Source organism: Oncorhynchus masou, chromosome 17 (assembly GCF_036934945.1).
Source record: "Oncorhynchus masou masou isolate Uvic2021 chromosome 17, UVic_Omas_1.1, whole genome shotgun sequence".
In the NCBI taxonomy this organism is placed as follows: domain Eukaryota; kingdom Metazoa; phylum Chordata; class Actinopteri; order Salmoniformes; family Salmonidae; genus Oncorhynchus; species Oncorhynchus masou.
This window is the reverse complement of record NC_088228.1, coordinates 30,153,866-30,225,954: the sequence shown is the minus strand read 5'-3', so window position 1 is coordinate 30,225,954 and position 72,089 is coordinate 30,153,866. Positions and strand designations below refer to the sequence as shown.

Genomic DNA, 72,089 nt, shown 5'->3' with positions numbered 1-72,089 from the left:
CTCCCCTCCGTTAAATGCATTCCCCTCGTGAACTGCGTCCCAGCCTGTGAGTGATGCATCTGTCATCACCACCTTCCTCGTTGCCACTACCCATATGGGACTGCCAGAAACGAAGATCAAGAAGCTCTTCCAGTAGCAAAGAGCAAGGGTCAAGCAGAGGTCACATTATCTGACGATTGAGGTGACGCCATGTACACAGGCAATGGGCAGACACCCAGTGCCGGAAGTCTCTCATCCTCAGTAGCAGTGGGGCTTTAGCATTGAAATCTTGTGGGATGCATGCCAGCAAAGCCACTACACAACATAACACAACTCAACACTAAACAATACACTAATTGCACTATAACGGTGACAAACGGTTCCCAGAAACTGTTAGGGCCTACATAAAGCTGTCCCAACAGCAGTCCCAACACCTTACCACCGCTACACCTAGCTATCAGCGGAGCATTATCTGGCAGCGAAACTTCCTTCTGCCTCATTTAATGCCTTTAAAAAAATGTATAGCTGATATGGCTGTCTTGCTTAAACAAATGTGGTTTCTACTGACAATTGAGATGTACAAACTATGGCATAAGGGGACGACAAGCAGATAAGAGGCAATCTGCAATTTCGATTAAGACATTAAGGAGCGAGCCAGGACAGACGTAGACAGTATAACTGTTTAGCACCTTTGAAATGTACAGCGACAGAATTCAGAACATGGGCCGTTCTTACAGCGTTCTCCCTGTACAGCAAGTCAGAACCATAGGATAAATAAAGGGGGCATGTAAGCAGACAATGAAAGCTCTTACAATATTCAATGATTACATTTCTCAAAAAAAGGTTATAGTCTGCATGTGCACCACCGAGTCAAAACAGTAGGCGAAATTAAGAGGTGAGAATATACCAAATTAATAGGGTGAAGCACATGAGAAGGTTACTACACAACATACACTTAGTATTACTTTCTCAGTTACAGTAGACATATTTTGTCATCAAAGAAAAAGAGGCCGGATTTACAATTCCAAGATGGACCATTCAAAACATATTTTCCCAATCTGAGCTTGCTTATTCTGTGTGTTTGCACCAAACAGCTCTTTATCTGATTGATCTATAACCCCAGCTCTGAGAGGTGGGTTAGAAGGGAAGCTGTGTCTCATACCGTTTGCTCCTGGGATGGGGAGCATAGCAGGTAATCATCTATGTAGGCAGAGACTCTCAGCCCCTTGTTTCTGAGGGGTGTGAGAGCTGCCTCTACACATTTGCTGAATGAGACAGCGAGGTATTCGTGGGCTGTGCCCTGAAAAGCAAACGCTGAAAACATTCTACATTTTCTGGGGGTCCGAGTGTGTATAAATTCACACGTTCATTATAGATTTTTCACCGTTTGCTCCTGGGATGGGGAGCATAGCAGGTAATCATCTATGTAGGCAGAGACTCTCAGCCCTTGTTTCTGAGGGGTGTGAGAGCTGCCTCTACACATTTGCTGAATGAGACAGCGAGGTATTTGTGGGCTGTGCCCTGAAAAGCAAACGCTGAAAGCATTCTACATTTTCTGGGGGTCCGAGTGTGTATAAATTCACACGTTCATTATAGATTTTTCAGTTAGGAGACCTGGTTATGTTTGATTGAATAATGCTCACCATTATTCTAGTTACCACTAAAGGTTAGAGCAAGGTTAGTGTACGAGGATAACAGACGTACTTTTCCATTGATATTTGTAAAAATGACAGAAGTTGTGCATAACCCATCATAGCCGTGGCAGAGCCAAAAGTAGAGCCAAACTATGGGTTAGTCACAGACTTCTGCCACCATCTGGTGAGTAAATCTGGAACTCTCTCCACCACATTCTAATCTAAACACATCATTACACTCACATGTTTGGAATACAATTGTGTTTAGCAGTATCGTCTGATCTGACTGGCTGTTCGGGTCAACGTGGCATGAGGAGGGAAGAGAGGGGGATGACTAAATTGTAGAGAATATATGAATGGATATGTTGAGAGATTTTTTTTGAATATCTTCTCTTTAACCCCATTTTCAAGCATACGCCTCTCAAAAGTGAAATAAAACGTTATGTGGTGCATCTGGTCTATAAACTGTGTGTGAAATGCCTGTATTAAAAATACTTATCAAGTAATTGGCACAGCCCTAATTAATCAGCATATTTCTGTACATTCTGTGCATATCAGTCTCACATAGAAACCATGCAGCCCATTCCTCTTATACCCATTTATATCCTGACGGCAGATGGCTTTATTGGCATGACTATTATGGAGTGCAATCTCATCCAACCAATGAGGGATATGAGTAGCTAGTCGGCAGGGTTTTCCTCTCTGGCATTGGCCAACTTCCATAACCAGCTGTCAGGACTACAACAGTCCAAAACTAACTTCCTTCCACCCACCCGCTCTCTGACTGAGGGCGAGATCTGGTAGCATGGTGATATGGTGTGTATGTATGTTACTGTATGTATGTATATTCAATACATCATATTCCATTATCTCTGATTTTATATTTAGGCCACGTATGAACAGATTGTTACTGAAAATGGCTCTATGGTTAAGCCAGTGTTACACGTTTTCTGTACATATACTGTATGTGCTTGGCATTTTTGCCGAGCACATATAGTATATGTAGCTTACTTACAGCAAAACATCACATGCACACACACACGTAGGCGTGTACGAACACAAACACGTGCACAATATATTTATAGACTATGAGTTTGCTCGCATTTCCATCTACCATGGTATTTACCACCTACCATGGTATTTATGGTCTCAGTAGATGAACAGTGTCTCTGTCATACTCCTTCCCCTTCCTCCCTGTGTTTCCAGGGGAGCCTCCGGGAGCATGCTCCAGGACACTGAGAGCTGACGTGAATACAGAATCATCAGCAGAGATTAATTGGCACAGAACAAAAAGGCCTGCTGAGGCAATATATACTGTATGAAACCTCTCTGAATTATTGATCTTCATTGTTCCCCCTGTAGGAATGGAGACTAATTATTCAAATTCAAGAGGACTTTAGTCCCTGTTTGAAAGGTCTTCAAGTGTCCAAACTTGAGTGTTAAATGTTTAATCTGTTCTCCAATTTCCCAGCCATTAATATGAAGTATGAATTGGAACCTTTTCATTAATTCAGTGGGGAACTCTAATTTATGGTGGCACCTGTAAAGCCTAAAGGAGCTCTATTCTGTGTACCCCAGTTGAATGGGATAGAACGGGTGGGAGAAGTTCCCAACTGACTTCTATGAATTTGCACGAGGCAATGGTGCAACATATATAGACCAGGGTCCAACGTTTAGTCACACTTCATCATTAAGTGGCTAAGAACTCGAGTTATTACATAGGTAGCTAAATTATAACTGTTTTTTTGGTGCAAATGTTTTTATACATGAGCTCTATCTGCTGGATATTCTGATAATTACACCCTGCTCTGCGAAGCTATGTAGAATGAATACTGTGTGGCCTACAATACAACCCAAAGAAAATAGTGGTACTCTATAACCGATTCATTATGATTCAGTATAGAACTAACAACAAGTTAGAGGCCTGTGTATATTGCAACAGTCTGAAGCAGATACACAAAATAAAAGCAACATTTAATAAAGGACTGGGGTTTAAGTTTGCTTGTAGTAATAGGTAAGTGTAGAAAGCATAGACAAGATGGAATAGGCTACTCATGATGTTCTCAGTACTGCTTCTGCTGGAGGGTTACCTTACAACAGTGCAACAATGGTTTTCCCGCCCTGTGCGCTAATAAACTGATCAAAATCCCAGACTACTGTGTAAACATGAACAATCATTACTTCTGATCAAACAAAAAGAGATGTACAAATAAACTGTAAATGTTGCATTGTAATTCATTTAAATCTAGGTATACAGAATGTAGAACAATCACCTTAGTTTACTTGAGGATGGGTTCATTAGTGCTTGAATAAACTACAAACAAAATACATTATTGCGGTGGCATAACTTTCAAACAACAGGCCTTAAACTCTTGAATTATTGTATAATGTAAATACAGAAACGCTGATGACAAAATTCAACACATACCTTCTCATCACATTCGACCACACCCCAAACATTTATTCTAAAAGACTGCATGGCCCTTAAAAATAGTCAAACATCACAGCACAGCAGCGACACCACAAAGCCTGGACACACCTCCATGATCAGGGACTTCTCAGAAATATTGACCAAAACAAAAGCTTCTATCGTTTCACATCATCTACACAATCAATTATGTGTCATCATATTTAACCCCTAATGCTACAAATACAATATAAAGAGTTGAAAACCAGATGAAATACGGAGGCATGCTAATCCACAAAATACTTTACATCGCTAGATGTACTAAACAAATATGCGTTGAAAAAAAACACCTACATTTGTCATTACAGTAATGCATGATGTACGCCTATCACATTGATATAAGTCCGAAAATAAATCATATCAAACCCGTGTGCCATCATGCAAAATAGTATATGTATATATTTGAATAGTTTAATAGTATATTTCACATTTTGGACAGATACAGCTCATTACCATTGGACGGCTGCAAAGATACGTTATAATGAGCTCAAATTGCTGGAAGGCAAATGAAATACATTCAAATGTTCTCTCCCAGCCTGCCTAATCAACCGCAGCAACACCTGTGCTTTACATCTCCTGGGTCATCAAAGCAACACAGTCTCTGACATCACCGTCCATCCACAGTCTGGCTGCACCACAGAACTGACCATATTCGCTAGTATAAGCCTTCTCGTCTGTTTATTTTCAGTGCTTCTCACCCTTTAGTAGATTTTTATTGTTGATTGAAATGATTGTTAATATTTGCTCCAACTCAGTATATGACTGCTAGCTACCAGTAAATGCTAATATTACTACTACTTTCCCAATCATATAAGCCTTGTAAAAGCCCCTCTAGTTATTTGTTCAAATGTCTTATTGTAAATAAACTATCCTGAATTGTATAGTCAGATGGCAAATAGTAGGACTACATGTTGGCTGGGTGGAATTTGTCAAGAGCAGCTTCTGTCTGGACCTTCACTAGGTGTGTACTTGTACTCAATCATCATGGTGCTTTTTGATGGTAAGTTTACAAACATTGATTGTGGTAAGTATAACTGACCATTATGGTAAGTGGGGAAATAAGTATAGTCAGTTACAAATGTAATGGCTTAGCAGAATCCTAAAAAAGAAGATATATTTTTACCTGGCAAAAGATAAAGAATATAATATCTATATTTTCCAGGGAAACTCACTTTACAACTATAGATGAGGTTGTGTGGAAAAAGGACTGGGAGGGAGAAATATATCTTTGTCTTGGCCAAAGAAACTGAAAAGGGGTGATTATAATAATTAACAGATCATTTTGATCTGATTGTGCAAACTGTGCAAACAGATCCTCAAGGAAGATAGATCCTTTATTGGACCAAAAACAGATTTTAATAATTCATCTATATGGTCCAAATAGTGATGATCCACACTTCTTTTTAAAAAAATATAATAATCTATTGAGCTCACAAGTAACAAATTAATCTATTTTTTTGTTTGGTGGGAGATTATAATATGGTTTTAAGTACCTCAAAGGACCGTGAAGGAAATTATTCACACTACAAACTATCACCCGCATGCTCTTTTAAGGAGATCATGCATATCACATCATGGATACATTAGAATTAGTGGATATATGGAGGCTGAAACATCCTGACCTAGTGAGATATACATGGAGGAGGCTGAATCAAGCTAGTTCGTCTTGACTACTTCCTTGTGTCATTCTTGATGGCATCATACGTTTAAAAAGTATTCATAGGCGACTGACTGTGATCGGACCAGCATCTAATTGGCCTTACAGAATTTCCACATGGGCATGGATATTGGACATTTGGTAACACTTTACTTGACACCCAGTGTCATACAGTAACACGTTAACTATGTCATAATATGTCATAACCACTGACATAACGTGTCATAACCTGTCATAACACTGTCATGACCCATATATTTACACCTGTTGTAACAAACACTACATGAACAAAAGTATGTGGACACCTGCTCGTCGAACATCTCATTCCAAAATCGTCTGGGAAGGCTTTCGACTAGATATTGGAACATTGCTGCGGGGACTTGCTCTCATGGCTGAATGGTGATGTCGGGCACTGATGTCGGGCACTGTGATGTCGGGCACTGATGCTGGACGATTAGGCCTGGCTCGCAGTCAGCGTTCCAATTCATCCTAAAGGTGTTAGATGGACTTGAGGTGGGGGCTCTGTGCAGGCCAGTCAAGTTCTTCCACACCGATCTCGACAAACCATTTCTGTATGGACCTCGCTTTGTTCACCAAACTGTCACCACAAAGTTGGAAGCACAGAATCACTTAGAATGTCATTGTATGCTATAGCGTTAAGATTTCCCTTCACTGGAACTAAGGGGTCTAGTCCAAACCATGAAAAACAGCCCCAGACCATTATTCTAGCTCCACTAAACTTTACAGTTGGCACTATGCATTGGGGCAGGTAGTGTTCTTCTGGCATCCGACAAACCCAGATTCGTCCATCGGACTGCCAAATGGTGAAGCATGATTCTTCAATCCAGAGTACGCGTTTCCACTGCTGCAGAGTCCAATGGCAGCGAGCTTTATGCAACTCCAGCCGACCCTTGACGTTGCGCATGGTGATCTTAGGCTTGTGTACGGCTGCTCGGCCATGGATACCCATTTCATTAAGCTCCCCACAAACAGTTATTGTGCTGATGTTGGTTCCAGAGGCAGTTTGGAACTTGGTAGTGAGTTTTGCAACCGAGGACAGACGATTTTTACGTGCTACTTGCTTTAGCACTCCCGCTATGTGAGCTTGTGTGGCCTACCACTTCGCGGCTGAGCCGTTGTTGCTCCTAGACATTTCCACTTCACAATAACAGCACATACAGTTGACCGGAGCAGCTCTGACAAGGCAGATATTTGCCGAACTGACTTGTTGGAACAAGGGCAACCTATGATGGTGCCAATGTTTGTCTATGGAGATTGCACTGTCGGAACTAGAAGCAAACAAAATACATTATTGCAGTGGCATAACGTTCAAACAACAGGCCTTAAACTCTTGAATTATTGTATATATTGTATATTTGGGTCAGGGAGGCCACGGTGCCACTGGACATGGTAACGCAGGGGGGTCATAAGGAGCGGATTAGTCTGTTCCTTATCAATTCACCTGCGTGTCCAGTGGTGTTGGGAATTCCCTGGCTAGCTCAGCACAACTCAGTGATTTCCTGGCGACAGGGGGCTCTTAGAGGGTGGTCAGAGGAGTGTTCAGGCAGGTGTATAGGAGTTGCAGTTGGTGCGACTACGGTGGAGAGTCCAGACCAGGTTTCCACTGTGCGCATTCCTTCTGAATATGCCGATTTGGCTATCGCCTTCAGTACAAAGAAGTGGGGTTTACCCACTACCTCTCAGGTCATTATGAGTACCGCTTCATGCCATATGGGTTGAAGAATGCTCCAGCCGTCTTCCAATCCTTCGTAGATGAGATTCTCAGAGATCTGCTCGGGCAGGGAGTGGTAGTGTACATTGATGACATCTTGATCTATTCTGCCACACGCGCGGCGCATGTGTCTCTGGTGCATACCCTCCTCAGGTCATCCTGGTATCGAGAGGACAGTGCGGAGTCTTAGGGGGAGATACTGGTGGCCCACGTTGGATAAGGATGTGAGATTTTATGTCTCCTCCTGCTCGGTGTGCGCTCAGAGCAAGGCTCCTCGACACTTGTCTAGAGGGAAGTTACAGCACCTCCCCGTTCCACAATGGCCGTGGACACACTTATCGGTGGACTTTATTGGACCGACCTTCCCCCGTCCCAGGGAAGTACTTCGATCGTGGTCGTTGTGGATCGGTTTTCTAAGTCCTGCCGTCTCATCCCGTTGCCCGGTTTCCCTACAGCCCTGCAGACTGCGGAGGCCCTGTTTACCCATGTCTTCCGGCACTATGGGTTGCCTGAAGACATCGTTTCTGATCGGGGCCCCCAATTCACATCCAGAGTTTGGAAGGCGTTTATGGAGAGACTGGGGGTCTCGGTCAGCTTGACCTCGGGTTTTCACCCCGAGAGTAATGGGCAGGTGGAGCGCGTAAACCAGGATGTGGGCAGGTTTCTGCGGTCATATTGCCGGGACCGGCCAAGTGAGTGGGCGAGGTATGTCCCCTTTTCAGTGTGTGTTGGGTTACCAGCCGGTCCTGGCCCCATGGCATCAGAGCCAGGCCGAGGCTCCTGCGGTAGAGGAATGGGTACAGCTATCAAAGGACACCTGGAAGGCCGTCCAAGAGTCTCTGAGACTGGCGGGGTGATGGCAGAAGAGGAGCGCTGACCAGCACCGCAGTGAGGCCCCCGTGTTCGCACTGGGTACCGGGTCTGGCTCTCGACCCGAAACCTGCCCCCCCGCCTGTCCTTCCGGAAGCTGGGGCCGCAGTGTGTGGGGCCATTTAAAGTCCTGAGGAGAATAAACGAGGTGTGTTACAGGTTACAACTTCCTAGGTATTATCATATTAACCCCTCGTTTCATGTGTCTCTCCTCAGGCCGGTGGTGGCTGGTCCCCTATTGTCACGACTTTTGCTGAAGTCGGCTCCCCTGCCTGTTCGGGCGGTGCTCGGCGGTCGTCGTCACCGGCCTACTAGATGCCACCGATCCCCTTTTCGTTGTCTGTTTGTTTTGTCTTATTAGTTGCACCTGTGTTTATTTGTGTGCTTGATGGGCTTCCTAATTTAAAGTACGTTTACCCGCCCTTGTTTCGTGCGGGATTATTCTTGTGTTATGTGTGTGCGTTATTTAGGTGTGTTCGTGTTCTAGACCTGGTACCCTGTGTTTTGGGTGGTCCATTTATTTCCGCGCCCTGTGTTGTGGGACTTGCTTTTGTGCCGTATTAAAGTGCACTTTTCCCTGTGGAACTCTCTGCTCTCTGCGCCTGATTCTTCCCCACACACCTAGTCTTGCGTGACAATGTCCATCCTGTGTTACTTTACTTGGACTAAGAAAATGCACTTTATGACACTGTCAAGAAGCCTTATGACCATCATGTATCACTTTACTTGGACTAAGAAAATACACTTTATGACACTGTCAAGAAGCATTATGACCATCATAATCATAAAAGCCAGATGGGCCTATCATACAAGCCCTTATATCAGTCACGGTCAAAAAGAGGGTGTCTTGTCCTGCTCCTGAAATCTGCTCCTACTATCCTGTTTCAGGTAAGATCCAGATGCAGACAGTCTTGAAATAACAAAAGTGTATTACAAGTACAGGGGCAGGCAAAACGACAGGTCAAGGGTAGTCAGAGGTCAATAATCCAGATTGGGTGAAAAAGGTCCAGAACGGCAGGCAATCTCAGGGTCAGAGCAGGCAGGGGTCAATAATCCAATGTGGTGTGGCAAGGTACAGAACGGCAGACAGGCTGGGTCCAGGATGTCCCTAGCGGGGACCCAGCACCTCTCCTCCGGGCCATAACCCTCCCAGTCAACCAGGTACTGGAACCCCCTGCCCCGAGGTTGATCCTCAGGAGACACCACACAGTGTACGCCGGTTGGCCGTCAATGAGACGGGGGAGACAGGAGGATGTCTCACAGCCCTTTGTCTCCTGGAAACAGGAGACAAAGGGCTGTGAGACATAGGTTTAATTCTGGAAACATGAAAAGTGGGATGTATACGGAAGGTATGGGGCAAAAGAAGACTAACAGCAGAGGGGTTAATGACATGGAGATGAGGAAAGGGCCGATAAACCTTGGGAAGAGTTTGCGGGAATATACCCGGAGGGGCAGATCCCAGGTGAACAGCCATACTTTCTGTCCAATACGGAGCCAGGGTCCGGTGGGAATCCGCTTGTGGTCGATACCTGGAGGTGGTCTTGAGAGGGGCTGACCGGGCTCTCTTTCAGGTATGACGACAGCGGCGGACAAACGTCTGGGTCGAAGGTATGCCGACCTCTTCCTCCTGCTCATGGAAGAACGGGGGTTGATATGCCAGGGAACATTCAAAGGAAGATAGACCCGTGGCAGAGAAAGGAAGGGTGTTGTGGGCGTATTCGACCCCTCACTAGTTGCTGTGTGGTTGGCGGAGACCAGGCAGCGCAGAGTCGTCTCAAGGTCTTGGTTGGCTTGCTCCGACTGGCCGTTGAAATGGGGTGGAACTCAGAGGACAGGCTGGCCGACGACCCAATGACTATACAAAACGCCTTCCAGAACCGGGGTGAGAACTGAGGACCCTGGGCAGAGACCATGTCCACTGGCAGTCCATGGATCCCGAAGGTGTGCTGCACCATGAGCTGGGCCATCTCTGGGCAGAGGGTAGCTGGGGGGGAGGAATGAAGTTGGCGGCTTTGGAAAACCAATCCACTACGGTCAGGATGGCAGTGTTGCCATCAGACGGGGGGAGACCCATGACAAAATCCAGGGATATGTGAGACCAGGGACAGGCAGAGGTTGAAGGTGACCAGCTGGAGCTTGCCAGGGAGTCTTGTTCTGTCCACAGATCGTGCATGCGGCAACAAACACGAAAATATCAGGAACCATGGTAGGCCACCAAAAGCGTTGTTGCACAAAGGCCAGGGTCAACCAGGAGCCCAGGTGGCAGGCAAGCCTCGAGGAGTGGGCCCACTCCAGGCCCGAGGAGCGAATATCCAGAATCCGGGGTACGGCCTTGAACGCTGCGCCTCACGAACATGCTTCCCTATTCCCCAGCTAAGTGCCGTTGCCAGGCATGAGGTGGGAAGGATGGTCTCGGATCCCGGGGTTGAAGCCGTGGGGCTATAGCGGCATGACAGTGAAATTCCAGGCAAGCTAGGTGGGCCCTGCTGTTCAACCGGTTCAACTTCTCCCTCTCATACTGGCCGGGATCCAAGAATGTCAAGCGGATAGGGTGCAAAGGGTCCAGAACGGCAAGCAGTCTCAGGGTCAGAGCAGGCAGGGGTCAATAATCCAGTGTGGTGTGGCAAGCTACATAACGGCAGACAGGCTCAGGGTAGGTAGAATGGTCAAACCCGGGAAAAACTAGAAAACAGGAACTAGAACAGACAGGAGCAAGGGGAAAACCGCTGGCAGATTTCCTGAAACAAAATGAACTGGCAACAGACAAACAGAGAACACAGGTATAAATACACTGCTGATAAAGGGAAGATTGGCGACACCTGGAGGGGGTTGGAGACAAGCGCAAAGACAGGTGAAACAGATCAGGGTGTGACACCGACATTCATCCAAGTAATCAGAAACAGAGCATTGGAATAGGTACGTAAATGTCTGTCATCAATATGGTTTTGTGGGTTTTGACACTCTTATGTACGTGCCATAACCAGCCATAAAATAGCTATTATGGTAGGTTTTGACACTCTTATGTACGTGTCATAACCAGCCATAAAATAGCTATTATGGTAGGTTTTGACACTCTTATGTAGGTGTAATAACCAGCCATAAAAAAACAGGTCTACATATATTTGTCATGACAGTTTTATGACCATATTATGACAGGTTATGACAAGTTACGTCAGCTGTTATGACATATTATGACTTGGTTATGTCAAGTAAACTGTTACCGGAAATGTTAACAAACCTACTGGATGACGATTTGTTCTTAAAAACTTCTTCGGAATCGGTGTTCCTTTCACGGAACAGTTGAGCTAACGTAGGCTAATGCAATTAGCATGAGGTTGTAAGTAACAAGACAATTTACCAGGACATAGACATGTCTGATATTGGCAGAAAGCTTAAATTCTTGTTAATCTAACTTCACTGTCCAATTAACAGTAGCTATTACAGTGAAATAATAGCATGCTATTATTTGAGGAGAGTGCACAATTTTGAACATAAAAAGTTATTAATAAACAAATTAGGCCATTTTGGGCAGTTTTGATTCAACATTTTGAACAGAAATGCAATGGTTCATTGGATCAGCCTAAAACTTTGCACAAACATTGCTTCCATCTAGTGGCCAACATGTATATTGAACCTGGGCTGGAATAATACATTATGGCCTTTCTCTTGCCTTTCAAAGATGGTACAAAAAAATACAAAAGAAAGTATTTTTTTTCTTCTTTGTATTATCTTTTACCAGATCTATTGAGTTATATTCTCCTACATTCCTTTCACATTTCCACGAACTTCAAAGTGTTTCCCTTCAAATGGTACCAAAAATATACATATCCTTGCTTCGGGGCCTGAGCTACAGGCAGTTAGATTTGTGTATGTCATTTCAGGCAAAATTTGAAAAAAGGGGACGGATCCTTGGGAGGATTTAACTAAGACAAAATCAATAATAATTTACTTTTTTTCTGCACAACATAGGTACAGCAGATCCCCTTATTGTATTGGACACTTTCCAATATACTTTTAGAGGCCATTCAATACAATAATCATGAAAACAAAAGCAGTTTCAGTTAAGAGATTAGACTAATAAAGGAAATATAGGAAATAACAGCACAGGTAGATAGCAATAAAAACTACTATAGAGGCACAAAATAAGTTGTAGGAATTGTAGAATTGTAGGAATTTATTCAAGAATTTATTACAAAAATAAAGCAAACTGGGTGGAAAATTGTAAATCTTCAACATCATGGTGGTATACGAGTAGAGGTATATAAGACCATTTTTGAGGTACTGAAAAATCCATTATTAGCATGTTTTAACTACTCCTATAAAAATAGTAGACTATCAGGTACTCAGCAAGAAGGTCTGATTCCATTACTACTGAAACAGGACCCAGGTGGTAGGTATAAAGATCCAGTCCATTTAAAAATCTGTAACGGTTTTCATGCGGTGAAAGAGAGTCGGACCAAAATGCAGCGTGTAGATTGCGATCCATGTTTAATGAACAAACGCTAACACGAATCAATACAAATACTACAAAAACAAAAGAATGTAACGAAAACCGAAACAGCCTATACTAGTGTAAACTAACACAGAGACAGGAACAAGGACACTAAGGACAATAACCCACGAAACACACAAAGAATATGGCTGCCTAAATATGGTTCCCAATGAGACAACGATAATCACCTGACTGATTGAGAACCACCTCAGGCAGGCATAGACTCACGCTAGACATCCCACAAAACCCCAAGACAAAAACATACCACAATAACCCATGTCACACCCTGGCCTGACCAAATAAATGAAGAATAAACATAATATATTTCGACCAGGGCGTGACAGAACCCCCCCCCCCCCCCTCCGGGTGGGCATCTGTCCATGGTGGCGGCTCCGGCTCCGGCGCGGGACGTGGAACCCACTCTATAAATGTCTTAGTCTCCCCTCCTTGCGTCCTAGGATAGTCCACCTTCGCCGCCGACCATGGCCTAGTAGTCCTCACCCAGAACCCCACTGGACTGAGGGGCAGCTCGGGACAGAGGGGCAGCTCGGGACAGAGGGGCAGCTCGGGACAGAGGGGCAGCTCGGGACAGAGGGGCAGCTCGGGACAGAGGGGCAGCTCGGGACAGGGGCAGCTTAGCACTGAGGGGCAGCTCGGGACTGAGAGGAAAGCCAGCACTGAGAGGAAGATCAGCACTGAGAGGAAGATCAGGCAGGTAGTTGGCTCCGGCAGATCCTGGCTGGCTGGCAGATCTGGAAGAGTCTGGCTGACTGGCGGATCTGGAAGAGTCTGGCTGACTGGCGGATCTGGAAGAGTCTGGCTGACTGGCGGATCTGGAAGAGTCTGGCTGACTGGCGGATCTGGAAGAGTCTGGCAGATCTGGAAGAGTCTGGCGGTTCCGGCTGATCCTGGCTGACTGGCGGTTCCGGCAGATCCTGGCTGACTGGCGGTTCCGGCAGATCCTGGCTGACTGGCGGTTCCGGCAGATCCTGGCTGACTGGCGGTTCCGGCAGATCCTGGCTGACTGGCGGTTCCGGCAGATCCTGGCTGAATGGCGGTTCCGGCAGATCCTGGCTGACTGGCGGTTCTGGGCAGACTGGCGGCACTGGGCAGACTGGCGGCACTGGGCAGACTGGCGGCACTGGGCAGACTGGAGGCACTGGGCAGACTGGCGGCACTGGGCAGACTGGCGGCACTGGGCAGACTGGCGGCACTGGCGGCGCTGGGCAGACTGGCGGCTCCTTGCAGACTGGCGGCTCCTTGCAGACTGGCATCTCTGGCTGCTTCATGCAGACTGGCCGCTCTGGCTGCTCCATACAGACTGGCAGCTCTGGATGCTCCATGCAGACTGGCAGCTCTGGATGCTCCATGCAGGCTGGCAGCTCTGGATGCTCCATGCAGGCTGGCAGCTCTGGATGCTCCATGCAGGCTGGCAGCTCTGGATGCTCCATGCAGACTGGCAGCTCTGGATGCTCCATACAGACTGGCAGCTCTGGATGCTCCATACAGACTGGCAGCTCTGGCTGCTTCATGCAGACTGGCAGCTCTGGATGCTCCATGCAGGCTGGCAGCTCTGGCTGCTCCATGCAGGCTGGCAGCTCTGGCTGCTCCATGCAGGCTGGCAGCTCTGGCTGCTCCATGCAGGCTGGCAGCTCTGGCTGCTCCATGCAGGCTGGCAGCTCTGGCTGCTCCATGCAGGCTGGCAGCTCTGGCTGCGCTGAACAGGCAGGAGACTCCAGCAGCGCAGGAGAGGAGGAAGGCTCTGGCTGCGCTGAACAGGCGAGGCGCACAGTAGGTCTGATGCGTGGTGCTGGCACTGGTGGTACTGGGCTGAGGACACGCACAGGAAGCCTGGTGCGGGGAGCTGCCACCGGAGGGCTGGGGTGTGGAGGTGGTACTGGGTAGACCGGACCGTGCAGGCGCACTGGAGCTCTTGAGCACCGAGCCTGCCCAACCTTACCTGGCTCGATGCCCATTCTAGCCCGGCCGATACGAGGAGCTGGAATATACCGCACCGGGCTATGCACCAGCACTGGGGACACCGTGCGCACCAATGCATAACACGGTGCCTGCCCGGTCTCTCTATCCCCCCGGTAAGCACAGGGAGTTTGCACAGGTCTCCTACCTGGCGTAGCCCTACTCCCTGTGAGCCCCCTCCCAAGAAATTTTTGGGGCTGACTCTCGGGCTTCCTTGCCAACCGTGTTCCCTCATATCGCCGGCTCCTCTCTCCAGCTGCCTCTGCTCTCCTCGCTGCCTCCACCTGTTCCCATGGAAGGCGATCCCTTCCCGCCAGGATCTCCTCCCATGTGTAGCAACCCTTGCCATCCAATATATCGTCCCATGTCCAATCCTCATTGCGCCGCTGTTGCTGCCTTTGCTGTTTCTCCTGTGGCTCCTGCCTGTTGACACGCTGCTTGGTCCGTTTGTGGTGGGTGATTCTGTAACGGTTTTCATGCGGTGAAAGAGAGTCGGACCAAAATGCAGCGTGTAGATTGCGATCCATGTTTAATGAACAAACGTTAACACGAATCAATACAAATACTACAAAAACAAAAGAATGTAACGAAAACCGAAACAGCCTATACTAGTGTAAACTAACACAGAGACAAGAACAAGGACACTAAGGACAATCACCCACGAAACACACAAAGAATATGGCTGCCTAAATATGGTTCCCAATCAGAGACAACGATAATCACCTGACTCTGATTGAGAACCGCCTCAGGCAGCCATAGACTCACGCTAGACATCCCACAAAACCAAGACAAAAACACACCAAAAACACACCACAATAACCCATGTCACACCCTGGCCTGACCGAATAAATGAAGAATAAACATAATACATTTCGACCAGGGCGTGACAAAATCTGGAGGCTTCTTACATGTTGTGGTGTGAACATCCTGGCGAAATGCATAGCACAGGTTTTTTACAGGGACAATATATTGGAGATAATATACAACAACTACTTGAAACAATTGAACATTATGAAACATCAAATAAACCATAATAATAAAAGGCTTTGGTGAATCTCTTACTGTATACAATGGGTTAAAGTTATGTATAGCAACCCCATTTTTGACAGCTGTGCAATAAAGGCTGCAAAATAGCTGGGAAGAGATTTTCTCGATGTACAGATTCAGTGGCACATGGTATATGACCTGATACAAAAAAACAACACTTGATTCAACACTTCAAGTTTTTCAATTTAACTTATTTTGCAAAATTCTTGCCACCAATAGAATGTTATATATACTGGGCATGCAACAATCTCAGCCCTGAAGATTTTTCTGCGAAGAGACAGAACCATTTATTCTAGTATTGCCCCTATGTATACTGAACAAAAATATCAATGCAACATGTAACAATTTCAACGATTTACTGAGTTAATGGGAAATCAGTCAAAAGGAAATCAGTGAATTGAAATATGGAATTCACCAGACTGGGCAGGGGCAGCCAGGCCCACCCACTGGGGAGCCAGGCCCAGACAATCAGAATATGTTTTTTCCCACAAAAGAATTTCATTACAAACACTCCTCAGTTTCATCAGCTGTCCGGGTGGCTGGTCTCATACGATCCCGCAGGTGAAGAAGCCGGATGTGGAGGTCCTGGACTGGACATGGTTACACGTGGTCTGCTGTTTTGAGGCCGGTTGGACGTACTGCCAAATTCTCTAAACAAAGTTAGATGTGGGTTATGGTAGACAAATGAACATTCAATAATCTGGCAACAACTCTGGTGGACATTCCTGTAGTAAGCATGCCAATTGCATGCTCCCTCAGAACTTGAGACACCTGTGGCATTGTGTTGTGTGACAAAACTGCACATTTTAGAGTGGCCTTTTATTGTACCCAGCACAAGGTGCACCTGTGTAATGATCTGTTAAACAACCATCACTAGCACATTAGAGGCTGCTGCCTATAGGCATAGACTAGGAATCACTGGCCACTTTAAGGAATGGAACACTAGTCACTAATAATGTTTACATATCTGGCATTACTCATCTCATACGTAAATACTGTATTCTATACTATTCTACGGTATCTTAGTCACTTAATAATGTTTACATATCTTGCATTACTCATCTCATATGTATATACTGTTTTTCTATACTATTCCACTCTGACATCTCTCATCCATATGTATATAGTCTTAATTCATTCCTACTTAGATTTGTGTATATTGGGTATATGTTGTGTTATTTGTTAGATATTAATTGTTAGATATTATTGTGCTGTCGGAGCTACAAGCACAAACATTTCGCTACACCCGCAATAACATTGCTAATCACGTGTATGTGGCCAATAACATTTGATTTGATCATACTGTTTAATCATATTCTTGATATGACACACCTGTCATGTGGATGGATTACTTTGGCAAAGGAGAAATGCTCACTAACAGGGGCGTAAACAAATGTACATTTTTTTGTGCATTTGGAATATACAGATATGCATTTGTTGGTCACAGACACCTTTTCAAAAAAGGTAGGGGCATGGATCTGAAAACCAGTCCGTATCTGGTGTGGCCACCATTTGCCTCATGCAGTGTGACACATCTCCTTCGCATAAAGTTGATCAGGCTATTGATTGTGGCTTGAGGAATGTTGTCCCACCCCTCTTCAAAGGCTGTGCGAAGTTGCTGGATATTGGCAGGAACTGGAACACACTTCGATCCAGAGCATCCCAAACATGTCTGCTGAGTATGCCGGCCATTATCATGCTGAAACATGAGGTGATGGCGGCGGCTGAATGGCACAACAATGGGCATCAGGATCTCGTCATGGTATCTCTGCGCATTCAAATTGCCATCGATAAAATGTAATTGTGTTCGTTGTCCATCGCTTATGCCTGCCTGCCCATACCATAACCCCCGGTCACCATGTCACCATGGGGCGCTCTGTTCACAACGTTGACATCAGCAAACATTGACACCGCTCGCCCACACGACTCCATACATGCGAAGAGGATGGGTTCATTTATTTATTATATTTCTTTAAATGTGTGCACTTCTTCAGATTATTCTGTATCTTTAGTATGTGTATGTGCTGTGAAAATTCTTTGTCTATATATTCTGTCAGTAAATTATAATTGTTGTAGTCAGCACCATTTCACCAGGTCAAATTCTTGGTGCATAGGCCCATTGGTGAATGAAGGTAATTCTGATTCTGAAAGCCAATTCTTTACTACTTGAAATGTTGATTGCAATTATTCTCCAGTGATGCTTTTTTTTCAGGCATTCTAATGTTGCATGGATGTCTGGTTTCAAGTAGAGTTAGAGAGTGAGTGCATCAATTTCTCTCTACATTCAATGCCATGTGTTCAAATCAAATCCAATTGTATTGGTCACCTACACATTTAGCAGATGTTATTGTGGGTGTAGAGAAATGTTTGTCGTTGGATGATCAATTTGGTGGGTTAATTAATAATTAATTAATTTATAAGATACTATTGTATTCCTTTGTACTATTATGGGCCCTTCTCTCCTGCAATTGGACAAACCACACCCCTTTCATGTTGCACCAAAACACAGCCATTACTTGTTCTTCTCCCAGAATGCACCTCGCTGTGCAGTGACGATGAGCACAACAACAAAACACAGCCAGCTGCAGAATAGGGTGTTAGCTTGCTAGCTACTTGAAATAAACATTAGCTGGTGTTACACAACCCATGGCGAAGAAAATAGATCAGTGACAAGCGAAATGAGAAACCATAAAAATGTGTAGATAGCAATATGAATCGACCGTAAAAACTAAGATTGAGTCAGCTACATTAAAGACTAGATAATCATACCTCATAGCTAACTAACAACATTTTCGGCTAGTTTTCTAAAACTAGCTAGCGTTAGCGCTATGCCATTCAAGCTAAACCAAGTTAGCCAGCTAGATCGCCAAGGCGGGGGAAAGGATTGGAGTAAACAGCAACGGTAAGAATAGGTTTCTCATTGCTAGACATGTCAGTCATATAAAACTACATTTTTGCAAATACCGACCGCTTCACTGTCATGGGTGTAAACTTAAAAGAAAGATATGGCTAGTTAGCCAATGTTAGCTAACGTTACCTAAGTTGATGTTGATGAGAAACTGCGTTAATCTAGCCAGCTATTAAAACAGTCAGAGGAAACTAAATGATTTAAACTAGACATGTATTAGTTAATTCGTTAATCAGCTAGTTATGTCGATAGTAATCAATGTATGTTATATTTGCATGTCCCTTTGTCGTCTTTCCTTTGTCCATCTAGCTAACGTTAGCTAGCTAGCTTCGAGCTAGCTAATGGTCTGTTAAGTTACGCAAGCGCATAAAGTACTAACGAACTAAACCTTTCACGCCACCGACAGTGTCAAGCAAGGCCTCGTAGCTGATCGTCGGAGAGCCATAGCTTTCCCCGCAGGTACTTGCCACATTCGGTAACTAGCCAACGAACGTTAGATTGCTACAGCGCATTCATTAACCCAGGGCGTATTTCCCCAATACTTTTACGTGTGTTGTGTTGGGGCCGACCAAACCCCAGCAGAATGCCATTAAGTTATATAATTTAGCCGTCAACTAGCCATTGTTTGTGATAGTGTCTAGCCAAGTTTCAAGGTGAGACAGGCGTTATCTTGTTTACAACGTGAATAGCCAACTTAGAATGCTAGTTCGCCGATGTTAGCTTTTGCTAGCTTGTTACCTAACCTAGCTAATTTAATAGCCAACATGACTCAGCCTGTAACGTTAGCTACAGCACTTGACTGCCTATATAATATAGTGAGTGTGTCCATTAACATTTCTCCTGATAGAAATTTTGCTGGGCAAAGCAGCAACGTCTATATATTCATGTTACAACGAGCAAAACGTATATGGTCGAGTTCAAGTAACAAGTTTAGGCTAGAAGCCCCACGTCTGTGGCTGCTTTTCACTTCTCACCTTTGAAAATATCGAAATGCATTGCTAAAACACGTGTATGCAATCTCATGTAGCTAGAAGTTACATGTTAGTGAGGTAAATGGCAAATTATTCCAAAGTCTTTTGTAAAGTCTTTTGTTTGTATTTCATTTATGTTTTGGATAAGCCTTATGTGATACAGGCCAACTAACGTTATGTAGTTTATGTGTATTTGGTGGACCTTGTAGCTTCCAGTAAGGAATAGTGTACAGTCGCAACCAATACTTATTGGACCTTTTTTTGTCTTACACAGGGTGGTGTTGAATGACTAAATGATCAAGATAAAGGAGTGTGACGATCGCTGGAGGATTCGACATGAAGTTGTATGTGTTCCAGGTCAACAATGGAAGCACTCTGGCATTTGACACAGAGCTCGCTGTCCAAACGTAAGATACATTTTTTTTTTTTAATCTTTCAGATGACCTACATCCATGTTCAATTTCTCAGTCATAACAGAAAATGTAATGTATGCTTAAATCAAAAAGTTGTCTGAATTTGATCATATGGCCTTACATGTCTTGCAGAGTGTTGGACCTCAAACATGCCATCCAGGTCAAATACAAGATTGCAACCCAGCATCAAGTTCTGGTTGTCAATGGAGGGGAGTGTATGGTTGCAGAGAGGAGAGTCTGCAGCTACAGTGCCGGCACTGTAAGTTTGCACCATTTGGAATCATTGTTTTTGTTTTTTTATAACGATTATGTTGCATAAAGGAGCTAGTTTTGATGTAAACAAAATTTGGTGACAGTTTTCTGAAGCCGCTGTGCAATATGTTGAATTAAAGAAAACGTTATTATTCCAGACGTGTTCAGTTCAAGTGTCTTGACAGATTGTGCTTTTTTTTGCCCAGGACACCAACCCCATATTCCTGTTCAACAAAGAGATGATTTTGTGTGACCGGGCTCCGACGATCCCTAAAACCACATTCTCTATTGAGAATGAGATGGAGCTCAAGGTGGAGGAGTCACTAATGATGCCAGCAGTCTTTCACACCGTTGCCTCACGAACACAACTTGCTGTGGTAAATGTTTTGTTTGTTCTGGCGCAGATACTACTTTCTCAAAATAAGCCACCAATGTTGCTGTCCCTTGTTTCACCATGCTACAACATTAAAATCCGATATGAAAATGTAATCTTCTCTGTATTTGAGTAAGGAAAGCTAATGGAACTTATGATTGTTTTGTAATTCCTAGTGTGTTCAAGCTTTCTTTTGCTTCTCCAGGAAATGTTTGAAGTCGCCAAGAAACTTTGCTCTTTCTGCGAACGACTGGTTCACGATGAACACCTCCAACACCAAGGTTGGGCTGCTATCATGGCAAACCTGGATGACTGCACCCTGTCTTATCAGAAGCTACTGTGGAAATTTGACACGGCGTACATTAATTATCAACAAGAATTTGAGGATATCAAATTGAAACTGACAAAGTAAGTGACCCCCTGCATAAATATTAAGTTCAATGCAATTTGAAAGGGGTGGTTGGGGTATGAATGAAACAAATATATGGAAGGATTGCCCTGCTGTGACAGTATAGTCAATAGGTTAAATTTCAATTAATTATTCAGGTTAAATACATATTTCTCTCAGAGAATATGCCTTTTCAGGTTAGAGATTTTTGCAGGTGTGTGGCATACCACACTGGCACGTGTGGAATCATCAGCTAATTACGTTTCCCATGTCTCTCTCTGCTGTGCCACACTTGCCTTAATTAATCTGTATCCAAAGACCGTGCCACTTGTGACCTGTATCCAAAGATCTAAATTCTATGGGTGTGAACTGACATTTGACATGTACTTTTTTAGACTGGGGACAGCAGTTTCAGTCATGGCCAATATCCCCCTGCTGGAGTGTCTGACCCGCCACAGCTACAAAGAATGCATAGAGAAGTCCTGCTCCACTCCAAACAAGTACTCTGACGAGACCGAGGAGGAGAAGTCCACCGACTCGGTGCTCTGCCCCTCCCCCACCAAGCTACCTGCATCGTTCTCTGCTCCGGGGGCGGGGGACTCGCCCGACACCGCCGAAACCCAGGAAAGCAGTGAGATGACGGACAGTAGTGGGCTGAGGGCAGCCCTGCAAGAGGCAGACTCTCCAGAGAGGGCCAACCCCCTGTCCTTCAACGTCACACTGCTGGACTGGATTAATGTTCAAGACCGGCCCAATGACGTGGAATCAGTCGTGAGGAAATGCTTTGACTCCATCAATAGGGTGAGTCGCTGTTGTATGTTTCTGTCTGTCTTTTCTGTTATGTTTGTCTTTGTTTCTGTGTGGCTGAATTGGTCTCTGTCAGTGGAGTGGCCTTGCCATGACTACTAAATCAATCAACATTGGGTGTAAATTCATTTATGAGAGTCTATTCAGTGATGTGTCTTGGTTGTAAAATGCAAAGAAACACAGACAAAATGGAACCATAATGTAAATGTCCTTTCTATTTCAGCTCGACCCACGGGTCATTCAACCATTCTTAGCGGAATGTCGAGACACGATTGCCAAACTGGATAATCAGAACATGAAAGCCATCAAAGGACTTGAGGACAGGCTATACGCTCTAGACCAAATGATAGCGAGCTGTAAAAAGTTGGTCAATGAACAGAAGGAACTTGCTCAGGTAGGCAAAATAAGGTGTGATCTAAATGATGTAATATCAATGGTGAATAACGCACTCTATAAAATGTGCCTATTCATTCACATACTGTATGATGTACTGTATAATGCAATCCAGCTGAAAACTTGTGAATGAAATATATAAAACTAAAGTCACTTGTCTATCTGTTGGCTGTTAGGGCTTTCTGGCCAATCAGAAGCGTGCTGAGAACCTGAAGGATACGTCCGTGCTGCCTGACCTGTGTCTCAGTCACGCCAATCAGCTGATGATCATGCTGACCAACCACAGGAAGCTGCTGGACATCAAACAGAAGTGCACCACTGCCAAACAGGAGCTGGCGAACAACCTACAAGTTCGTCTCAAGTGAGGCATCCTGTTAATTCCTCTCATTTATTTTTTCTGTCTCTCTTTTGGTGCATCTTTATTCCTTTTGGGCAATGCGGCAAACCAAAATCACTCCAATAAATTCACCATAAGTGGTCATGTGCAAGCCATGTAAATCACTTTTCTATACAGTGCCTTGCGAAAGTATTCGGCCCCCTTGAACTTTGCGACCTTCTGCCACATTTCAGGCTTCAAACATAAAGATATAAAACTGTATTTTTTTGTGAAGAATCAACAACAAGTGGGACACAATCATGAAGTGGAACGACATTTATTGGATATTTCAAACTTTTTAAACAAATCAAAAACTGAAAAATTGGGCGTGCAAAATTATTCAGCCCCTTTACTTTCAGTGCAGCAAACTCTCTCCAGAAGTTCAGTGAGGATCTCTGAATGATCCAATGTTGACCTAAATGACTAATGATGATAAATACAATCCACCTGTGTGTAATCAAGTCTCCGTATAAATGCACCTGCACTGTGATAGTCTCAGAGGTCCGTTAAAAGCGCAGAGAGCATCATGAAGAAGAAGGAACACACCAGGCAGCTCCGAGATACTGTTGTGAAGAAGTTTAAAGCCAGATTTGGATACAAAAAGATTTCCCAAGATTTAAACATCCCAAGGAGCACTGTGCAAGCGATAATATTGAAATGGAAGGAGTATCGGACCACTCCAAATCTACCAAGACCTGGCCGTCCCTCTAAACTTTCAGCTCATACAAGGAGAAGACTGATCAGAGATGCAGCCAAGAGGCACATGATCACTCTGGATGAACTGCAGAGATCTACAGCTGAGGTGGGAGACTCTGTCCATAGGACAACAATCAGTCGTATATTGCACAAATCTGGCCTTTATGGAAGAGTGGCAAGAAGAAAGCCATTTCTTAAAGATATCCATAAAAAGTGTCGTTTAAAGTTTGCCACAAGCCACCTGGGAGACACACCAAACATGTGGAAGAAGGTGCTCTGGTCAGATGAAACCAAAATTGAACTTTTTGGCAACAATGCAAAACGTTATGTTTGGCATAAAAGCAACACAGCTCATCACCCTGACCACACCATCCCCACTGTCAAACATGGTGGTGGCAGCATCATGGTTTGGGCCTGCTTTTCTTCAGCAGGGACAGGGAAGTTGGTTAAAATTGATGGGAAGATGGATGGAGCCAAATACAGGACCATTCTGGAATAGAACCTGATGGAGTCTGCAAAAGACCTGAGACTGGGACGGAGATTTGTCTTCCAACAAGACAATGATCCAAAACATAAAGCAAAATCTACAATGGAATGGTTCAAAAATAAACATATCCAGGTGTTAGAATGGCCAAGTCAAAGTCCAGACCTGAATCCAATCGAGAATCTGTGGAAAGAACTGAAAACTGCTGTCCACAAATGCTCTCCATCCAACCTCACTGAGCTCGAGCTGTTTTGCAAGGAGGAATGGGAAAAAATGTCAGTCTCTCGATGTGCAAAACTGATAGAGACATACCCCAAGCGACTTACAGCTGTAATCGCTGCAAAAGGTGGCGCTACAAAGTATTAACTTAAGGGTCTGAATAATTTTGCACGTCCAATTTTTCAGTTTTTGATTTGTTAAAAAAGTTTGAAATATCCAATAAATGTCGTTCCACTTCATGATTGTGTCCCACTTGTTGTTGATTCTTCACAAAAAAATACAGTTTTATATCTTTATGTTTGAAGCCTGAAATGTGGCAAAAGGTCGCAAAGTTCAAGGGGGCCGAATACTTTCGCAAGGCACTGTATATGCAAGCCAAGCTAACACTGACCCTAACCATTGTGAATGTAGATGGTGCTGCTACGTGATGCTGCACGCGGACCAGGATGGGGAGAAGCTGCAGGCCCTGCTGAGGCTGCTGACCGAGCTGATGGAGAGAGTCCGTGTGGTGGACGCCCTCAGCACCGTGCCTCAGATGTACTGCCTGGCCGTGGTGGAGGTGGTTCGCAGGAAGCTCTTCATCGGCCACTACAGAGAGGTCAGTCAGAGCACAGGACCCACTCACGAACCCTTTTCAAAACCCAAGGCCAGCCCACGTCTCTCTTCAGTCCCTACTTGCAGACCTACTGTAACACGAGCTTCAACCTCCGGCCAGGCCTATAGATATGCTAGGAACTCAAACAATTGGATGAAAAACGGTGTAAATTGTGCTCTTCTGTTATCTCTCTTCTCAGTGGGCCTGTGCTCTCGTGAAGGATGGAAAGCGTCTCTATGAGACCGAGAAGTATAAAAGGGAAACGTTTGGCAAGTTGTTCAGTAAGTTCCATTTCAAAAGTCCTATTTGGTGATTTTTTTTTTTTTACGAGTATCCCCTCTGAAATGAACATCCATTAATTCAAACCCAACAGCTGAGCTTTGTGATCCTCTTTGCAGGGAAATGTTTTCTCCGAAATCGGTTGTTTAGAGGACTTGACTCATGGCCCCCCACTTCATTTTGCGTAAGTAGTCAGTCACTTACCGTGTTCTGTGAACGTCTATTTCATTTCCAAAATGTTATAATCCAACCCATTTCTCTCTTGATTTTGTTGTCTCTTTTATTGTGTAGACAAGAAAGCCCAGAAAGTTTGACTTTGAGCTTCCCGATATTTCCCTTGGTGACCTGCAGTACTTAAAGACCTGTTGTCCTACAGAGGTGCAGCCTTTCCTCAGGTAGGCCGTGGTTCCCCTCACGTGCATAGTAAAGAAATAACCATGTCTTGTAACTTGGCACGGTTAATCGAATATCCTAACGGACGTTGGTATTCAATTACTTGAGCGAGTGTTTTTTTTTTTTTTTTTTTTTTTTTGGAGAAAACGACTGTAGGCCTATTATAACATCGCAAAACTTTGTCTAGATGAAATAATCCGTGTGACATTTTTACCGACAAGGATATACCATGACATTTTAAATTGCACATTTAATAAAACAAACTTCTTTTAAACCTTTACACTCGTACCCCTATACATATCGAAAATGGCAGATTTGTACTTTGATAAACGCCTAAATTGGAACTCTGGCTGTACAGTAACATGCGTCACATGACGTCAGAGCTCTGCACTTCACAGCGCTGTATGGACTTTGACTGACAGACGTTCTGAACTTGAGCACCTCGCGAGACAAGAAGTTGCCTCTATCCCTCCTGCTAATTGGGCAACTTTAGCAAATGTTTTGTTGTCTTGAGTTTGGAAATGCTGTAAATGAAGAGGACTGTATATTTTGAAAGATGAGACATTGAGAATTATAGGAAATACTGCTTTGATGTCATACAAGCAAGCCAAACACTGAGTCCAAATGTGCACTTGGTATTTTCATATCAAAACTCATGTCATGGACATTGTCAACGTTTATGATCACCGTTTGATGTACAGTTACAAGATGACATGGTGTCATACCATGTCATCGTGTCCACTGTTTACCTCTGCCATGTGCATTTGCTTCGTTATGAGTCAATAGCCCAAAAATAGTTTCTCGCAATTCTACTATCCGGATATCTGAAAAAATGTCAGGATATTATTTGAGTAATATAATAATTTCCAGTGTTCATCCCTACTTGCTTACAGGCCTACTACCTGTATGATTAGTTTACTTGTGAACACTTGGCTGTATTCTCTGTTGCAATATTCAGTGCAATAGCCCTGGGAGACTGTCCATTTCATATTGGAGTAAAGTTAGTCCCATGTTTCTTTCCCCCAGGGTTCCAACACTGTGTGATTTTGAGCCTTTGCATCTGCATTTGGAGATGCTTCAACAGTTGGTCCTTGCTTCTCAAGCTGCAAGTGTGGATGAGATGTCTCAAACTATCACCGATTTACTCAGCGAACAAAGGGTAATGACAAATTACAGTGGAATATGGAATGGCAGCTATCTAAAAGCACAGTAAACACTGTCCCTTTTAGTGCATATTCTCCACTCACTCCCCTTCTTATTTCTGTTCCTCCAGGGGTCGTGCAGCCAGAGTGCTCAGAGATCCACAGCAGCGGTGACCCCACAGTCCGACAGCACCCCAGGGACTTCCTCCCCCAAGACCCCCTCCTCTCTCAGTCTCCCGGGGCCCCCCTGCCAGCCCCTCCCTGGCCCCACCACCCTGGAGGACCTGTCCCCGGACAGCATCGATGCCCAAACCTTTGACTTCGAGACAATTGGCCACCCCAACATGGACCCCGTCCTGCAGCAGGCCGGCTCCCTGGACCTGGACTCCCTGGCTGAGAGCCCCGAGTCAGACTTCTTGTCGGCGGTCAACGAGTTTGTGATCGAAAACTCGCCCACCCCCATCAGCGACCCCACCAGCCCAGAGATGATGGTGGAGTCGCTGTACTCGTCGGTCATCAACGCCATCGACAGCAAGCGCATGCATGACACCACCACATTAGAGAGGGAAAACTCCAAGGTGGCTACGCTGAATCTGAGCATCGAGAAATACCGCTCTGCTGCCGAGGAGTCCCAGGCCAACTTGCGGAGCGTCAAGGATGACCTGTACCGCTTCAGAGGCCTGGTGCTGAAGGAGCAGCGAGACTTTGGCTTCGCCCTGAAGACCATGACCATTGAGGTGCGCAACATGGTGGACACCATCCGTAAGAGGGAGGAGGAGGAGCTGAGAGAGCAGCACCAGGCCGAGCTCCTCTCTGTGCAGCAGGACCACGAGAAGCAACTTCAGACCCTGACGGAGGAGAACCGGGTCAACCGGAACATCGTGAAAGACGTGCAGCGGGCCATGCTGGAGCTGGAGGGGCTGCTGGAGCGCAAGGAGAAGGAGCTGACTCAGCTCGAGGCTGAGAGGCGGTGCTGGACCGAGGCGGAGAGCGGGCACATTCAGAGCCTCAGTGTCCTGGAGCACAAAATCAGCGATCAGGCCCAAGAGGTGCTGACTGTGGCTGCTTCCAGAGACTCCCTGTACAGCCAGTTGGAGACACTCCACATTGAGATTGAGCGCGGCCAGCAGAAGATCCGCCTGGAGCTGGAGGGGGCCGAGCAGGTCCACCTGCAGGAACTGGAGGAGAGGATGAGGCAGCAGCATCAGGCCCAGCTAGACACCCTGGCCCGGGAGAACCAGGAGGCAATGGAGTGCCTGGCAATGGTGAACAGGGTCAAGCTGAGTGAGGTCGCAGACCGCCACGCCGCCTCTCTGACAGAGAGGGACGGCCAGCTGAGGGATCTGGAGGCCCGGGCAACCGAGCTGGCTGACCTACGCTGCAAGCTGGAGGTGGAGCTGGCCCTGAAGGAGTCAGAGATGGAAGTTGTGAGGCTTCTCTACGAGGAGGCCAAGCAGGGGCAGCAGGAAGCCAACGTGAGGAAGGCTACTGTAGAGGCAGAGACCCAGTCCTTCAACGAACAGCTAGTTCAGGTCAACGGGCAGCTGCACGCTAAGAACGAAGAGTACGAGAAGGGCCTGGCTGAGCTCCGGACACTGATGCGCATGGAGAAAGACCAGTGCATCTCGGAGCTGGTGGGCAGGCACGAGGAAGAGAGGAACCAGCGCCGCAGCGAGCTGACCGCCTTGCAGCAGCAGGCCCAGGACGCAGGAAGGAGCCATGCAGAACAGCTGCAGAACCTCCAACTAGACCTCGACCTGCAGACGGCAGCACTGCGCAACGATAAGGAAGTGCAGCAGAGGAGTTTTGAGGAGCAGGAGCAACAATTGAGGACTGTTATCTGCGATTTGCAGACAGAAAATGATCTGCTCACCAAAAGATTAGAGCAGGACACCCAAGCAGCCCAGGAACGTTTTGAGAAAGAGGAGTCCTTGAAGGCTGCAGTACCAGATGCCTTCAAAGACTTTGAGCAACAAAAGGAGGAGATGGAGAAAAGACTTCTAGACAAAATTAGACATCTTGAAAATGAGCTTCGGGAAAGACAATCCTCAGAAAGGTAAGAGAGACGCATGTACCACTGTTACCAGGTAACCTATAACTGTGATTTGTAATAAACATTTAATCAGCCTTGTAATGAACAAGATGACTAGTTTTAGAGTTCGTTCCCTACAATTTTGCAAGTTTGCTGAAATTCTACACATTTTGCCATTGGGCTGAGAGAGATGATTTAGCAATTGTATAGATAATTTCAGTCAATTCTACAAATTTTCCCATACGCTGGAGCAAAAAATGTGTTGTTTTACAGCTAATTTCCAGTAATTCTACACATTTTGCCATAGGGTGGAGAGAAATGTTTACACTTTTTTATATAGGATATCTGAGAGTGACTAACAAATCATTGGAGGTCGATGATTCGTCCATGATGACTACAAGTTTAAATAGCTGGCTAGACTAATTTACCAATCTACAAAATGTTAGCTGACATGGGCTAATTGAGTGACTGTCACTAACCGTGTTTTCTAGCCACAGTTGTTTTTGCGAGTGAAGTCCTACTGTATATAAAAATGTAAAAAAATCAGCTGCGATGGAAACAGGAAGTTTCGGTACAATTTTATAAATGCCGACAGATAATTTATTTGTTCGACATGATGGGATCTATTTGTCTGTCAAATTAATTATGCGAGAAATGGCAGTGGAAAAGCCTTTATGTGCAAATATTGACATAGTAACCATCATCTCGAGGTCAACTTGGGAGGGTCTATGATATGGTGTGTGATCCTCCCACTACGACTTGGGAAATGCAGTTCATTAGGCTACAGATGGAATAAGTTATGACGAACTTCACAGGGTGGTGAAAGTGTATGGTGATGAACTTGATGCTCCTGCCATTTGTCAACTAAAAATATCCATAGTAAACGCATCATGTAGACGAGCCTACCCGCACAGCACCTGCGACCAGAGTAGGCACATTTGCTATTTAACGCACATTTGCTATTTAACGCAAAAGCTTTTTGCGACAAACCAACCGGTAGAGTTTAAAATGCGATGGAAACACATTTAACTTTTAGATTTTTATTTGGTACTTCAAACTTAACCCCTTTAGCATCCGCCCCCCTTTTTTGTTAGTTTTTGTGCCTAAAATGACATACCCAGATCTAACTGCCTGTAACTCAGTCCCTGAAGCAAGGATATGCATATTCTTGGTACCATTTGAAAGGAAACACTTTGAAGTTTGTGGAAATGTGAAATGAATGTAGGAGAATATAACACAATAGATCTGGTCAAAGATAATACAAAGGATTATCTTTGTACCGTCTTTGAAATGCAAGAGAGAGGCCATGATGTAGTATTCAAGCCCAGCTGCAAATTAGATTTTGCCCACTAGATTTGGGAATATTTGCCTGACAATTGGTTGCCAATTGGATGGGGACTTAGCTAGAGACTAACATAAGGGGGGAAACTGATACACAATCAAATTTAGAAATGTTCCCTTGTGTATTCTAACTCAACAGTCAGTTCAGACCCCGGCTGAGTTAAGATTACACAAACCCGTGTAGACTTCAATTAGCTTTAGTATACACTGAAAATACCTGTTTTCTTGCGTTACATAGCTGTGTTTAAGGCCCAGAGGTGAACACTTAAGGGAACCATAACATGTACTGCGTGCTTTGTCAAGCTTGCAGGCTATCGGATATTTAAAGGGAACATAAACTGACGGGCACTGAGACGAGACAAAAACTCACTAGGAACTCCTCACGAAACTAACTTGTGAAGAGTATTTAATTTGACCTGTTGACCTACCTGATGTCTACGGTGTGTGACTTGTCTCTGTTACTTATGTCTCTTTCTATCTCTGTGTGTGTGTGTGTGTGTGCTACAGAGAGGCGGGGTTGTCGAAGGTGCAGACAGAGAGTCGGGGATCCGAAACAGGAGCTCCTCTCTCCCTGGACTCCGCCTTGCAGGAGCGTCTGCAGCAGGAGACGGCCTCCCTGCACACCCAGCTGGAGCTCCTGGAGAGGAGGAAGGACGAGGAGATGCAGAACCTCAAGACCTCCCTCATCGCAGAACAACAGGTCCGTGTTGGAATAGTCCTCACTTCCTATTCAGAGGGTTCTTCTGTCGGTATTGACCGGCACTGAATCTAGGAGCAACACCATATCGAGATACACTGCAATGTACTTCCTATACTTTGTACTGTAGTTCGTTTTCCTACATTTTCTTTTATAGCTTTTAGCTAAGTGTTTGAGCTTTTTAGCATTTGTCCCGTTACCGTTCTTCTGAGGAGGTCTAATTTTGATTCACTGGCAACTGCAAGCAAACTGACTACAAGTGACCAACACCTGAAATGCTAAAAATACTCCATGAGGCAGCCTTAGTCAGCCCCTACATGAAAGCAGGTCTGTGAGGCACTGTGTGTGTCATAATTATAGCACACAGTGTTCTCATGACCTCGTCTTGCTAGCGAGCAGTCCAAATGGGAATAGGATACAGGTGGCTATGGGACCCTCTTGGAGGAATGGGGTTAAACCACGTTGTTCGTTAGAACACAATGTTTTGCCTCTCAAATTGAAAACTGCACCACAAATACACTGCTCAAAAAAATAAAGGGAACACTAAAATAACACATCCTAGATCTGAATGAATGAAATATTCTTATTTAATACTTTTTTCTTTACATAGATGAATGTGCTGACAACAAAATCACACAAATTATCAATGGAAATCAAATTTATCAACCCATGGAGGTCTGGATTTGGAGTCACACTCAAAATTAAAATGGAAAACCACACTACAGGCTGATCCAACTTTGATGTAATGTCCTTAAAACAAGTCAAAATGAGGCCCAGTAGTGTGTGTGGCCTCCACGTGCCTGTATGACCTCTTTACAACGTCTGGGCATGCTCCTGATGAGGTGGCGGATGGTCTCCCGAGGGATCTCCTCCCAGACCTGGACTAAAGCATCCGCCAACTCCTTGACAGTCTGTGGTGCAACGTGGCGTTGGTGGATGAAGCGAGACATGATGTCCCAGATGTGCTCAATTGGATTCAGGTCTGGGGAACGGGTGGGCCAGTCCATAGCATCAATGCCTTCCTCTTACAGGAACTGCTGACACACTCCAGCCACATGAGGTCTAACATTGTCTTGCATTAGGAGGAACCCAGGGCCAACCGCACCAGCATGTGGTCTCACAAGTGGTCTGAGGATCTCATCTCGGTACCTAATGGCAGTCAGGCTACCTCTGGCGAGCACAGCCCCCCAAAGAAATGTCACCCCACCCCATGACTGACCCACCGCCAAACCTGCTGCTGGGTTGTTGCCCTCCTACGGCCTCCTCCACGTCTCCTGATGTACTGGCCTGTCTCCTGGTAGCGCCTCCATGCTCTGGACACTACGCTGACAGACACAGCAAACCTTCTTGCCACAGCTCGCATTGATGTGCTATCCTGGATGAGCTGCACTACCTGAGCCACTTGTGTGGGTTATAGACTCCGTCTCATGCTACCACTAGAGTGAAAGCACCGCCAGCATTCAAAAGTGACCAAAACATCAGCCAGGAAGCATTGGAACTGAGAAGTGGTCTGTGGTCACCACCTGCAGAACCATTCCTTTGTTGGGGGTGTCTTGCTAATTGCCTATAATTTCACCTGTTGTCTATTCCATTTGCACAACAGCATGTGAAATGTATTGTCAATCAGTGTTGCTTCCTAAGTGGACAGTTTGATTTCACAGAAGTGTGATTGACTTGGAGTTACATTGTGTTGTTTAAGTGTTCCCTTTTATTTTTTTGAGCAGTGTATAAACATTTACTACGCAATGTTCGTTTTTCTATAAATTGGCATTATCATAGGTTTTGCTACCAGCCTAAAACCCAGTGGTCCTCCAAGCCTAAGATCTTATGGTAAAGCAAGCAGGCTTGATTGACGTCTGTGGTTCTGAGCTCAACCCTCAATTGACTCACTCAGCCTCACCTGTCTCCTGTCTGGTAGTTCTTTGTCCTCTGTGACTGCCTCGTTGTGTTTTACTGCTGCTCTATTGCCTAGGTGTCTGAAAGGCTTCATGTCCCCCTCCTCCCTCCCCCCCAGACTAACTTCAACACTGTTCTGATGAGAGAGAAGCTGAAAAAGGAACAGATCATCAGTGAGCTCACAGAGGAGCTGCGGAAGGTTACCCAGCAGCAGGAGAAGGACAAAGGTACCCGACAGTCACATAAAGCTAGGACACTGAGAGAACAGAATGATTTCTGCCCTTTGAACTCTTAATGGGCTGGATGTGCTGGAACTAGATAGCATTTTCTATGCTGTTATTGTTTTCAGAGGTTATTTTGTTGATTGTATTGAAAGTAAGCCGTGCTGCAGTTCATTCATTAGGGGTGGCAGGTAGCCTAGTGGTTTGAGCGTTGGTCTAGTAACCGAAAGGTTGCCAGATCGGATCCCCGAGCTGGCAATGTAAGAAATCTGTCGTTCTGCGCCAAAACGAGGCAGTTAACACACTGTTCCTAGGCCATCATTGAAAATAAGAATTTGTTCTTACCTGACTTGCCGAGTTAAATAAAAGGTCAAATTAAAAAAATGTATCCTGATATGTTCATTTTGTGTCTTCAGGCCTGATAGAGATGCTGTCTGAGGACCGGGCCATCGTCATGCAGGAGAAGAAGCAGTTGGAGGAGGATCTGAACCGGCTGCGCAGCACAGCCCTGGTGTCCTCTGCCTACTACAGCCCTAACCCCTTAGCTCTAGAGCCCACTGGAGCCGGGGCCAGACTTGGATCTGGAGCATGTCCTGGACCTGGGACTGAGGTTGGGGCCGGAGCCTGCTCCTCAGAGCTCTTCCCTGACCCAGACAGACTGGCCTCTGTGGCTGCCACCAGAGAGGACGACAGAGTGGACTCGGCTGTGGAGGCCAGCATGGTGACTGTGCAGTAAGCATCCCCAAAACACAAACAGTCCAATAAACAGTGATTCAGAAGAACCCCCCCCCCATCACAGTCAATCTGTCGTTTTATAGAAATAAGCTTTGACAGATATACTTCGGCAAAATATTGTTTAAACATATATATAGATATATAGAGATATAGAGATATATTTGGTGGAATTGAGGACAGTGAGGACTTTGAAGGTGCTCCTTATTGGATAATGAAGATAAATTATGAATATAAGTTGTCATCTTTCAAAGAATGTTGTCAGTTTGTAAATGTGTAAAAGATTAAAAAAGGATGTTGAAAGTGCTTGTTTGAGATGGCCAGACAAGGATGGACAAAGTGAGGACAAATAACAGAGCGAGGGAGGCTAGGATTGGGAAATGTAAGTTATATTGTTTTTTTCTTCTGTTAACTAACAGTTATGCAGGCTAGCAATCATCATTGCCATCTCAAACAAAAGTCACTTTAAATTCATATTCATGCTTGTTCAATTTTTTTTTTTTTCCAGAGTAACTATTTGTTTGAATGATTGTCAAATGTGTTAAAAGCTGTCGCCAAATTGGTCTGATTATTGGCCCTTTGTCTCTTTCTTAGCGATAACATCCTGATGATGTCGGAGGAGAAACAGCGGATACTGTTACTTGAGAGGGTGAGTAGACATCTAAATGGAACCTGATGAAGTTGGGGTTGGATTGTTGTAGAATTTGACTTGAGCTGTAACATCTTCTGCCATATTTCAGACTTTACACATGAAGGAAGAAGAAAACAAGCGCCTCAGTCAAAGACTGGTAGGTTTTTGTCGACTTTGATGGCTGATTAGAGGAGGAGGAAATATTGATTTTTAATATCATGTGATTGTTTAAGCCAACCATTCTAGCCCCCCCCCCCCCAAAAAAAGAACGTGTTTTTTTGCATTTGTTTTTCACTTGGTTACCATGTGTATTGTTTACTTCTAGATATACACAGAGTGTATAACACATTAGGAACACCTGCTCTTTCCATGACAGACTGACCACGCGAATCCAGGTGAAACCTATGAACCCTTATTAAGGTCACCTGTTAAATCCACTTCAATCAGTGTAGTTGAAGAGGAGATTGATTTTTAAAGAAGGATTTTTAGGCCTTGAGACATGGATTGTGTTTGTGTGCCATTCGGAGGCCAGCCGTCATTGATGGAAGAGGACAAAGGGGCGGCAGGGTAGCCTAGTGGTTAGAGCATTGGACTAGTAACCGGAAGGTTGCAAGTTCGAATCCCCGAGCTGACAAGGTAGAAAATCTGTCGTTCTGCCCTTGAACAGGCAGTTAACCCACTGTTCCTAGGCCGTCATTGAAAATAAGAATTTGTTCTTAACTGACTTGCCTAGTAAAATAAAAAAATAAAAGGAGGCTGACACGAATTGTGCGGAGCAACAGACTGGCTACAGTTAGTCCAGTGACAGTCCAGTGACAGTCCAGTACAACATTGGTCCACAAAGACCCATAAAATAATTCATAACTTGTCATGCCTTGACAAGAATGGGGTATGTCAGCTGATGACCTTACAAAGTTCCACTTCTTTCAGCAAAAAAAACTAAAAACTGCGTTTGCAGTGGGTGGAACGAAAACAGTGGAGAATTGAAAAGACATGGTCTGACGAGTCCCCGTTCCTGCTGTTTCATGCTGATGGGAGGACTAGGGTATGGAGAAAACCACGAGTACATGCATCCATCATACCGCGTGTCAACTTTGCAGACTGGTGTTGGGTGTGTGATGGTGTGATTTCATGGCACACATTGGGCCCCTTGATAAAAGTTTGAAAGCCACAGGAAGTCTGAACATCATTGCTAATCATGTGCATCCCTTCATGGCAGCAGTGAATCGAGCTGCCAATGTTTTATTTTTTAACAGGATAATGCCCCATGCCATAACGCTAGGATTGTACAGTAATGGTTCTGCGAACATGAAAGTGAATTCAGCTTCCTGCAGTGGCCTGCCCAGTCACCAGATCTCAATTCAGTTGTGTATCTGTGGGAGGAGATGGAACAAGCTATTTGGATTAAAGCTCCACTACCAGCCAACTTGACACAACTGTGGGAAACATTGGAGTCAACATGTCCCTAGCATCCCTGTGGAACTCTTTCGAAACCTTGTACAGTCCATGCCCTTGCAAATCAAGGCTGTTCTGATTTGCTGTTCTGAGGTGCAACTCAGTATTCGGAAGGTGTTCCTAATGTTTTATACACTCGGTGAATAGGCCGATATAATTCATTTAGCTTTTGACAGGCTTTGTCAGTGTACCCCAAGCTATTTTACCCCACCACCACTAGATGGCAATAGCATCAATGCTTCAATCTCTGTTCAGCAGACCTAGGAGCTTTCTGAGCGGCAACAGTAACTTCCTCTATCAAAAGCCTTCTGATAAAGGGGAATCAAAACAATCATACAGGCAGTTTGACATATTGCAGCACTATTGCTCACATACCTAAACAAAAGCATAACAATGCATGCCAAAATGTATCCGTTCCAGCAAGTGCATTTCACGCCGCACAACATACAGTACTATTGATGGCTGCTATGCAAAGATCAGTCAGTATACATTTTGGCCAGGAACGCATCCATGGCCAGCAGTGTCAAGAAGATTATCGTCTCACTCTTAACAACCATGACCGTTCTCTCTTTGTAGATGTCTCAAAGCATGTCCTCGGTGTCGTCACGGCATTCTGAGAAAATTGCCATCCGAGAGTAAGCATACGAAGATTGACACACAAAAGTGCTGATGTGTAGTGTATATAGACTCAGTGGCTGTACGTTTTCTCTAGCAAATCAAAGTAAGAATCTAGCACCATTTTTGTGTGAAGGTTGACTGCTGTGTCCGTTTCAGTTTCCAGGTTGGCGACTTAGTTCTGATCATCCTCGATGAAAGGCATGACAACTATGTGCTATTCACCGTGGGTCCCACCCTGTACTTCCTCCACTCTGAGTCCCTCACGGCCCTGGACCTCAAACCAGGTCAGAAAATCACCTTTTAATTGTAGGCCTCAATTCTTAAAAAGCATTAAGTTATTATAGAATAAAGTTATAATATACAAAAATGTACAATTTAACGTTTGTTGTATATAATTGACAATTATACTAAGTTATTGTGTAATGTGGTTTTGAAGTGCAAGTTATGTGCAAAAACAAGCAGGTGTCTCTTTACAAGCTGTAAATACTGTTGAATTTATTAACTTGGACAGATAAGTGATTTTGAGTAACCCGTGTCAAAGTTTGTGTACTGAGCATTGGTTTTATTGTGTCGATCACTGACAGATCCTATGTTTACTTCAGCATCAGGAGCCTCAAGACGGCCGTGGGTTCTCGGAAAAGTTATGGAGAAAGAATATTGCCAGGCGAAAAAGGTAAAGTGTAGTAGTATATAGGTAATGAATTGTAATAGTCTAGTAGTAGAGCACAGTAGCTTTTCTGAATATAGATGGTCATTAAAGGAGGTCAAATAATCAATAAATAAAATAAAGTAATGAACAATCAAAGGATGACTTTCTAAGAGCACGTATGTTGTGTGTTTCCCATCTTAGGCTCAAAACCGGTTCAAAGTTCCTTTGGGCACCAAGTTCTACAGGGTGAAAGCTGTTCCGTGGAACAAGAAAGTATAGTACAGCCAAGTTATGAGCTGAAATGTATATTTATATTGCATAAAGTTTTAAACACTCACATCATACATCATTTATAGATCTCTTATCAACTTGGAAATGAAAAGAAAGATCATAATCATGGTATTATTTTGGCCTTCAGTTCAACATCTCATCAACCCCGTCTTTCTTTTTAAACTAGAGTATTTGTTGTTGTGGACCAAATGCTATTTCTTTATTCGGGCATGGCCCTAAACACTGGCAGAAAGCATTAATACCCGTGTGTTAATTTGAACAAAAACTATTTGAATGTTTATATATTTAGTTCTCATTCATTATCAGCATTTGTCCTCTTTGTGGAAAATAGTTCATCATTATCAGCAATATAATTCAAATGAAAATCTACATTTATTGTAAATGTTTATGGATGAATGTTCATGGCATGCATATTGATATATTTTCTTTGGTTTTACTTATCCAGATAAATGTTGTAGTTGGAAGTGTAGTCAATGCCGTTTGTTACTCACGACGCAGTATGGCCCTCAGTTAATACTGAAATGTACATTTTGGCTGACTGACGAAAGCAGTCATCATTGCAATCATTGACAATGCACTTTCCAAAAACAATGCTTTTTGTTCATTCAAAAGGGAAGGAATTGTGCTATTAAATCAAATAAATACAGAAAAAACTAACAGCGCAAAACTTCCCGCTATCATAGAATATTGATATGTAGAAAGGAATACTTGTTTGACTGTGTTTCATGATTGGATGACATTGTACATTTACCCATCATTCAAATCACGGAAGTAACAATAAAGGACTGTATTGTAAAATAATTTAGAGTTTTGAAACAATAAAGGATTGATCCCAAATAACTTTACTGCACTTAGTTATTTCAACATTGCAGGTACACAACTGACATACTTGCCCATTACAAAATATACACATATAAGATGTAAAGACAGGACAGATGTTTAAAAAGATGTTTCATAAAAATATGACATTCATTTAACACGATGAGCAACACCTCTGAAGGGCAGCGTTGGAGAGAGTATCATATATTGAATATACCTCAATGACCTGCATATGGGGATTTCAGTGGACACTAATTTATGTAAATCATGTCACTGAGCCGAGCCTGGCTTTGGAATGCTGTTAATTAAGGACATAGGAGGAAATGCTGCTTCTGTAGTTCAAGGACAATCAAGTCATTCAATACGCTCCGTGACCACCTGCCTGTTTAAAAACCAGGCTTGTTGGCTCCTTAAGAAATATAGTAGGCCAATATCTATGCTCACTATCTAAGAACATTTAATTAGAGATTTTCATTGTACTACACCAAAAACATTGAATGTTAAGAGACCGAAGAAAAAAGCTCTTTATTGCTATTGATTTATTTTAATGGAATGGTGTAGTCCCCCCCCCCCAACCATTATGCTCAATTGAAAATGTACAAATAGACAAAAGAAAATATGTAACATTTTGATAATAGCAGTTGTTTCAGAAATCGTTGGTTTGGAAATCCATGTAAGTTCGCACAAGCTATAAAGAAATAATTCTTATTTGATTTAGAATTTCTTCCTTTTGTGGGAAGCATTAGCTAATGTGGTTGTAGTGTTGGCATGCTATGGCAGGAAACAGACTTCAAAAAGGCTTCAAATCAGGAAGAACGGTGCGGCCCTCATGGAGGAGGAAGCACACCAACATCACTTTCCCAGATCACAGTAGGGTGCATCGCAGCTCTCCCTAACCATGTGGGTCTAGGGGTGTTTTAACAATGTTTATCTCTATTTTCTCCATTAAGCATAAGCCTGTTGTCACATTTGGACGGCTTCTTCATAAATTGATGGTGTGATTCCTACCAAAAAAAATTCAGGACGGGCTTGAATGAGAAAATATGTGACTCTACACACATAATTTGATGATACCGAGGTGGCCTGGCACACACCAACCATGTGCACTGGATAGGCTCTTAGTGTAAATGTTTACGACCCCCCTCTGAGCATGGAGCTGCTGGGAGTCGCCCTCATCAGGCACAATTGGATTTTAGCATTGCCATGTTAACGGTCAGCGGTTTAGGATTGTACTCAAACTACACTGAACAAAAACAAAAATATGAATGCAGCATGCAACAACTTCAAAGATTTTACTGAGTTACAGGTCATATAAAGAAATCAGTCAATTGAAATAAATCCATTAGGCCCTAATCTAGGGATTTCACATGACTAGGAATACAGATATGCATCTGTTGGTTATAGATACCTTTTTACAAAAATTGCCTTGTGGATCACAAATCAGTCAGTATCTGGTGTGACCACCATTTGCCTCATGCAGTGTGACACATCTCCTTCGCATAGAGTTGGTCAGGCTGTTGGTCGTGGCGTTGATCCAGAGCATCCCAAACATGCTCAATGGGTGACATGTTTGAGTATGCAGGCCATGGAAGAACTGGGCTGTTTTCAGCTTCCAGGAATTGTGTACAGATCCTTGCGACATGGGGCCATGCATTATCATGCTGAAACATGAGATGATGCTGGTGGATGAATGGCACGACAATTGGCCTTTGGTTCTCGTCACGGTATCTCTGTGCATTCAAATTTCCATTGATTAAAATGCAATTGTGTTGTCTGTAGCTTATTCCTGCCCATACTATAACCCCACCGCCACCATGGGGCACTCTGTTCACAATGTTGAGATCAGAAAACTGCTCGCCTACACCATTTTGCCATTTCTAATTGGTCATATACACATGTTTAGCAGATGTTATTGCGGGTGTAACGAAATGCTTGTATTCTTAGCTCCAACAGTGCAGTAGAATCACAGCGTGCCAGTGTCCATCAAGGGTGAGCATTTGCGCACAAAAGTAGGTTACACCAGACCTGTCAGGTGGATGAATTATCTTGGCAAAGGAGAAATGCTCAACAACAGGGATGGAAACACATTTGAGAGAAATAATAATTTTGTTTTTTGGAAAAAAAATCTGCGATCTTTTATTTCAGCTCATGAAACATGGGAGCAACACTTTACATGTTGCGTTTAGTTTTTTGTTCAGTGTAGTTCCATCAGTATCAGTTTGACTGATACCTCTCTCAAATGTGTCTCAACACATCAGCTAAACTATTACCCCAAATAGGCCTATCCGTTATTCAAGTCAATAGACCTTGTGCTGCTCCAAATGCATCAGAATAGAGCTATACCATACAAAATATTAAACTACTCACAATTAGTTGTAAGGCGAATGAGGAACTCAAAGTAGCTGGCAGGGAAGAAAGTGTTCTGTCTGAAAACCAGATTGTTCTCTGTGTGGAGAGGCATTTGAAGGCTGGAAGGAGACCGTGGTTGTCTACTACAGTATTTAGTCGGCCAAAGCAATATGAATGAAGAGAAAATGACTGCAATGCAGGAACTTTGAGAGTTATTTGTAATACTATACAACTGCAGTAAATGTACAACCTGTTTTTCCAAAAACATACAAGAAAAAAAACATTTTAAAACGTCATATTAGAGATTGGATGCGTCATACCCTGAATGTTACCTATGCAAAACACAGTAGCAGCTTGTCATATTGAATTGGTCTCTTTAATATCATCAGCGCAACAAGTTGATATGAAAGAAGCATCTCCTCTTGACTGCTCATGTATGAAAGAACAATAATAATCATCAAAGATACTCCAAACTGTAAAATGCAAGGGATAACCAACTACCCCTGCTTTGAAATGGCATATATGAAGAATTATTACCTCCAGGCTTTTAGTTACGTGTCGTCAGATGCGATTCAAACACTCTAATGTTGTAGAGTTATAGTGACATATCAACAAGAGGAAGTGAAAGAGAGCACGCACAATGAATGTCATATTTAGACTTAGATTCTAACCTTTGTTTACTCATCTCTCTATTTCAAGATCATACATAAGTTGAATGTGATTTTCTTGCCTCTTTGATGCTATAAATTAGATAGAGGGGCAGCAAATAAACAAGTATTATTCACTGAGTAAATATATGCATGAACTCAAAATGGTTAAATGAAAATGAATGGGAAAGCATTATAGCAATCTTATTTTTTCAACATCTAACTGAAGGGTCTGTTGGAGAAGAACCAGTGGCATCGCGAAGGCTGAAACTGCAAACCAAGGAGTAAATAGACTTAATGCCATCAAATTTTCACCTATTCATGATATAAGAATGGGGTTAGGAAAAGAGATTAGGCTATACATCTGCTGTCAGAGACTGGAGAGACCAAGCAGAGAACTTCACCTTAAACAGAATGATCATCAAACAGGCATGTCTCCTATCTTCTCCTTTATTGTCCCTTCTTTCATTCGACTACAGGCACAAACCCAGAGATTTAATACCTGATGAAATGAGCGAGAAATATGAGGGTGTAAGCAGCAATATCTGGATCGTACATTTTCTACCCAGCACATATGAAGAAAAAACACTGTCACTATTAGTAACACATATTCACATAAATACGGATATTTTGTCATTCAACACTGCTACTTACTGTGTTGTTACTGCAAATGTACTTCTGATGGCATAGTTTTGTACGTAATTACTACCATAGAGATAACTCACCATAGGAAATCAGGGGTTTTGGGGCTCCTACACTCACTAGGAAGAGACAGTGCGTAGGTTTATTGTTGAGTAGCTGTGCTGTGCCCTAAAGGCAAATATGAGGCAAAGTTTGGTAAGTAAACATTGTGGTTAACGAGATTTCTTTCTTATCTTGAGTGCAACAGAAAGTATACAAAAGTATACTATATGCATTTGACGTGCTCTTTAAGTAATTTCCACATTCAGTTCAGAATCGTATGTAATCCTCTCAAATATAGAGTGAACTATTCCATTTGCAAATGAGAATAATTATTCAAATACCACACACAACACTAAATCCCATTGATTTCAGTGCATGACACCATTTTTCCATTTCCTCCTCCCCCGAAACAAAACAGCAAAGAAGCCAGTAAACATTAAATATCTGTTGTTTTATTGGGGTAATCTGGCTGCTTAGTAACTGACAAGTAAAAAATCTATACAAATAGTTTTTGGAGTGTCTGAAAATAGATAGTCATTTAAACTGTAACTAACAGCCATGCGTTTTCCAGCTGCAGCTGCAGTACAAAACTATGGCAGTGTTGAGGAAATGACACCAGCTTTGATGGGTTGTATAGCTTTTGAGATGAGCCTCTTTATGCCGCTTGCAGTTCCATTATGGCTTTGTTCGAAAGCTTGTTTACCTGCTGATAACATACACTGGTGGATTCAGGAGCACCGATCCAAAATCTGCTGCCAAAGTCACTCAAGTCTCATTGTACCGCAGGAGGAGAAGAATGAAATGTTTACGCGGAGGGGAATGCAAAATGCTAAATGTGAAATCAAACTATGGGACCAATAAGAGATCAGAATAACTTTGCCAAGGTTTTATTTTTAGGCCCAGTTGCAATGCTAGCTTTCTGGAAAACGGTATATATATTTTTGCCTGTGTGCTCTCTATGGCTAAGCTTGCACTCTACATTGGGGGGTTTCTATCATTTTTACAAAATGGACAAACATTTATGATAATTGTGGATTCAGTTTTCATGATGAAATTGAATTAAATCATGGATTCAACCAAACAATCTATACTATACCATGCATCTCATTTGGTCTGTAGGTGTTTAATTTTAGAGGATAAGCTATGTTTGCAGATCAAAGGCCTCCTTTTGCTTTGTATATATAATAACATGGGCATGCAGGACCAGGCCCTCTGTGAGTCATGGCCCCAACATTGGGCCCCACACCCAACCACAGGCAGGTCTCCAGGGGGCCAGCAGGGCCCCCAGACGGCCATCCATGAGGGCCAGGTGACCCTGTCTCTGGGGTTAGCAGGAAACACTAAAGAGGGATGGGTAGAGAGGCTGAGGAGATACTGAGTGTGAGTGTACAAGGCTGGTGACGGCAGCTGTCAATGGTTTGGAAGGAGAAGCCAGACAGATTGTGCGTTCTGCTGGTGCAGCCAATCGCCACCTGGCAGGCTTTTCCTTGTTAGAACTTCTTGCTGTTTCTGTTCTCGTCGTCAGAGAGATGTTTTTTCCCTCTCTCCTCGTTTGCGTTTTCATCCAGGAGGGAGATTTGAGATTTGCCAAATGGTTTAGAATGCTTTTGTATGAAATTATTGAAAATGTGCACTCTACGTTCTCGACAAAGTAGGCAGGTTAATCAGTGGCACTATGTCACATCACATCCAAAGCTGTAGAAGTATCCCATTGATTCCCACAATAACATGAGTGATCAGCTTCTCCATGCCCATAGAACACATTACCCATTATAGCTTATTATGACAGTAATTAAGCAGTTTGATCATTTTAATATTGTCCTCGTCATGATATCTTAAAGAGGCATTGATTACCGTGAATTAATGAACATGTACAATATTGATTAATGATTGATTCAAGTTGAATCACCTCTCCCTCTCCAGGCATCGGATTGACAAGATAAAGTACAACACATAGATGTTATTATTTTTTCTTTTTTCAAAAGCTAACAGCCTGATGCAATGAGTTAGTCATTCCCACATGTACTGTATCACACCCGGAATCTAGATGTGGCTTCACAATTTCCTCCTATAATGCATATCTCTCACCACCACTCACTTCACAACAGCCACTGCCATCTCACAAGTGAATACAGAGGGACGTGATTCAGTTCCAGGTTTGAGATAATGACAGCAAGAGTCTGAAGCTGGAGGTTGTCAATCCATTCTGGGGATTTAGAATCACAATGTAGCCCACCAGTCATCTATGGTAAGATGTCTACAAACGATTTATTGTAGACTATGCACCTGATGTCAATATAAGTACTAGACCTTTTCCTCAAACACTGCCTAACAAGTAGCAAAAAGTGCCTTTCCAATGGCTGAAACCCCTTCACATGCACTTATAATGACCTCTTAATTCCTTCAAGAGATTCAGATGTGCAAATGCTATAACTGTGTATGCACCATGCCATTGCTCTCTCTCGCTCTTCTGTGTGTGCATCTTGCTAGCTGTCACTCAAAATGGCGAGGGACTCAAGCTCATTGATTAGAATTCGAATTGCTAAGAGGCTGTGGCCCACGTGGGATACATGTAGGGACAGTTTCCAGAGAAACTGGGGCTTTCAAACTACTGATTTTGTGTCTAATTGAGGTAAAACAGTAATTCCGCTCATAGAATAGGTATTTATGAACGACACATTGACACATCCAGCCCAAAGTGGCAGGTTTAGAAAATACTAAGTAGTCGCCAAAGTTCCAGCGCATGTCTTGAACATGCATAACTATAAACTATAAGGATTGCAGAGTGTTCTATGACGGAGGTATCAAAGGGTCAGAGGAAGTTCCCTCCAACCAGTCACAGTAGTAGGTGGAGACTATTATGGTGAATTTCCACCAGAGATTTACCAAAAAGGCTTATGAGGTTGAAACACACTGTGGCTTGTGTTTCCCAGCTCCACGGCATGGCTGCAGTGTCCCAGTGGGCAATGGCCTCTGTGGATCTGCTCTGACTTGGGGCCAAGGCCACGTCACCGGTACCTTTCAGCTGGCATTTACATAACAATGGCTAACTCTGGACTAACTGTGGGTTTAAAGGTAGACTCAGCTAAATGAGTTCGGAATCCAATTAGGCTCGAGAAAATACAAAAACTTTTCTCCTACGACAAAAGATGAATTGTAAAATTTTAGGGGTACACGCCTCGAGAGGCGATACCTTGGTAAATGGGGACCCCAACATTTTCCATACAAAATTTATGGGCTCATATGAAAGAGGAGGTAAAATAAATGACATCTAGGGTCAAAGGTCAAAATTTCAGGTAGTCAAGGTCAGGGTGTTGAAGTTGACACGAGCAGCACCGCAGAGACTGTATTGAGATGAGCGAGATGCTAGACTTCACTCTCACAGACACACACAGTATTTGTGCATGTGCATGGGTTCGCTTCACGCTGCTCACAGCATGGTAGCCAGGGCACCAAAACGGGGGAAAAGTTGAGGCTGGCGCATCAACGCTCTTAGTTGTTTGCGGAATTTGACCCAATATGCCTGTTTACTTTCAGCATCTACACCCTATTGCTGAGTCTACCTTTAGCACCTTCCACGGTTAACACATTAAAAAACACCTTCTCATAAAGCAACTGTCTTGATGATGCGGAGGATACAGACCTGCCTGGATACAGACCTTAGCCGTGGTATACTGGCCTTATACCACCAACCATCGAGGTGCCTTATTGCTATTATAAACTGGTCACCAATGTAATTAGAGCAGTACAAATAAATGTTTTGTCATACCCGTGGTGTACGGTCTGATATACCACGGCTGTCAGCCTATCAGCATTCTGGGCTGGAACCACCCAGTTTATAAATTCACATAAACACTGGCAACACTGTAGGTTAAGTCTCAGTTGGAATTGCGCCCCATTAGAAATCCAGTAGAGATCCACCATCTTTGATACAGCATTCCTTTTGTAAGACGTAGGGGAGTGACATCAAAAGTAATGTATGAATTGTATAAAGTCAAAAACTTAAGCAAGACATGAATCAACTTACAATAAACATAGGAAAAGTTGTTGTGCTGACATGCTAGTTAAGATCAAAATGAGAAATGTGTGTGGTCCACCTGTCCACGATTTGTGAAGCTAAACTATAAGAAGTGAAAATATATCAATTCTGAATTTAGAGCCTTAAATGTTTTTGTGACATTACAACCTTGCAAAACTAGCTACGTGCAATTTCAGAACGGGAATGCTTCTGAACACAACTAGAGGTAGCTATGGAAATCAATGTGCTGATATAATTCATCCTATTTTTGTTTGTTATTTCCCAACTGCCACAACTCATAGAGAGACTACAGTACAAACATGGCTGTGTCCCCAAAAAGAAAAACAAGGAGTTGTAGAGGTAACGCGTCAAAGCCAGCTGCTAAACAGAAAAGCTCACTGTCTGTTCAAGTTGGGAGGGGAGATTTTTTTTTCTCCAGAAGATAGTTTGCAACAAAAGTTGCACTGTTGGCCTGTTGAGTGTGGTGGTGTGGTGTCAGCTGGTCCCAGGCCCAGTGGCCCTCACCGGGCTCTGCTCTGCTGACGGGAGGCAGAGGGGCTGGTGGCTGGCCACAGCTCAGGACATGGCCTCGTTTGTTCACAGTCCCCCATCTCTGAAAAGAGTTATGCTGTCTGTTTTGAATGGACAGCGTTTTTCTTTGTGTGCTGGATCAGAACAGAGGGGTAAAGTTAGTCAGCAAGTTGCATAGCTATCTGCATTCTAATTCTTCAAGCCTCTTTTGTATGAAGTTTGGACACCAAGTTTCACACTGTGTTTGACGTGACTGGGATGCTGGAGGTAAGAGATCATTTTTTACCTCCCCCAAAATACAAAATAGAACAGGCTAGATTGTAATTCAATAGTCAGCTACTTCTCAAATATATTGACTACAGCACTGTACAGTAGCCTACAATCATCATAAAACCTCAGAATATAATAAATGATGGTACAGTGAGTATAGGCTATGTAGCTCAAATATTTATATGCTTTTTTTATTATTATTTTTATTTTTAAATCTGATCTATTTTCTAACCACAAGGTATTTGACTATGAATCCCTGGCACTTTTTATATTACCTGAAGGCAAATGGTACAGATTTCTACAAGTTATTTACAACAACAGCCAAACCATTCCTCTGGAAACTAGGCTGCAGATCAAAGGATTGGTTTGATCTCTACTTAGCATATTTGTTTAACCTAGCCAGTGATTCTGAAAAGTGCACAAGCTTTTGCCGTGATATGCAGAGCACCCTTTATCCGTCTTTTTCTTGTGTTAGCTCTGGATTTAAGTACTTTCTGTATTTAGGAGACAACTGGATTTGCCAGCTTTTGAAATTTAGTTGCCCACTGCTAGCAGTCTTGGCAGCCAGGGATAGATAACTAGGTATGTTCCACCGCTAATCCTGATCGCCCTTCTAATAGTATTTGTGGACTGTACAGCACTCAATTAGGGCATAATGTGCTATTTTTATTTCCTTTAAGTTGGATTAAAGGAGAAAATGTGTTTTGCAGTGTTTTCATGTCTACTATTTACTTTTCAAAGTATTGTTTTGTTTAGCAGTTTTATTCGGGCAATGCTGCTCTACTCTCAACACACATGGATGCAAAATGTCAAGCAAAGAAACCATGTCCAAGCGCCCTGAAATAAAAATAAGTCAGGGCAATCAACACATTTTCTGGAAAGAGAATGTTTATGCACACAATGCCCTAATTCTCTCTTATTTTGGGCTTTGGGAAAGATGAGCACAGGTTTATTGAGAGCCAGAAAAGAGGGCAGATGGCTCACAAGCGGGATAAACCTGGGAAGTCATGCTGTAAATGTGTTTTTACAGGAAACAATGAAAGGAGCGGACAAAGCGATTGTGGCAAAGTCCTTTGGAAAATGGAAAAGCAGCTCTCAAAGGTCCAGGACCATGGAGAAGCCGGATGAGCCGCCTGAAGAAAGCAAGGAGGAGAACCTTTGCAGCTGCACCTGTGAGTCCCCGCGAAAAGGCAAGGAACCAACAACCTATGGAGGAAAAGTACCTCATTTCCTTATTTCAAATAGTCATATGACTATTTCTCTCAGCTTATTTTTCTTGTGGCCATTTGAATTATTACGAGCAGCATTGTTTTCAATTTGACACTCTCTAGCTAGCCTGCTCTATCCAGCCAGTGAACAAACAAGCCACATTGTTGGGCAGGAGAATTCCTTTTGAGCGAAAGTGTGTCTCCAATGATACCGCGTTGCCAGGAAAAAGACAAAGCAAAAAATAGCAAACACAAAAACAGTCACAGGTGCATGGGACTGAGAGAGAACCCAGTGAATGGTCACCGCAGTCCCTAGGAGGTCTTTCAGTGTAAGCCAGTGCGGTGGGTGGACTTCTGACAAGGACATTGGTGAGCAGCCAGGTGGATTGTGTAACTGAGAATGCTCCTGTTTATTCTTTTCACATGCTAATGTGGCTCCAATCGGACTTCTCTCTCTATGCGGCAGAAACTTTACTTTGAGTCGACATTCAATTCTTTCCTTTCAATACCAACAGAAGCATTTTGATACCTTGCATGCATTCAACGTGATCATTTATGATACGCATTGAACATGAATTAGTATGCGGTATTAAACTGCTGCAGGTGGTGAAAGAACGACGATTCAGTGTGACGTGGAGATTAACAGGCCTTTTAGTGGTACTCTCTCAAAGTAAGGTCTGACTTTCCACTCCTATTTGATGTACCCCTATTTACTTCCACACTTACATTAACATGTGTTTGTCTTATCAACATACGCAGTTTGCATCAAATATCCGGAAAGGGCAGATACGCTCCACGTTCTGTACACATGCACCAATATGAGGACAGAGGAAAAACTTTGGAGTATGTGGATGATACGAACAGGTAATTTAGCCCATCTTGGCTAATGGACCCGTAATTCTGTCCAATTGATCAATTATCCTTTTTGTTACCCTCTCATAACACCAACCTTACAGTAAATAGCTACCTTTAAAATGTATCATAAGCTATCATCATACGCTGAACAAAAATATAAACTCAACATGCAACAATTTCAAAGATTTAACAGAGTTACAGTTCATGAAAGGAAATCAGTTAATTGAAATAAATTCATTAGCCCCTAATCTATGGATTTCACATGACTGGGAATACAGATATGCATCTGTTGGTCAGAGATACAGTACCTTATAAAAGGTAGGGGTGTGGATCAGAAACCAGTCACTATCTGGTGTGTCCACGATTTGCCTCATGCAGCGTGACGTCTCCTTCGTATAGAGTTGATCAGACTGTTGATTGTGGCCTGTGGAATGTTGCCCCACTTCTCTTCAATGGCTGTGCAAAGTTGTTGGATATTGGCGGGAACTGGAACACGCTGTCGTACATGTCGATCCAGAGCATCCCAAACGTGCTCAATGGGTGACATGTCTGGTGACTATGCAGGTCATGGAAGAACCGGGACATTTTCAGCTTTCAGGAATTGTGTACAGATCCTTGCGGCATGGTGCTGTGCATTTTCATGCTGAAACATGAGGTGATGGCGGCGGAACAATGGCACGACAATGGGCCTCAGGATCTCGTTACGCATGTGCATTCAAATTGTCATCGGTAAAATGCAATTGTGTTTGTTGTTCATAGCTTATGCCTGCCCATACCATAACCCCACCGCCATCATGGGGCACACATTGACATCAGCAAACTGCTTGCCCACACGAGGCCATCTGCACGGTCCAGTTGAAACCGGGATTCATCCGGGAAGAGCACACTTCTCCAGCATACCAGTGGCCATCAAAGGTAAACATTTGCCCACTGATATCGGTTACGATGCCAAGCTGCAGTCAGGTCAAGACCCTGGTGTGCAAACCCCCCGTTTCATCAGCTGTCCGGGTGGCTGGTCACAGACAATCCCGCATGTGAAGAAGCCGGATGTGGAGGTCCTGGGCTTGCGTGGTTAAATGTGATCTGCTGTTGTGAGCCCGGTTGGACATACTGCCAAATTCTCTAAAACGACATTGAAGGCGTCTAATGGTAGTGAAATGAACATTCAGTTATCTGGCAACAGCTCTGGTGGACATTCCTGCAGTCAGCATGCCAATTGCCCGCTCCCTGAAAACTTGAGACATCTGTGGCATTATGTTGTGTGACAAAACTGCACATTTTAGATTGACCTTTTATTGTCCCCAGCACAAGGTGCACCTGTGTAATGGTCACGTTGTTTAATCAGCTTCTTGGATCATCTAAGCAAAGAGAAATGCTCACTAACAGGGATGTAAACAAATATATGCATACAATTTGAGAGAAATAAGCTTTTTGTGCATATGGAACATTTCTGGGATCTTTTATTTTCGATTCATGAAACATTGGACCAACACTTTACATGTTTCGTTTATATTTTTGTTTAATGTAGTTCAATCGTTTATGTATCTGTGCATATCTGTCTTTTCCAAGTTCAGTTCCTGAAAAGGGCAATATGGCTCCACTGTACTACAAAAATATTCATCCCTTCTAGTGTAAACTCCGTAAATAGCATCAAAGGCAGCATTGTCACTTGCACCTCTAGCATCTTTTCTGCATAACCGACCACTACAACAGGCAGTCTCAGGGGACATACAGTTTTCCTATTCCAGCCCCAACCCTGAATTACTGTGTGTTCAGTGTAATTATAAAGGAGGGTTGTTGCCAGGCTATAATGCAGAATGCCAGGTGCACACTAGCAGTGTCTCCCATTCCCACTAACTCACAGAGCCGTATCTACACAGCCTACAGGAAGTACCCTAACCTCTAAGGGATTGTGCTGCTACTTCATTCAGCAGTAATCAGTTTAGATTTCGCTCTCTATTCCTTGTTGAAATGTTGAAACCTGAAATCAGCCATATGTCTGCCGATAAACATACATCATAAAGAGGGAAAGGGAGAAAGTGCAACACTTGGTGGTGCTCTATTTTCCTAAGCCTGCTTAGGTTATGTGACTGAGCCACAGTTGCTCTGTGAAATTGTATCCCAATACTGGCACTGCATCCTTGTGAGGGAGTCTTGTAAAATGGGTTTACTTAGCGCCTTTGCTGGCATTTTCCGAAGATAGCAAATGCACAAACACTGCCCATGATCGGATTAACTGTACAACAAAATGATGTAACTCTTTGTCTTTCTTGTGTGGCATAGGTTTTCCTCGGCATGAGTTTAGTGGTCAGCTCAAAATGTAGACAGGGATGTTACAGAGCCAACATGCAGTTCAGCCATAAGACAAGTATCACTATATAATATTCAGTGTATGAAAAGATGTCTCTTCTGTAGTTTACCATTGGACATGAATTGATTGTAAAGCAAAAACACGCCATTTTAAACGACCGGGTCATAGAGACCTGCTGAGAGTGAGATACCCTTGCCCTTGGGAAACCATCCATGGAAGCAATCTCCCATAGTAACACACACTCCATCAATCTCAATCAAAGTATACACCTACTGAATAACACTTATTAGTTATTATAAATGCCGTTGCCCTTTTTTGCAACCCACACGTCTTGTTGACGTCCTTCTCCAAGGCCTTCCTATGGACGCACGGTAGTGTGTCACCATGTATACACATATTATACTGTATGACACTGAAATAAAGCAAAGAATGCAGTATATTGTACAAAGTATACATGGCCCACACATGTACTGTACACCTAGTACTCTACAGAGACTAGAATACAAAGATGTATCAAGACCTTTCTTTAATCACTCAATTACAAATCAGTTGAAATATCTCCACGTATCCTACTAATTTACATTTTAATTACTACTATTACTTATTTTTCTTTTTTTTTTTTGGTGGGGGGGGTGTAACCATAGAAAGCTCAATTCCTCCCCTACACTAGAAAGAAGCAAAATGACTGTTTTTCACTGGAGGTTTAGATGCTTGTTTATCACTTTTAAATACCATCATCTTTGCTGAAATCCCCTCTCAAAAGAACCTTTCACTTGCTGGAATAAATTCAAATTAAAATTTAAATCCCTCTTTGCATTTCTTCAGCCTCTTTTAAAATAGCTGCCTCCTTTTAGAAAGCTGTTTATGTAGTGATCTGTTCATAATCCAGTTTGTTTCTCAACAGCGAAAAACACAGAAATCGTATTATCACTATCTTGGAGAGATGATGCGAGAAATCAGGAAGTATAAATGTCTGGATCTGTGGAAGTTTTCAAAGTGCTAAATCTGAAAGAATAAGGCGAAAGCCCTTTGATGAAGTACTCTGAACAGTAGCATTTGACTTGCAAATATTGATAGTACATTGTACTGAGAGAACTCGGAAGGTATCAAATACCCTTTGTGATGTTATTTCGAAAAACTAGACAATGGCTGTCCCTTGAACAAATATACAGAAATCTTTCTCTCATTCACAGCAATCTGAAATATGTGCTAGGTAGATAACTCATCAGAAATGTTCTACCATGTGATATAGTTTTTTTGTACTGAGTGTATGAAGATTTAACCATTGGCACAATGGGGGAACCTTACATGTCAAGTATTCCATGATTCTATAAACAACAACCCTTCCCAATCTCACAAGGCTCACGTCTAATATTTTGTAGAAATCAAAATGTAATCAAGAATTTAATTAATACAAACTGAAAAGTGCCTTGTGATAATAACTATCCCGTTGAAAATATGTAAAATAACTGGGAAGAGCCTGTTGGAAGATTTAATTTGCTCCAGCTAGATTGGGTTTATTGTTGGAAACAAATTATAATTGTGCCTCTAGAAAGTTAACAAAGATCTAAACAAAAGGAAATCAATGGCCGAGTCCATTAATCACTCAAAGCAAGCTACTTGTGCTGAAGAAACTTACTTGATAATCAATTTCTTTGTTTTGCTCAAAAGGGCATTTGCATTCTGATTCACGTCAGCAAGCTTCCTGTATTGGGCGCAATCAAAACATTGTAAACCACATTAATGGGAGTATTTTTGTATTTTCAAGTGTATCTCTCTGTGTAGGCATCATGAAAAGCTGTGGCTGTCTTACAAACGGCTGTAAACGGCTGTTATTAACACGGACCCCTGCACTACTAATAAGGGTCAGTGTTGATTTGTCAACAGCAATTATCAAGGTGAAACATTGTGCCAGAGTCTTGTGTTTAATTAATTAAGACTTATGATTTTCGCATTGATAATACTGACCTTCGAGCACAAGTACAAGCAATCCAACTATGTCTGCAGAGATTCTGCTAAAGATCCCAGGTTATAAAATGGAGGCGAATTTGTGAGTTATGCATTGCCGAATGCTACTTATTATTACTCATATCAAGACAGTCTACCGCTCATCAGCGTCATCGTTACAGAAGCCATTAGACACACCCGTTGCCATTGTTTGTGGTCATCCTTTTGCCCGGCCACCCCAGGGGAACCACTGCTCCCCTGGCCTTTTGTAGGCGGGTCTGTTTGTCTGCTTATCAGACATGGAGTTAAGATCTGTTGAAGACCCGTTGAGACTCAGACCAAGGCCCCACCTCTTTATACTCAGACCCAGAACAAGACCCTACCTCTTTACATTCAGACCCAGAACAAGACCCAACCTCTTTATACTCAGACCCAGAACAAGACCCAACCTCTTTATACTCAGACCCAGAACAAGACCCTACCTCTTTACATTCAGACCCAGAACAAGACCCAACCTCTTTATACTCAGACCCAGAACAAGACCCAACCTCTTTATACACAGACCCAGAACAAGACCCAACCTCTTTATACTCAGACCCAGAACAAGACCCAACCTCTTTATACTCAGACCCAGAACAAGGCCCAACCTCTTTATACTCAGACCCAGAACAAGACCCAACCTCTTTATACTCAGACCCAGAACAAGACCCAACCTCTTTATACACAGACCCAGAACAAGACCCAACCTCTTTATACTCAGACCCAGAACAAGACCCAACCTCTTTATACTCAGACCCAGAACAAGGCCCAACCTCTTTATACTCAGACCCAGAACAAGACCCAACCTCTTTATACTCAGACCCAGAACAAGACCAAACCTCTTTATACTCAGACCCAGAACAAGACCCAACCTCTTTATACTCAGACCCAGAACAAGACTCAACCTCTTTATACTCAGACCCAGAACAAGACCCAACCTCTTTATACTCAGACTCAGAACAAGACCCAACCTCTTTATACTCAGACCCAGAACAAGGCCCAACCTCTTTACATTCAGACCCAGAACAAGGCCCAACCTCTTTATACTCAGACCCAGAACAAGACTCAACCTCTTTATACTCAGACCCAGAACAAGACCCAACCTCTTTATACTCAGACTCAGAACAAGACCCAACCTCTTTATACTCAGACCCAGAACAAGGCCCAACCTCTTTACATTCAGACCCAGAACAAGACCCAACCTCTTTATACTCAGACCCAGAACAAGACCCAACCTCTTTATACTCAGACCCAGAACAAGGCCCAACCTCTTTATACTCAGACCCAGAACAAGACCCAACCTCTTTATACTCAGACCCAGAACAAGACCCAACCTCTTTATACTCAGACCCAGAACAAGACCCAACCTCTTTATACTCAGACCCAGAACAAGACCCAACCTCTTTATACTCAGACGCAGAACAAGGCCCAACCTCTTTATACTCAGACCCAGAACAAGACCCAACCTCTTTATACTCAGACCTAGAACAAGACCCAACCTCTTTATACTCAGACCCAGAACAAGACCCAACCTCTTTATACTCAGACCCAGAACAATACCCAGTGTTTTAAAACTATGGCAAGCTCAAGACCATTTAAAATGTTGAAATGCGATCCAGACCAAGACCATTGTAAAAAGTCAGCAAGAAAAGGCATATTATTACTAACACATTAGGGAAGCAAGGCGTCCTGGTACTTGTGTGTTTAATCATTCCTTCTTGGCCACATAACTCTGGCAAGAGGAGGTATTGGGCGATATATCTTAACCATGAACTTAGATACTACTAAAACCATCTTGTCCAGAACCATTAGTCCAGACCCACAGCAGAGCATTGGGTGCCGAGTCACAGATCCAGACATTTTGGTCACTGACACCCAGACCAATGTGGTCCCTTAGTGGTCTCAATATCAGGACCACGAGATTGAGACTCTAACTCTCAACTATCTTAGTCTGATGAGGAATCGGTCCATTTTAGTGTCAGTTAGCCCACAGCCCTTGTTACAGAGCTTCTACAGGCCATGGTACACCAACTTAAAGAAAGACGTGAAAAGTACGGGACAAGTCTGCAATCAGACTTTGTCCACCATCGCAGCAGATCCCTTAGTTGTGCTATGTGGCTTTTGCAGTACTGCAGTAACTTCGACACAATATAACGAGGCTTCGATTAAGCATTGCGTGTGCGTCTTTAAAATATAGCGTGAGGTCGCCCACAGTTGCACACGAGTTCTCCCCAAGGGTGCTGTCGGGTAGTACTAATCGTTTCTTTAACTGCGATGTAGTGACATGTAGTGAAGATAATGATGCCCGTGGAAAATGTCGTTTATTTTCAAAGAAACCTTCCCTGCCTGTTGACATCAACATAAAGATAGTTACACATCCTGGAGCTATGTCAACAACATGCACTTATGTTTTGTTGCTCCATATTTGCATATGCAAATTTGATTTATTTAATGTACCAGTCTTTTTATGTCACTCTTTCTGTGATGAACAAGGCATCAAGTGGTTGCACAATGGCAGACGGATGAGTTTACAGGGTTCACACTATAAACCAGGAGGTGGTGATTGACTATTCATCTTATTTGAGGACAATTATGAAGCATTTTATCTTAAATTAACCTCACTTTATTTTAGAATATAATGATGTTAACATATCTGGTTAATGACTGGAGAATATTAATGCCTACTTCGTTGTATTGAGTGAAAACTAAAGCTCTGTTTTGCCATGTAGTTGACTGTATTTGAAGTGAGATAAAACGTGATATGGTTGGTTGACCTCATAAAGGCAATTTATGGTTCTTACCATAAAAAAAATAAGTAATGGAAAACATTATACAATACATGACCAAAAGTATGGGGACACCTGCTCGTGATTCCAAAATCATGGGCATTAATATGGAGTTGGTCCACCCTTTGCTGCTATAACTGCCTTCGGGCAGGTAGCGTTCTTCTGGTATCTGCCAAACCCAGATTCGTCCGTTGGACTGCCAGATGGTGAAGCGTGATTCATCCCTCCAGAGAACGAGTTTCCACTGCTCCAGAGTCCAATGGCAGCAAGTTTTACACCACTCCAGCCGAGGCTTGGCCTTGCGCATGGTGATCTTAGGCTTGTGTGTGGCTGCTCAAGCCATGGAAACCCATTTCATGAAGCTTCTGACGAACAGTTCTTGTAATGACGTTGCTTCCAGAGGCAGTTTGGAACTCGGTAGTGAGTGTTGTAACCAAGGACAGACGATTTTTACGCACTACGCGCTTCAGCACTCGGCGTCACCGTTCTGTGAGCTTGTGTGGCCTACCACTTTGCGGTTGAGCGGGGCAGAAATTTGCCAAACTGACTTGTTGGAAAGGTGGCATTCTAAGACGGTGTCACATCGAAAGTCACTGAGCTCTTCAGTAAAGGCCATTCTACTGCCATTGTTTGTCTATGGAGATTGCATGGCTGTTTGCTCGATTTTACACACCTGTCAGTAACTGGTGTGGCTGAAATAGCCGAATCCACTCATTTGAAAAGAGGTGTCCACATACTTTTGTATATATATATAGTGTATTTGTAGGTTTTACACAAAGCCTGTATGGTGCTCAAAAACAATAGGGTGCTTTGACATTTCACTTCTTTGCGAACATAATTTGCAGCAGAATGCAAAAAAGCTTTTAGACCCAGACGTGACCAATTGTAATACTTTTCTGAATGCAATCAAACACTTTCTATAAACACGAACAGGACTTTTGAAATGTGAACCCTTGTCTGACATGTCATTTCCTCCAACCCACTCCTCTTTTCATTTCTCCACTAACTCGCCCCCCCAGTTTTGTGCATATTTCCTGTTGATGAAATAGTTTTGAAAACACTATAGGCTGGTTAACGGGTCATGTTGTAGGCTTTGGGATAAACCTTTTTGCAGATTAATCAGGGACAAAGCATATTTTTTGCGTGTTTGCCTTATACTTCCACTGAATTTGTGAAAAACCGAACTGCCGGTCTTACTACACTGTCCTCTGTAATGCTTTTCATTTTGTCAGGATTTGTTGTTGACAAGTTGATCCTTTTTAGGGTTTTATGTGGTCTATGTGTTGTTCTCACATTACAACAGTCTTACAGTAGTTCAGGACATGAAGTAATCAGTACTTTCTTGGACAAATGCTTATGATGTTCTTTCACTATGATTGTCTGCATCAGGGCTAAAGAAAGAAAGGAACATGCTTTTATTGGTTGAAATGATTTTTTAAGTGATGGCTATATGCTTTCATATTTTTTTAAACCACCATCTCACAGGAGTGATGCAAAAGAAAGATCAAGAGGAACAAGACTGTACTCTGGCAGTCCCTCTTTTCAGCATGTACCAATGGCTCTTGAAATACAGTTACAAAATTAGACTTTCAAATGAGGTATTAAACAAGTTGATGATCAACTGCCAAACCTTAAGTAATGATATACCCCAGCCATCCTCAAGTCCCCAGCCTTGCATAACCAAAATTCGCAGATGACAAAAAAGCACAGAAAAATTCATTATTATTACACATGGTGTTCACACGTCCCTCCCCAGAGACTGGAGCGGCACAACCTAGAGATAAGCGTGTTTGGGTGGCCCCTGTTGTCAGCTGGGGAAGGGGATGCTTGCATCTCTAAGAGGCCCCTTACGGGTATCACTTATTTGAAAGGCTAAGCTACGGCCCCGTACCCCCATACTAACCCCCCCCCCCCCCGCACTTCTTCCTGCCCCTCCCCTCCTGCCCCAGGCTCCACCCAGAAGTGTGGCTTCCTTTTGTCATTGTAATCTGGCCCTGTTTGCTAAACGCTTCCACTGTTTACTCTCTGCTACGGGGGCTTGTATTACCAGGAGTCAGCAGGATGCGGGTGACATCACTGGCGCTGGGGCTGGGGGGCTTTTGTAGGAGCTGCGTTTGTTCTCTCTCTTTATTCCCCCTTCTCTCTCTCTCTCTCTCTCTCTATCCAGGCCTGTCTAATGCATGAGCTAACTCAGGAGGCTGACATGGCCTACAGGGAGGAATTACACCGAATTACTTAAATATCTGCTATGCAGCAGCTAGCCTTCCTTCCTTAGTCACCAAACATCACTTCCAGGTCCCTGCCTTTTACTGATAGCTAGTCCTCTCCGGTAACAGAAAAGGTCTAGGACAAAAGGGGTATTCATTCATTCAAATAGGAAAAGAAAAAAAAGACAGACAGGTACTAAGATACAGACGGGGGGAAAAAATCAAATTAACAGACAAGGCTTTCATGACATACTTTGGTTGTTGTTGCCGTAGCGATAAAGTCGCAGACATTGAAACTCGTCTGTTGAGCCATTGTTATCATCCCTGGCCATCTGCTGCTGAGGAGTGACATTCCCGCTCATTTGCATGATGAGTGATATATGGGAAGCTTGGGTGAGCATATGCCCCAGTCAGTCCTATGACAAAGCAAGTGAAAGTTTTAGAAGCATTAATATAAGGGGTGGAAATTAAAAAGGAGGGGGGAAAAAAATCTGAAGATAAATCAGTGTGTTGTGCGTATGTGTGTAGTGTGTAATTGTGTGTAGTGTACCGTGTGTGTGGAGGGCTAACGCATGCATCTGCCTCCTTGTGCGCCTGTTTGTGTGTTTTGCGGATGTGGGAGTAGAATGAGGAGGGGGATGTCTGCTGTTGATGTGCAAATGTGCATCATATTGAAGGGCTGTGAATGGGGAGGTGTGACGTAAAAAGGGACCCGAACGCAGGTGCTTATCTCCAGGCTGTCAAAGGCACAGTATGTCATATTCCTGGGGACTACCTTTCAAAGACACAGCACCAGCTCGGCCATCAAGCGACTGGGGGGAAATCAAACTTTCTGGATCATAGAAGTAGGTTTGTGTCAAATTATTTCCGTTAACAACAATGTAGTGGTTATGCTGGTGTTGGTGGTCAGTTGTTTTTGTCGTTAACATCAATCGTAGACTGTGAGTGCATGTGAAAAGACGAGCGTTTTTTTTACCCTCTTGATGTTTGACGCTGTCGTATGACTTCATCAAAAGCGGTTAGGGCTATATACCGTCTATGACTGTTTTACAGTTAATGCACATGCTTAAAGCTATTTGACAGATGACTACCGATGTGTTAAAAATGAGTTTGCTGTGACTAGTTTTACGATATGAATTCACAAATATTATAAATTGTGCACTTCAGGAAAGTATTTTTTCTGCCAAACACAGGATGGTTCTGTGTTCTTAGAAAACCTAGTGGAAAACAGCTTTTGCTCAGGTCTCTGACTGTTAGAGAGGAGATTATATGGCTCAAACTGGTTTTTAAGAAGTATGACCTATTTTTTTAATCATCCAGATAACATTAGACGCTGTCTACACGAATGCTGTGTGTTTAATTTAGCTAGAGTATAAGCCACGGTCTTAGAATAACGCATGTTAGTATTGTGTGTAGAGACAAAGCATTGTCAGGTTGTGCTGGACGGCTTTCGCAGTGACAGCTGTACACACGACTATCAAGCCGTAATGCACTTAAACTTTGACTTAGCTTTCCGGTAACATGGGAGTTTGTTGTTGAAACCGTTTCTTACATTTTTTTATTTTTGGGGGGCTTTCGTACAGTAGGACTTTATACGACGGTAACCTAAGACAAAAGTTGAATGAATGTTTGTTGGAATCCTGTTGTATTCTGAATGTTGGATTATAGTCGGGGATAAGTGTTCATTGAGACTTTGCGGTGGCATACATGGTCCATACCTTACACTTGAACAAACTCTGGAGAGACACAGTAATCCAAGGTCTCCAGGGAAACTGTTGATTTAGTGGGAAGGATGGATGTTGCAAAGTTGATCATTGACTGGTAACTATCAATAGACTTAGGACTGTGCCTTGGAAGGGCAAAGCTCGGAGAATATTTTAAGGGATCATTTGGAAGAAGATTAACACATTTTTCATAACATACTGTAGGTAGGGATTTTATCAAGACATGTGGTGGGTTGATAAGTGAGTTGTGTCTTGAGAAACACACAACTAATGTAGCTCAGGATTTTTTCCAGGCCTTTGCTTAGTACACATGATGAAATTAACATACAGGCGTAACGTGTTGTGTGGGTTAGAAGACTTTAATTGGATTAAAATCCTTAAAGTAGTTGGTAAATTCGCGTTAGCTTCTTTTTTAAGATGTAAAAATGTATATATTTGTTTGTGTAGTTTCCTCTTTGCACCTTGCTCTGTTTTGTTAAGTATAAGTAAGCATGCCGAATAAATAAAACATTACGGCTTGTCATTTAAACAGTATGTTCCTGTTGGAACAGTTGAGAACAGACCTCTCAAATATTACATTTTGTATCCTGTGATTGAAAAACCATACTAAATAAAAACAAACAACAAAATGATCTATGTATCAACTCCCAAATCCCTGAATCTCATTTTGACCTGTGATATTTTAAAAGGGCAACGAGGTATTCAGACCATTACGCCATGTCATACATAATAATTATTTTCAAGTTCAGGATGTCCAACAAAGCAAGTTAGAGACAGGTAATAACTGAGACAAACCACTGAGACCATGATCATATAGTCACTCTTTACATGCTCTTGTAATACCACAGCTACAACAACACAAAGATTCCGGATGATATGGTATTGTAGTGTAAACAGTTATCTCCCCTCTACACTCTTGCTGTACTTTATGAAGCGCCCTTCCTGCTCCAAGCAAGTCAGTTGCTACATAATAGGGTACTGTTAGATCTGCCTGCACTCCTGTATGACAACAGGAGCTGTCCATGGTACCCAGAGAGCAACGACTTTGTTGTCCAGAGGGGGGAGGTGAGATGACAAACTCTTCTTTGTGAAAAGCTTGCTAAGTTGAGTTCTATGACCAATGCATTTGATTGTTCTATGGGATATCAAGTGCCCTCCTGTGACTTGTTAACTTTGTCACTTTGCTCTTGACAAATCTCTCCATAACTCAACAAATAGATTCAAATAGTTATTCAAGGCAAGAGCACACTTTACCTTTCAAAAATTAGATTGAAGAGCAAGTCGAATATAGGGAAAGTAACTGTTGAGCATTGTGAAAACACTGCAGGCAGAAAATAGTTACAGTAGAAAATAATTGCAGAAAATGTTCAGTGTCCATCCAACATGTATTTTGTTACCTGTTTTTCCACCACACTCAAACTTCACTTAGTTAATCCATGAAAATGAATTATGTGGATTTAATTCAGCAAGGTTTCAGAAATGTTCCATCTGCTGTTGAGCAGCTGGTGAAAGGATAAATGTAATTAATTACTTCACTTTTGAACAGAATTCCACAAAAACTGTTTATGTTCGTGTATGATTGGGAATGAATTTGAAATCCCAAATGTACAACAGCAGTATGTATTTGTTATAACAATGCTGAATTAACCTTTTTGCTGCATGTGATTGGTTTTGGGCCAAACTGATATTCACACCACAATTGTATTTTTCATGCCTTCAGAAAGTATTCACACCCCTCGACTTATTCCACATTTTGTTGTGTTACAGCCTGAATTCAAAATGGATTCAATAGATGATTTTTCACACCCATCTACACGCAAAACACCATAATGAAAAAGTGAAAACCTGTTTTTATACATTTTTGCAAATGTATTGAAAATGAAATACAGAAATATCTCATTTACATAAGTATTCACACGCCTGAGTCAATACATGTTAGAATCACCTTTGGCAGCGATTACAGCTGTGAATCTTTCTGGGTAAGTCTCTAAGTGCTTTGCACACCTGGATTGTACAATATTTGCACATTATTATTTTTAAATTATTCAAGCTCTATCGAGTTGGTTGTTGATCATTGCTAGACAGCCATTTTCAAGTTTTGCCATAGATTTTAAAGCCGATTTAAGTCAAAACTGTTACCAGGCCACACTGCAACATTCAATGTCATCTTAGTAAGCAACTCCAGTGTATATTTGGCCATTTAGGTTATTGTCCTGCTGAAAGGTGAATTAGTCTCCCAATATCTGTTGGAAAGCAGACTTAACCGTGTTTTCCTCTAGGATTTTGCCTGTGCTTGGCTCTATTCCGTTTATTTTATCCCCAAAAAACTCCCTAGTCCTTGCAGATGACAAGCATACTCCTAACATGATGCAGTCACCACCATGCTTGAAAATATAAAGAGTGGTGCTCAGTGAGGTGATGTGTTGGATTTGCTCCAAACATAACACTTAGTATTCAGGACATAAAGTTCATATCTTTGCCACATTTTTCCCAGTTTTACTTCAGTGCCTAATTGCAAACAGGATGCATGTTTTGGAATATTTTTATTCTGTACAGGTTTCGTTCTTTTCACTCTTTCATTTAGGTTAGTATTGGGGAGGAACTGCAATGTTGTCGATCCATCCTCAGTTTTCTCCTATCACAGCCATTCAACTCTGTTACTGTTTTAAAGTCACCATTGGCTTCATGGTGAAATCTCTGAGCGGTTTCCCTCCTCTCCGGTAACTGAGTTAGGAAGGGCGCCTGTATCTTTGTAGTGACTGGGTGTATTGATGCACCATCCAAAGTTGAATTAATAACTTCACCATGCTCAAAGAGATATTCAATGTCTGTTTTTTTATTTTTACCCATCTACCAATACTGTAGATGCCCTTTGCGAGGCACTGGAAAGCCTCCTTGGTCTTTGTGGTTGAATCTGTGTTTGAAATTCACTGCTTGACTGAAGGACCTAACAGATCATTGTATGTGTGGGGTACAGAGATGAGGTAGTCATTCATAAATCATGTTAAACACTATCATGGCACACAGAGCACACAGTCCATACAACTTATTAACTTGTTAAGAACATTTTCCTCCTGAACTTATTTAGGCTTTCCATAAGAAAGGGGTTGAATACTTATTGACTTCAGCTTTCAGACTGTTGAACATTTCTAAAAACATAATTCCATTTTGACATTATGGGGTATTGTGTGTAGGTCAGTGCCACAAAATCTCAATTTAATCCCTTTTAAATTCAGGTTGTAACACAACAAAATGTGGAAAAAGTAAATGGGTGTGAACAGAGGCAATGCCTCTGTTTTATTGTCATCTAGGTCTTCTTATAGATCTATATCTATAGGATTTCAGCCAATATGATGTTTAGTCACCCATATATGTGCTTTGGCTATATCAAATTAATATAAAACCCACAATGGTTTAAGTATATATAATTGATTCTGTATAATGATAAAGTAGTAATCCTCTGAAGATCAATGTACTTAAGGCTATATATGTTTAAAATGCTCTTGTGCATCTGAGAGGGATAGACTATACATTTATTCCTGGCTGTGAAGTTGCAGTTAGATATTTCCTGATGCGGACTATGAGATAAGTATCTAGTGATAAATATGAAATACTGAAATACTATATAAAACTTTGATATTATAAATGTTGTAAAACCTAACTCAGATTACTTGATATATTCATATATGATCTATCCATAAATACATGAACTGAAATGTGAACAGAGGTAGTATTATTTTTAAAAGAGAATAAATGTAAAATGTATCATTTTTAGTGAGTGGTTTTGTATGCTTGACATGTTGGAGCTATAAGCAATGTCCCTAATTAAAATTACATGGGATTTGTTTCCGCTCTTTTTTATTCAAAATATATTTTAACATTACCTTGATTGTAATGTTACCTCATTGGCTGCGGTTTTGTTTGTTGGCCTAACTATAAAGGATCTGCTTGTACCCTTGTGGGTTGGGAAGAATTAGGATTTATGAATTTATTTCCTCTGTTGTATTGTTTAAACAGCTTTGGTTTAGTTTTGATCCCTTCCTCTTGCCTTTGAGGCTGTTCCACGGTGTCAGCTGTTGACTGATAGTAAGAGAACTGCCTCACAGTGTGAATGAAAGAAAACTAGCGGTTGGTAAACACTGATAAGGGATAAATAGAAAGCGGTCAGGCAGAGATAGTTCTGTGGGAGCCCAGATTGTGTGCGGTCTGTTAAAATGAGATTCTGAGCCTGTCCTTTTTATTCTTATCCCCTCCCCTGTTCTGTTTTTGTCTGGAAAATCTCCAGTGACCCTGCACGGCAGTCCCAGGCACTATCCTCTTTTTGTGTTTTGTTTTGTTTTCTAACAAGGGTCAAGTTGGCCAATAGACACGTCCCTGATGCTTATAGACAGCTGTCATGACTGCAAGTACTTACAATAATTCATTTTTACAAGGAATTATAGGTCTGCTGCTCTAGAAACACAGCATCAGTGAAATTGCTCAAAGAAAAGCAAAATGTGTAGAACATTATCAAAAATGTCCAGCCTTTTTGTCTGTTTGACAATTTATTGTCTTATGGTTTCAAAAAATGTCAATGATTTGTAAGCTACTTGAGAATTAAACGTTTTTGGACTTAATTTAAATTTGAATCAAAATGTAATGTCGTAACAGCTTATACAGTCATTATATAAAGTGCAATGTTTAAAAAATATATATAAAAAAACTAAAGCACAGATACAAAGATACTGTACATAGATACATTACATACATGGACACATACATAGATCATGTATATAGATAGCTACATAAATCTATAGATACATACACAGATCTATACACAGATAAACAGAGATACATAGATACGTACAGTGCATACTTAAATATGCTGAACTTCATCAACACACAATTCTAATCATATGTGTCTAAATACATAAAACCATGTCATGATATGATCGTTTAAACCAGAAATGGTCTACCTCACTCCTAAAACTGAATATCTTCCACACAATGTTTTATTCAATTCTTTTTTTTAGGGGCAATCTGTTCATTCTTTTGGTCATTGATTTTTGGGGGGGATTCCATCTTTTATGTGATTAAAAAGACCTTCAGAGGTCTTACCTTGAGGGTCACCATGTGGTGTATTTACACAGAAAATAATTCAGCCCATTGTAGCCTGCCAGCTAATGAGATTGGTTGTTAAGTGAATGACACAAAGGCTACAAAAAAGCTTAGCTGCTCCGTTGAATATCACAGTGTCCCCGCACACACACACACACACACACACACCACGCGGCAGTGTCACACTGGACTAGCCTGGCTACCCACCCGCCCACCCCACCCCCGATTTCCTTCAACACCATCACCTCCTTGATGTTACTATGAAAGGCAAAACAAAGGCTAAAAGGGGCATGGTAAGTCAGGCGAACAATTCTGTCCTGTCGGAAATGTTCGTGTCTGTGTGTCTGTGTATCTACGTGTGAGTGAGTGAGTGAGTGAGTGAGTGAGTGAGTGAGTATATCTGTGTCTGTTTTGTGAATGCAGAGCTTTCAGTTTCAGAGTAAATAATGCTCTCAACAGATTAGTAGATTCATGAAAGGAAAGGTTAGCGTAGCTTCTGAGGAGACTTTCACTTCCAGACATATTGGCTAATGTGATAGAGGACGAGACCCAGCTACCACATTAAGTTGAGACCGTTTCCTCTCCTAGCTTGCTTGGAACCCCCTCCATTACATGATGGTGTTTTCTTCGTGACTCCTCTGGTCCAACTCAAGTGTGCTTTCATTCTTTTAGAGCGCTGTCCAAGTGCTGAAAATAAAAGTTGTATAGGTTGTTTTAAAGGGGACATGGTAGTGTATTTCAGTGCATTCTTTTTGGCTATTTCTTAATATTACAAAGTTACTAAATATCTGTCTATGTATTCAGTTCACGTCCATAAAGTTTTTTTTCTGACTTAAACTTATTTCTGGCTTAGACTTTGTCCTGTGCTCACAGGACAGTAGAAGTAGTATTCTCTACAGTTTTAGGTTGGTTTACATATATATCAGTATATTATGTATCCTACATCATTTAAGTGTATCAAAATATCATGCGTGGCCGGCAGACTGCAAAGTGGGTTAAAGTCCATCTTTTTTTATTAAACCCTGGAGTTAAGTCAAATTTACATTTGTTAAAGATTATTCATTTTATTGATGCATATAATCATAATCATGGACCATCTGCTGATCTGGCAAGCTTGGTTAAAACTCTAAAACAGCCCTGCTAACCTTTTAAGTACAAAATACTATAGTCAGGGCTTAACTCTTCTATCCCAGAAGTGCGTGTGTGTGTGTGTGTGTGTGTGTGTGTGTGTGTGTGTGTGTGTGTGTGTGTGTGTGTGTGTGTTTGAGGAGATTGTATAGATGTTGGATAATATTTCATTCTGATCCTCAAGGGCTGCTCCAGACATATATTTTATATCACGATTGCTTCGATAACCATGATATTAAGCATGATAAACTGCATAACTGATAAACAGCCTGGCTAACAGTACACATCACCAACTTGTATACGTTGACTGCACCACACACCGAATGTGTACATTGCCATAGTTACAGGCATTTAACTGGATGAAGGTATTGTAGTAATTCCTGGTTTTGAACAATATTTGTAAAATGGTCAATGGAAACTATTGTTTTAATTTCCCCCATTAGAATAACTAAATTGCTTTTATAAGAATTAAAGCATTTCTTTCTAGCAAAATAAGAATTTTACAATAAGGCATCTCCATAAGGCATACAATACTTTTAATGTACTACTCATTCCAAACAAAGCTTATGCAGACTGAGAATTCATATGCCAGAGGTAAATCCGAGTTAACACGGAATTATACTGGCATGAGTTAAAGGACTAGAGTTTGTAATCCAGGTGGCCAGGGGATCACACAGTGGCAAAAATCACTTAAAACTCCCCCAACATCCTGAGCCATGGAGCTCAGTGAGCTGGGAGATTTTTCAGAATTGATGACAGCACAGCTCTATCAGAGAGTAGAGCTGAACACACACAAACTGCGCATGTGTATGTGGGTTGTGTCTGTGTTTATTGGGATCATTTACTTTCTAAATGTATATACTCACTTAGTAAGTGTTGGAGCCAGATAACATGAGACCTTGACAGATTGGTATTATCCCCCTTTGACAGGGTGAGGGGTTAGTATTCAGCATCCCAATTCAGCATCCCAATCCAGCATCCCATCTGCATGAACATAAATACCTGTTTGGAGCTGAAAGTAAAGGATAATGGCCTCCGTTGACTCCACCTCTTCATTAGTAAAGTGAAGTCTTTTTTGGGCTCCATATCCAGAACATTGTTGGATGTGAGTGTCAGTCCAGGATGAGAAGGCATGGATAGAGTTTGCGTTGTTGTTGTGTGTGTGTGTGTGTGTGTGTGTGTGTGTGTGTCTGTCTATTCGCTTATACATATGTGTCTGCGTGTTTGTGTGTTTTGAGTGTATGTGTGTGTGATTGTGTATGTGTATGTGTGGAGGACAGGACCGGGCAGGACAGAGGAGCAGAGATAGAGTGGAGTTGTTTAATGACAGGAACAGCTGACTCATTTAGAGAGAGCAGTGAAAGGTAATTAACCCTGGGAAAACTACAGCTGCCATGCGAGCTGTTCACTTCAGCGCAATCTGATTAGGAATCAGGCTACAGCACTGCCTGGCTCCTTTCAGACACACAAACGCTGTGTACAGTGTGTGTATTTGTGTATGGTGTGGATGCATGTGTGTATAGGGGGCATGTGTGTGTGTGTCTGTGTGTCTGTGTGTGTGTACTATGTAAACTTTTCCCTTAAACCCTGAGGCCTCTAGACATGGGAGACCTGCCTTTTGTGGCAAGGGGATTAGCTTGAACGGTTACTACGTTTCTCCAAATTGCCGACCACCTGGTAGCATTCAGGCAACCCTCCTGCGTGAAAAGGGTCTCCTTGGGCAGGAACAATGGCCAGGATTACTTTGTAGTGATGACAGACACCCGGGCTGGAACTTCTTTCCCCCAAAACACCTGTCAATGAATTAGTCTGTGTTAGTGTTTTGAAAAATCTATTTTCACTGATGATTTAAAAAAAAATGCAAACTAATATAACATCTGTGTTAATGGATTGTGCCTTGGAAAAGAAACGTAAATGTGTACAATCCTGTAATGTAGGCTACATTTCATTTGGAGTATTATTTATCTTGGTAGTTATAGCTAGCATGATAGCCAACCATTCCACAAAACAAAGCAATCTGCTGTTTTTGAATTTTCCAAATTTCTGTTCTGATTCAGATTGATATTTGATAATTGCAAATAATCTAAAAAGCCATATTTCATAGAATAATATAACCACAAAGGTGCCCCCCAAAAAAACACCTGAAATTGGCTCTCTGATGGCGAAAAAAAGAAGAACCAATCTGAACTTTGTGACACGATGGCTGTGTGGTCCTGGTCCAGATTAGCTCAATAGAGAAGGGAAAGCTTTGGGATGACTTTGGAAAGTGATTACAAGATTTATAAATCACCTCAGCGCAGGTGTCACCGTCTGACTCTTTTATGGGGTGTCTTGCTAGCTGGCTCCAATAACGAGTTTCCCCTGTAGTTATGCCATCATAACAAATCATTGAAGCGATAGTGGCTGGCCAGCCAGGCTCCTAATTGTCTGTTAAACATTCTGGGGAGCCTCACTCTCTTTATTGAAGCTTCTCAGTCTTGGGGAAGTGATAAGAAAGAAGCCAATTTTGTATAAAAGTACTAATTTGGCATTAGACACAAACACGTTGCTTAGCGGCCAAGATGGCTGCATGGGAGACTTTTATTTCTGAAATCACAGTTGTCTTCAAGATTTTGTCTCAGTGTCTTTTAGAAGTCTGGAAGCGCCCATCTATGAGGACATTGATGTGTAAAAAGTGAATGTCCACTGATCAGAAGATATTCTGTCTCCCTTTTACTTTATTTATGTGAATGGGTTGGTGTTCTACAATTTGGCGATTGTTCATACGGTTTCTCTTCCCCCCCCCCCTCTCTGTCTCTCTCTCTCTCTCTCATTGAATGTATATTACATTATCAATACTGAAATAGTGGGGAATTAGGCAAGTCAGGTATGGCTTCTTCCATAAAGATGTAGGATCTGCATGTGATTGCTCTTTTATTGCGGAGAATTGTCCTCCACGGCAGAAAATGCAAACTTGTTGTGTATTTGAGTTTTAAAAAGGCTCCTAAAGTTTGCAATTTCTATCTCTGATGTTTCAGAGTTGATTTGCGCTAACGAAAAAAATCTATCAACCCCTACAAATATGTCCATTTATTATAATATACATAATAATTCACATGTCCTGTTGCTGCAGGATTATTTTCCTGATAGAGCAAACTGGCTGAAATTAATATCCTCCATTTGTACCTTACATGTACCCAGTGTAGCTTCTTTATCCTACTTGTTGTCACTGTCCACAGTTTTCTCTACTGTTTTGACTTTTTCTACTTTTTACACTCTTCTGTCATCTTGTCATGGTGTTGAATATACAATCTTTCAAAGGAAGAGGTATACTGTGAGGATTTTTTGATGGGATGAGTTGAGAGCGTTACAAAGACCACTGCTGTGTATGATACTTCGAACTTCTATAGACCTGAAGACAATTCTCAGTAAAAGGTGTTGTCACAGAGCTGTTTCTCACGAGGTCATTTGTTTTTAGATCAATCATATCTTTATTGGTTCTGAATCCTAAGAAAGTCACCAATAATTAAACATCTCGGAATCCGTTTGTTAATATGGAACGAATATGAGATGCCGCATTTGATAGAAACATTACCCGATTTTTCTCAAGAGTTTATAAAATGCATCTGTATGAAATCTGAAAGAGAATGTCCCTATCATTCTAAAGGCCGGCTTTGATATGAATAGGAAAATCAGAGACCCCCCCCCCTCTCTTTCACCCTCCCCCTCCTAAAACGTCTCTTAGCTATTATTCTAATGTCCAGCTGCTAGCTTTTTAGGCAGAGGGCATCTGATGGCTGCCTGGTCACAGCACTGCAAATAGAAAATCCTTTTTTCAAAAACTTGTTTATCAAAATAGTCTCTGAGCAGGGCTTGATTAACTCACTATGAATTCATTTGCATGTCAATGAAAGGTGGTGAAAGGAGTTCTGTGTTCCTTACCATCATATCACATTTCAATTTGTCTCTCCACTGACAAGGTTTATATCACTCTCTGCACACAAGCGACCACCATTATTGTAAAGAGTACCTTTTTTTGTTGTAAAAAAACCCAAACACTTTACATATTGCTGATTCAAAGCACAGTGGAGGATAACAAAAACCCATGTTACATGTACAATTATGATCCGTTTGCCATATACATGTAGACGTTCATTACAAGGAAATATTAAAGTAAATTGTGATATCTCTTGCCGTTTGCTCTTTATTATGCAGAAAAAGAAAACACTTAGCATGTAAAATGAATCTGACATTTTTTTTTCTCCCTGGGATAAACTATAATCACAGAAGTTACACCGCACATTTCGCCTTTTTTCTCCTTCCCATAGATCAGAGTGTAATTGCCAGTAATCAGGTCTGTTTGCTGCTGATAAAACCACTCTGAATGCGATGAACCCTCTTTGTGTGATGACTCAATTATGCCAGAAGTGGCTCATCAAACCTGGCCCATCAGCTGCTTTAATAAATAAGGAGGAAAACTTGCTGCAGGCGCATTATAATTCCATTCATTCCATAATTAAATCCATTCCCGTTTTAACCCTTCGCTCGTATAGTCTGCCTCTGGAAGAGGAAACAAAAACAGGAGGTGGGGGGTGGGGGGTGGGGGGGGAAACTGAACAGACAGTGACCTTGTGCAGAGCATCTACCCATCCCCATAATTCAAAATGATACTGCTGAAGAAAGGTTAAGAGAAAAGGCTCAGCGAGGAGGGAAAAAAAGGATAGGTATCGGTTCAGATAGAGCTCTCGTTCGTTATTTATGCATTGTCTCCACACACAGCTTTAGACAGTAATTATGTTAAAAGTGTAATCTAATCATAACAGTTGGTTGGGTGAAGTGTTAGGGAGCTGACATTTCAAACATCTTATTTGGTGTAATCTCATTTGCCTGGCTATCATCTTGCCTCTGCCCCAATCTGAAGAAAATGTAAACAATGTAATTAATTGTCATGGTCTTTGAAATACTACTTGCACGACAGTAAGGTTGTATTGGTTTTTAAATGATTTGCCGCCAGTGTCATTGACTTAGTTGGACTTTATCACAATAGTGCCTATGTTAATTACACTAGGGTGTCCCAAGTGCAGGGATAAGCTGGGAACAAGGGGACATTTCAATGACTCAAGGTCAATGATGATGATTATTGTACTCATGAATATCCCTATTAGTTGGATCAGTAGCAGTACAGCAGTTGTTGGGATGGGTCAAAAATAGTAACAACACCACTTGTGTAGATGGCGACGTACAGGTGTACCATTAGTGTCTTAGTAATCTACCTCAATAGTAGTAATCCTAGTCGTAGTAAGTAGTAGTAGTCATTGTAGATAGTAGCATAAGTGGCAACAGGGGTGGTTCCTTCAATATCAACAATATGTAGAAAAACTGCATTGCCTTGTCAATGGCTAACCTTTTGAAGTTGGATTCAAGAAAATAACCTCATATCTGTAATCATATGTATATTCCCCACTGTAGTATGTACAGCTATGGTGAACAATAATTATGAACAATATAGGCTTGATTGCATTTATGTTATATTATTCACCTCCCTTTAATTAGAGCAGGGGGAAACCACAGTTGGATCCTAAGTAACATATCCAATGGATAAGCGGTCCCCATTCAACTCCTCTCCAAACAGTGGATGAGGCCATGGTTATTCATGACTGCTTGGACTGAGAAGCCCTCTCCTCTCCCAGTCCCAGTCCCAGTCAGTCAGTCCCATTCTCTCCTCTCCTCTGTGGTGGGAAAGGTAGCAGATGGGGTTAGGATGGGATTGGGCTGGGCCCAAGGACAGCAAGCAAAGCAGCCAGATTAGCACATAGAGAATCACATAGAAACCCTGAGCATCAGGCATTAGGCAACTCAGTATCCCCAGAGAAATCTGCCCCACACATGGGCAAATAGTCCTCCGAGAGCAAGACGTTATTTGTCTATTTTTGTTGGGAGGGGCAGGAATATGACTCAGAAGACGACAAACCCATCGGCCTGCCTCAAATAGTAGTGAGTCTCTTTTTTCTTATGCTAATGTCTCCCAGAGTCCCCCCCTTTTGTTTTCCAGAGGGGAAATGCTCTGAGTGCCTTAATTAAGATGATGTTTTCTGTTTTTCCTTTTCTTTTCTTTTTTCAAAGCTAACAGAAATAAATAATTCTGGTAATAAGATCTGTGAAGTGAAGAGGCTTAATGTACTCATTGTGTTCATCCTTGTTTTCCCTCTTGGATGTTTTGTATTAATTAGACTGCGCTCAATCTCTGTCAAGCAATCAATTTGCATCTTGTTCCTTCATTCCACAATGTGAGGTATTATGATGTTTCCTGCTCCCCACCATCTCAGACTGACTGCACGTTACTCACCATGTATGTCTATCATGACCAGAAACCTTTAGCTTGC

The 72,089-nt window shown here is 42.6% G+C and overlaps 1 protein-coding gene across 3 annotated transcripts; it reads left to right on the top strand.

Annotated features, from left to right (window-relative positions):
* Positions 1-18,390: 18,390 nt before the first annotated feature.
* rb1cc1 (RB1-inducible coiled-coil 1) lies at positions 18,391-37,938 on the top strand. Of its 3 annotated transcripts, none has more exons than XM_064993000.1 (23): positions 18,391-18,757; positions 20,009-20,141; positions 20,280-20,406; positions 20,606-20,776; positions 20,978-21,180; positions 21,556-21,961; positions 22,191-22,361; positions 22,537-22,721; positions 24,547-24,733; positions 24,930-25,011; positions 25,129-25,193; positions 25,301-25,404; positions 26,429-26,561; positions 26,676-28,600; positions 30,425-30,617; positions 32,629-32,737; positions 33,148-33,463; positions 34,058-34,112; positions 34,204-34,251; positions 36,126-36,184; positions 36,324-36,451; positions 36,770-36,840; positions 37,018-37,938. In XM_064993000.1, the coding sequence occupies exons 2-23, from the start codon at positions 20,071-20,073 to the stop codon at positions 37,093-37,095; spliced, it is 4,887 nt and encodes a 1,628-aa protein (XP_064849072.1). In that variant the 5' UTR covers positions 18,391-18,757; positions 20,009-20,070; the 3' UTR covers positions 37,096-37,938. The 3 variants fall into 3 exon arrangements, with proteins under 3 accessions (XP_064849072.1, XP_064849070.1, XP_064849071.1); XM_064992998.1 differs by having other exon boundaries at positions 36,752-36,840; XM_064992999.1 differs by lacking the exon at positions 18,391-18,757 and adding an exon at positions 19,186-19,222 and having other exon boundaries at positions 36,752-36,840.
* The last annotated feature ends 34,151 nt before the right edge of the window (positions 37,939-72,089 follow it).

Coding starts and splice junctions, on each gene's coding strand:
- rb1cc1 (XM_064992998.1), top strand. CDS start 20,071: ATGAAGTTGTATGTGTTCCAGGTCAACAATGGAAGCACTCTGGCATTT. Junction 28,601..30,424: donor GAAAGACAATCCTCAGAAAG/GTAAGAGAGACG, acceptor TGTGTGCTACAG/AGAGGCGGGGTTGTCGAAGG. Junction 33,464..34,057: donor GCCAGCATGGTGACTGTGCA/GTAAGCATCCCC, acceptor TCTCTTTCTTAG/CGATAACATCCTGATGATGT.